Below are 69,782 nucleotides of genomic sequence, written 5' to 3'. Positions count from 1 at the left end.
CCGCCTCGCGAGCGATGATGTTAACCACCACCCTCTCCTTCCTGCAGTGCACAGCACCCCGATCAGGGTGCCTTCCCTTTGTTTATATTTATATATTTATTATTATATAGTATTTTATATAATATATACGTCGGCAATGACGCAGGCCCAAATGAAAGTCACGGGCCTCGGTCTCTCGGACGAGCAGTAGCTTTATTATTATATAGTATTTTATATAATATATATTTTTTTTAGCGGGATTAGCAGTAGACTAGTTTTTTAGGATCATCTTTTAGGTATTGTTTTTTTTTTCTTGATAGGATCTTTAAGGTATTGTTGGAGATACTCTAACCATTACCGTTGTCCAAAAAAATGTCATTCTTGTTTAAATTGACTAAGTTTATAGAAAGTATTATTAATATTTATGTTTATAAATAGATATATTATGAAAATATATTTCATAATAGGTTTAATAATACTTTTTCGATATTATAAATGTTAGCCTGTTTTTGTAAATTTGATCAAACTAAAAACTGTTTGACTCCTAAAACAGTTTCCCAACGGATGTAAATAAAGTGTTGTACGGGCGAGTTCCCGACCTGTACATGCACTTGTGCAGGCTGCAGCAGCCAGCAGCGAGAGCCTGGTGAGGTCCATGCAAGCGCTGACGTCGCCGGCGGCCTGGACGCGAAAGCGGGCTCCCAGGTGCAGCCTGCAGCTGCAGGCCCGTCGAGCTGCAGTCTTTTTGGCTGATGTGATGCGTCTACCGTCTAGCGGGATTGGATTGGTCAGCAAGCTACTGCTAGTAGCAGCCGCCTCGCCGACAAGTCAGCAAGCGATCGGGACAAGTGGAGGCACACACCATGCACGCACCGAGCCGACGGCGGGGCGGCGGGCGCGGGTGGAGTGAGAGTCGCGCAGCCGGCGACGGCACGCGAGCGACCAGTCAACTCAGAAAACGTCCGCGGCGGACGGTTCGCGCGTGCTGCGCCCTGCTATGCATTTGGAGCATGCTAATTTGGTTTACAACTCATGCGCCAAGCTGAATTTTGTTCGTGGCCAGATTTTAGCAGGGTAGGAGGTGTTTTGATTATATAAGCATGTATTCCCTAATGGGTTCGACCCACATCTGGTGAACACCGAACCAAACACCTAAGAAGCCACGTACTAAACTTGCCAAATTTTGTTATCATGAGTATGACACTCAGAACACATATGTTAATACTAGTTTTATCAGCAAGACAATCACTATGGTCTTCATTTTTGCAGATTAGGCCCTATTCGCTTGAACTTATCGGTCGTACCGTTTCAGCGAAATAACATATTTTTTCTCTCGCAACGAATCAGTATCAGCATCAACCGTTATTCAAGCCAGCCGAACAGAGCTTTGGTCACGAGGAATATATTAGCCCAAACATATTAAGAAATAGAACCAATATTTTAAAAGATATTGTCTTTATCTTCAAATAAACTAATATTTAAAGTTGTCTTAAGTAAACTTTTTATATTTAACCGAAATTATAGAAAAAGATACAAATATTTGTGACTCAAATGAGCATATCATAAAAATACACTTTATCTATTCTAAATTATAGTATGTTTTGATTTTGTAAATACATTGCTTTTACTGTATATTTCTAGACAAAGTGTATATCTAGTACTCTCTCCGTTCCAATTTATAGTATCTAAATAGACATCGTATATTTAAGTGCATAGTAAAAACTAGGTATTAGAAAAGACAGATCAACCTATAATTTAGAATTGAGAGTGGTATAGTACATACTATGTATCTTAAAAAAATAAAAATTACTTATAATTTAGAATAGGGAGAGTGGTTTATAGTGTATCAAAAATTCAAAATATATTATGTGTTCGGCTGGTGCATTCAATAGTGAATTTTGGATGGTTTTGGATAATTGAATAGTATTCTGTGAGAGAGAATAAGCTGAAATAAGCTGAAACAAGCTGGGAGTGTACCAGCCGAACGCTGTGATTAATTTCGTATCATAAAGTTTAGTCCTCTCTTTTTTTAATAAATTGCAGTTTAAAAATGTTTAATCCAACAGTTAATGCAAACCATCCCACCCAGACACCCCACTGCACGGCCAGCGGCTTCTCGTCCTCTTTCTTCTCGTTCCCCATTCTCTAAAAAACAAAAAACGCTTCAAAAAAAAAAACACCTGCCTAGGGGCGGCCGGCGCACACCGGCGAGTAGGCGGCGGACAGGCGACTCACTCCGGTGTGGCGGTTGCGGGCGCAGCGCGGCAGCGGGCACTCTAGGCGAGGGCGCGAGGCGCCCAGCACCTGCAGCGGCGTGGCGGCGGCGGGCGGCCGTCCGGCCGAGGCGGCGACCACATGCAAAGCTGCAGCGCTGGAGCACTGAGTGGAAGGCGGAGCCGCGGAGGCAGCAGCCAGAAGCGCGGAACTGCTGTGAGCCTGGACCTGGGAGGCTGGCGGCCGGAGGCTTTCTGCTGATTGGAGTAGATGACTAACCGGCGAATGAATTCAAATTGTAAGTTAATTTGGTTAATTGGCTTACAGTTTACATATATTATCCATTGCAATTTGCCTATTAAACTGACACAGTGGCTAAGACAGTCATAGTTGGTTACTTGCTTAGAGTAATTTACTGATTCGCCAATGTTTATCTTTTTGTTGTTTCAAATCCGCTGTATATTTTGATGTTTCCATTTTGTATGTTGAAAACAGTTTGTATTTATATATGTTAAACAATTTCAAATCATGCTCAATTATGTGCTGTCTGCTATATATTATACAATTACTATTTGTTGTATTATATTGTCAACAACAACCGTTTTGTTTTGCTTTTGTTCATGCACTGAAATCTATTTTAATTGCGCATTTCTGCACAAGCCATGCTACAAATATATATATAGAACTACTACCATGTAGCTGGCTATAAAATAACTTATTTTGTAGCCACTTTGAGGTACGATAATTACTATGTTAATTTACGAGACTATAGTAACTCTTACTAAGTGGTTTACTATAACGTTATGATAAATATTCTCATGTGTTATAGTAACCCAGCTATCGTAAATATGTATTGACATTATCGTAAATTAGTATATAAAATTATCGTAAATAGAGATGGCTACAGAATAAATTATTTTGTAGCTGACTACTGAATAAACTCTCTCTCTTTATATGTGTGTGTATCTATATATATATATATATATATATATATATATATATATATATATATATATAGAAATTATTTTCTACTCCTAAGGAGTAGTTACTCCCATGTGTATATCTCTAGATTTAGGGTGTATATGGCCCGATGAAGTGTATGTAAATGGAGTATATCATCATACTAGATCATTTAGGGTACTATGTATGACAAGTATGTATATATACTTAGAGTATATAGTTATACTTATTTTATATGCTACTATCATAGTATTATATAATATATAAAAAAATATGTGCTCTTTTGAAAAAAAAATTCACATAGTAAAGATCTGGAGTATTTTAATATTAGTACGTCAACATATTCAAACTGATAAATGAGTATGTACACATACGCAACGTGATTTATTGATTATGGGAGTAACTACTCCCGGGAGTATATAAAATGCACCCTATATATATATTTCCATGTTTTGCATTTATGTCCCATTCTCTCAACTATTGTCGCTGGAATATGAGTTCAGTAGTATTTTTTAAGTGGTTTGATTATCACAGTATGTAATCCACTGTTCCAACTTCCAAGTGCCTTAAATCCTGCTTAATGATGGTTACTTTTCTCATGCCCATTCTTATATTGCCTGCAAAGTGGCACATAATCACATAATTTTGATGGCAGGGCTCTGTTAACACATAATAATTATCCTTTCTGTGGCAATGATTTATTCGCAAAAGTTTAGAACTTTAAACATGAAAAATATTATTCTACATCTTCTGAGAAAATAGCTCAATAAGGCATCTCATATGTTATAATAGTACATGTTCCTTTCCTACATCACTGTCTCAAGGTGTGCCTTCACAAACTAATAGCATCTGCAACGTTTGCCAGAGAATGATTCTCTGGGTACTCAATGCTGGAGCATGGGGTGCTGTGAAGCCCCTCCTTGACAATGGTGCTTGTTTCTGCACCTAGTGATATAAATATATCATCGTTATTTTTTTGAGAGAAAGCTGAAGGGATAATATATTTCTTTTTACAAGTAGGGCCCATCTTAGTTTAGGCTGAGTTCAAATAGGTTGGAGCAATTTAGCCCATAACATTACTAGATGATATCTTTTGCTTAGTAATTTCTAGTAGAAATCCTATATGCTGTAGCTGTTGTAACTGACGGGGCGAGGTGTCCCTTCCTTCCTAGTCTTATCTAAACGTTGAGAATTTGGAATCTAAAGAACTAGAAGAACACCCTGCGCGTTGCTGCGGGGATGGCAGGTGAAATTATACTCTTTATATTTATACTCTTTATATTTACTAATACGGATAAATAAATATCACAATACTACAGGTTAGTGGATGATTTTTAGCATCCTGATGTGGACAACTAAATGTATATGTTAGTAAATGATGTGGTTTGCTAATGTGAATAGCTTGAATGAAGACATAATGACATATGTTGGTTGGATGTGTTAGTGGATGCTGATGTGGACACTTTGCATGGTGAGATAGTTGCATGTGCTAGTGGGTTGTTCTAGTGGATGCTGATGTGGACACTTTGCATGGCAAGATAAATTGCTAGTGGGGTAATGATGACATGTGTTGATTAGATATGTCAGTGGATGCTGATGTGGACACTTTGCATGAGATAGTTGTATGTGTTAGTGGGTTGTTCTAGCGGATGCTGATGTGGACACTTTGCATGGCAAGATAAATTGCTAGTGGAGATAGTTGCATGTGCTAGTGGGTTGTTCTAGTGAATGTTGATGTGGACATTTTGCATGGCAAGATAAATTGCTAGTGGGGTTTGAAGATATAAGATAATATAGATATAGATTATAACACTGAACTTCAACTTCTGTCCATAGTGTCATTAATGGAATATAGATTGAGCTTGTTTGGATCGTCTAAGACAAATTGTTAGCTATAGCTAAAAATTAGCTAGCTAACTTTTTTTAGAGAACAGGAGGAGTTGCCCCCTACTGGAATTTATTAGAACAAAAGAGGACCCAGGGTCTTACAACATCTTATGAAACAAAAAAGGAGAGAAAAAAGATTAGACAATTGCCAGCCAACTATTGGCATGTGTATGTTTGGATTCCCGGCTAATTGGTGCATGTCCCTAGCAATGAACTATGAGACCAATCACAGAGCCCAACCCAACGGCAGCAGCAAGCCGGCAACCCCCCCCCCCCCCCCCCCCCCCCCCCCCCAGCATCAGCTCTCGTGCGTCACGGGCAGGAACACACAACACATTCCGTGAAATCAAGCAGCGTCTGATCTCAGCTGTGCCGCCACGTTCAAATAGGCGCGCATGGAGTAGCTACCGGTGAAGGTCACAACAAGGCAGCAAGGCCAAACCTAGCTGGCTGGTACAAATCCTATCCCCCATGTACCCAGAAGACAGGTACGCACCTAGCTAGGAGTACAAATGAAGATCCATTGCAAAATTTCTTCAAAATCCAGTTGAAACCACATGATTTCATCCACACGTTCGCCTGCCCGACACTTATTTAGTTTATTTTTTCTTCTATTGTTCATAACTCATGATTCGCAAGGCCACAGCTCGCCATTGCTACCTCTCTTCTGTACATCAGAACTAACACACAGGCAAGCTCGGCATGTCATGCCGTTCTTTAGTATTTTACACAGACTGATTAAGCTCTCTCGTCATGGGCAGTGCGCCTGCTGGATCTATGCTTTAGCAGTGGTGGTTGTGCCAGCAGCGGACATGCTCTCCAGGTACCTCTCCACGACATCCAGGCCACACAGCTCCTTGACGACAGGCATCGTCGCTGGCACGTCCATCTGGAACGTGATGGCGGAGTTCGCTGGACCAGTGCAGACCGAGAATTCCTTCCTGGCGGCCCTGATGGCCTCCCTCATTGCACAGTGCACCGAGGAAGCTAGAAGAAGCGGAGGCTCGCCCGATGCTGCAAACAAAGATCCGAAGCACGTTATGTCAGGACTGCAGGCAGCAATTGTTGGTGAGTTCAAATTGCAGCTTACACAGTCTTGGAATGTGGAGGGGATTGAATTGTGAGAAAAGGCTCACCTTTGGAAGAGAGGACGCGCTTCTGGTCGCGGGCGCTGTTGATCAGCTCAACGTTCAGCTGCTTTGGAATGGTATCGACTGTGGGGATCTTGTATGTCCATGTGCCATCGTTGATGACCAACCCGTCAGAGTTGGTTGTGTACTCCTCGTTTGTGAAGAAGCCTACTCCTTGGATGAATGCACCTTCCACCTGTGTTAATGATAGATAATGTTTAGAGGATCATCATATTTCCTTTGATGAAGTGATCAGCTGGATGGTTTTTATTTTTCGGCTGACCTGGCCCAAATCGACAGCAGGGTTCAAGCTTTGCCCGCAATCATAGACAAGGTCACTCCTTAGAATTGTTGTTGCTCCCGTCAGGACATCAATTTCCACCTACGATGAAATTACCAATCATATGTCAGCATTAAGCACGACTAAAGGTGCAGCCTCCAACAATTTGGCTTGATAACTGCGCTTGCTGTGCTTTTCATGCAGTTTGGATACCTCACTAATGCCAGCTCCATAGTTCAAATAGCTTGTGAAAGTTGGATCAGGGGTCCAGTATGCATGCGCCGATAAGTTCACGCTCGCCATACTTGCCTGCAAACAAGCAACAAAACGACATGACCAATTGAAATACTGACAAATATTGTGTTCCTCAGAATCATGGGATCTCCTCACTAAATTGCTACTGCTATTGCTTGTCGTTTCTTGTCTTAAAGGAAGGAGACAAGGGTTTAAACAATTTGTTTTATTGGCATGGTAGTGAGAAAATTGGAATTTACAAGCTTATCTTCACCTGAGCAATCAAGGCACTCCATTCCACTGTGCCAGCCTTAGCCTCCAGATTCTCCTTGATTGGCTTCAGTCTCTCAACGAGCGCAACACACGACTGTCGAACCGCTTCACAGCTAGTTTCAGAAGTGGTGCTCCCACCGGTGAACCCTCCCTGGATCATGCTCAATGTATCAGCCTGGATAACCCGAACCTTGTCCAGTAGGCTTTCGCCGCCGTCAGGACACAGCTCTGCCAATCCGAATGCTGTCATCTGCTTCACTTTTGTCCACAACCCTTGGCCTATCTCAACCCCTCCGACCTCAACAGCAATGGAACCATCATTCATGATAGACACCTTGCCTGGAGTTGGCCGAAGCCTGACCTCATATGTAATTGGCACACAAGAAATGCCACGCTTCTTCCACTTGTTGCTTCTGTTGAAGTGCTCCACCATTTCAGCTCGGCGCTGGTATTCTGGAGAGGAGGCCAGCTTATCAAACATGGTAACTAGGCTGTAGGTAGAAGCTTCACCTGCAGTCTCTCCGAAGAACACTACAAGGCTCTCGAAGTCATGAAGGTTCTTCCTCCTTATGGTGTTAGTGTCGACTGAAAGTGCTGAGGCAACATGCTCAATGATGGCTTCAGCGATGAAAGAGCCCTGCACATCTCCAGGACCCCTCATTGCTGATTTTGATGAGACATTTGTCTTGCAGACCTTGGTGTCAAATGCAAGATTGCCCCAGTTGTACTTTTTGAGAGCACCTATGATAGCAGGTGGCATCATTGGGCTCACATCCGGCGATATTCCAGCATTGATCCCAAGATCAATGTGCAAGGCTGTGATCTTGCCATCTGACTGGAACCCAACAGAGTACTTCACCTTCATAGGATGTCGACCGCCTGCCATTATCATGTCTGTCTTGCGATCAAGGTACATCCGAACTGGACGCCGTAGCTTGAATGCGGCAACCGCACATGCACATGCAACCTGACAGGAAATTCAGTCATCTATAACACATTTTTCCTCAATCTGATGTGTGAATGTTAGTTCACTGTACATTGGTAACTGAAAATAGAAAAGTTCAGCACAAGCTCTAGTTATTTAGGACTTACATGTATTGCTTTCATTGCCTTTCCACCAAAGCCTCCTCCGACTCTTCTGGTGATGAGGCGGACATTATGAAATGGAATGCCAAGGCACTTTGCAACCACATTTTGCGTGACCTCAGGAATTTGTGTTGAAGAATAGATGGTTATGCAGTTATCTTCATCAGGAATAGCTAGCGCCACTTGTGTCTCCATGTAGAAATAGTATTGGGATTCAAGTTTTACCTGCAGAAACAAAAATGCCAAGCATGAGTTGTTTGCCCTTGTGGGAAAGTCAAGTATACATCCTCTTTAAACATCACAAAGTATGTACCTCCGCTGATAGAATCTTGTGATCAGCTTCAGACATCCCTTGGTTGTAATCACCAACTGGCTTAGGAGCTAAAAATGGGGGGGTTTGGAAGTAGCTGTTTCGTTGGATTGCATCTTCTATTGTCAGAATTGGTGGCTCCAGATTTTCTGTGCTATACTCAATAACAGCTTGCTTTGCTGCCATGTAGGCATACTTCTGTGTTTCAGCAATCTGAGTGATTGAAAAATCAACATGATGCAGTAAGGTTGGAGAGACATAAACATATAAATGGTTTTGTGACCAGCAAGGAAAAATCAACATGATGCAGTAAGGAAACATTACCACGACACCAATATTTTGACCAGCAAATTCAGCAACTGGATCTGCAAAAAGTGCTTCTTCTCCCAACCCCGGGAAGCTGGAACCAACATTTTGTCCACCGCTTGGAATATCCTTTGCGGTGATAACTGTGATGACCTTCTGTGATGCCAAAGATGATTTAAAGTTGATAGCCTTTACATGGGCATGAGGGTGGGTGCTATAGATAAATGCTCCATAGAGGCAATCTCTGGGAGCAGGGATATCATCAACGTACACAGCTTCCCCTGTGTCAATAAAAGGAATATGGTTAAGGGCATTGTCTTGTGAAGAAACTGCAGGCACTAAAAATGTTCAGGGGTGATGCTTATTGGACAGTTCAGCGATGACTAAAATTAGTGTCAGAAATGAACAGAAGGACCATTATATGCTTTCTTTGCGGAGTATGCTGAAGAAAAAAGTTATGATGATCTTATGAACATGTTTATTTGTGTATTGGAAATAAGATTATATACCTGAAGCTTGGATCTCTGCCCCTGCTTTCTTAATTGGCTTGCCAACTGGCTTGTATTCATCAGTCAAAACCATTTCTTGTCTTGATCGTATTGGCAAATCATTGCTGTCAAACTTAAGCTGCTTCTCCGGTGAGTGCTCGATGGCACCGTTTGTGGCTCCATTACTATATGACCCATTGGGACCATTAACCTTTGCTGATTCATTCAAGCTGTTGGCAAGGGAAGATAGGAAGGTAAACAAGAAACTGACAGCCAAGCTGATTCTGTACTCAGGATGTGTTGTGCTTTCTGATGGTTTAACAGTCCCTTTAAGCAACCGAACAGCTTCAAGTATAACAGACGAGCTCACTGTTTTGCCCTTCAGGTAATCCTCAACTTTCCTAGCTCTAATAGCATGATCAGCTCCATACGCACCGAACGCCAGACATATATCCTCAATGAGATGGTCCCTTGATCCTGCATCCACTGAAGTCCTTGCCAAGAAAGCTGAATTGACATATGAGACAGCATTGCCAAGTGGACGAGGTGCTGCTCGGAAAGTCTCAAAGGTGATGCCATCTGAACTCCAATCGGGGATAAATATGCTCAGCAGCAGGGTCCTAGAATCACATGGAGGCTGCTGCAAGAATTCCTCCAAGGCGAGGCAAAGCCTTTTGGAAGCCAGCTGGATAGTGACAGTTGAACCTGCAGCTAGTAGTACAGTCACAATATCCGATGGAAATTGCAACCGCTGCGCCATAATGACATTTCCACCTATGGTTGCTGTGTTCCGAACAAATGGAGAGGCCACTTTGTTCAGGTGATCTGCAATTTTTTTGAAAACCACATTTCCATCTGACAGCACCTCAATTGCTTTAGAAATGGACACAACTGATCCAAGCTCAACACCCTTGCTGCTTCTGTTGATGACTGAAAGCTCTGGGATCTCTTTGATGTCAATGTACTTGCCATGAAGGTCTTGATCCTTATACACCCCAGACCCAGTGTTTGAAGCAACTATCTTCACAGAATTTTCATCGAAGGAGTCAGATTGAAGCAGTCTGTTAAGCTCGTCAATGCTCTTAGGACGATACCAGCCATCGTCAGAAACAGGAACTGGAGCACTGTTAACGTGCTCAATCGAGGACTTTATCTCAGATTTGAGAAACTCAGGGAAAGTGCAGACGGCACCACTGTTGTAGCCTGGCAGCTTGCTGACATCTGCAGGCTCATCACCCTTCTTCCAGAAGCAATTGAGGCCGAGGTCCTCAAGATCAACATCGGCTGCAAAGCTCTTGCAGGCGTCGACGATGGGCCTGTACCCAGTGCACCGGCACAGGTTGCCGGAGACAGCCTTCTCAGCCTCTGAGGAAGTGAGCTTGGAGAAGCCGGCAGGCGGGGCTGGTCGATCAGCCGCCTTGTCGGCTTTGACAAGCGCAGAGAAGATGGACATGCACATGCCAGGCGTGCAGAAGCCGCACTGGGAGGCATGGAAGCCGGAGAGGCGCTGCTGCACTGGGTGGTAGCCATCCTTGGTGTTGCCAATGCCCTCGCTTGTGGTCACCGAGCAGCGGTCCACGCTATGGAGCAGCGTCAGGCAGGAGCTCGCTGAGAACTCGGTCACCTCGTCGGTGGCCGGGTCGTATTTTGAGACAAGGACAACGCATGCACCGCAGCCACCTGTAACAACGAAAATTTTCAAAAAAGGCAAAGAGGTTAGCTTCTTTTTCCCCCTAAGCACGCAGAAAAAAATTGTCGACATAAAAAAATGCAAGTTGCTTAAGGTTGGCACCACTGTTCTGTGCAAAGCGCACTCCCTGCAGCTACTGTTCCTGATGCAGGGTGTAAAGGTGCCATTTTGTGGTGGAACGTCGCAATAATTGAGCCTGACATTTCGAGATCTTGCGTACTTGATCTACAGGAAACGAAGGGGCAAGAAAAAAAAAAGGTTTGGCCCTACTGCCTAGAAAGTGGTCCGTAGCAATTTTTCCTGCTTTTTTTTTTCTGGTGTTCTGATGATATACGATGAAGACCTGAAGAGCAGGAATTGGATTAGCAGTTGCCTGCCGAAAACAGAGTGGTCTTCAATCTGTGGGTGCTGTGAGTCTGTGACTGTATGTTTAGTTTCTTCGTCTGTTCTTGGTGATTTTGCAAGAAAGCTCGCTAGATGCCTGGGACTGGGAGCTCCTCAGTTCTTGGTCGTCTTGGATTCTCTGCCTTTTCTGGCGAACACTGTGATCTCGTTGTTGTTGCTGTTAATTGAAGAGGATATAATATATTGTGTCTGATTTTTCTCCGATCAGAGAGGGTACCTGGGAGACAGACTTGTATGAATTTTTGCTGGGATTTCCTGTGCCTCTATGGCTCCCAGCTTCTTGGCGCGTCCGTGAGACGACTCTGACGTCCCAAGAAAACTGGGGATGAAAACGAGAAAATCGAAGGCAGCCAGGCCAGGAACAGGGACGCAAAAGGGGCCCATGAGAAGAACCAGCAAGTTAAATATGCTGCGGTGAACATACGGTGAAGCCCACACGTACGTGTACACGAATTCCCTCGCCACCTATTCTCCTCTACTAGGAAGACAAACAGAGAAGCTAGGAAATGAACTCTCATAGCTTCACCACCTAAAACTCGGGTAGGACATCGCTTTCAAGTTTCAAGAAAGCAACGTACTACCGTGTGCTCTCCTGATGTTCAGATGATGATTCTCTAGCAACCAAGCTAGGAGCTCAGCTGCGAATTAATCCACGAAGGCAGAAGCTACAGCATCATACAAGGATGCATGCGCATGGTGAGTGACGGGCAGCATACCTTCACCGCAGCCGAGCTTGGGGCCCCTGACGGGCGTCTGGGTGCGGAGGAACTCCAGCAGCGTCGTCGACGGTTCCACGCCGGCGGCCTCGTACCGCTTGCCGTTCACGGCCAGCACCACCGTCGCCGCCGCCTCCTTCCCCATCTCCACCAGCCTTCTTGACGACTCGAGTTGCCTAGCTCCACTCCACCTCGCTCCCCTCCGGGACGACGAGTGCACCGAGAGAGCCGGACGAGGCACTCACAGTCACACAGCCGGCACGCGCGCGCCTATGTCTACTATTATATACACGGTGTGGCGTGTCCTGGTTCCAGCGCCGGGGTCGTGTGGATGATGCACGCGCTGACGCCGGCGGTGGAAAGCGATCCACGCGAGCCGCCAGGGTTTTCGACGGTTTCTGCGGTTGATAAGTCGACTGAAGCTGATTTGTTACGAGAGAAAAATACCGTTTCATGACTAATAAGCTAGGCTAGTAAGTTCAAACGAACAGAGGTCATCAGTGTGATGGATGGATACCGTATCCATCGGTCATGCACGCACATGCACATAACCATATTCTGGTATAGTGTGGTCTATAGTGGCACTGGTTAACTGGTACCACAGCCTTGCCAGCTTCAAGACTTGTACAAGCAGAGAGCATATGGCCACATGGAGTCGTGTGTTCGGAATCGGATGGCGAGGGGACTCTGCACGGGGCAGGTACGTCAGGTGTAGCCGTGTACTAGTGTGTATACAATGCAACAGGTGAACCGGCAGGCAGGCCCGTACCACACTGCCACGGATGGTTTGCTAACTACAATTTCCGGCATATGCCGGCTAGAACCCGAGTACTCTCCGTGGCACTGGCATGTTCATGTATGCAGGGCACCCAGCCGGCCGCGCGCCTAGATGCTGGCGAAGTCAAAAGATTCGATATGATCCATCTAGCGCGAGAGCGACTACATATATTATCTGTCTCCTTGTTCGTCGGGGGGAACCGCCGGCCGGAAGCCATTGCTTTCTGCTGGAGTTTTCTGGTTAGTAATAAGTACAGCTAGGGCATAGTGCGAGCCCCTTTTGTTGCGTAATAATAACAAACAAAGCAAACATAAGATGACAAATAAAGATATAAATATACTCGAGATGAAGATGTCGTTAAGCAAAGTACCACTCCACGATACTGTAACTCGATAGCAACAGGCACTATATATATATATATATATATATATATATATATATATATATATATATATATATATATATATATATATAGGACTACGCTAGTTGGTGCCCTGGGTACTAAATAATATTCAATACCCGACCCCTCTAGGTTGCCCCCGCTGAGACATCCGATTGCCCGATTCTACAGCGTGCGCCTCGAACCACGGGCCGGTTTTTCTAGCGTGCGCCTCTACGATATGCTTATTGCCAGTTTTACTTTTTAAAAAACATCTGACGTGGTTGTTATTCAGCCGGTTTTTCTGTTTTTTTATTAAATTCTGACGTGGTTGTTGTCCACCTGGCTTTTCCTTTTTAAAATTTCTGACTAGGTAGATCGGGATTTATTGACAAGCAATATAGATATCCTATTTAGGTATGAAGGGAAATTAATTTCCTGGAGACTAAAAAAATGAATTTGCAGTTAGAAATATAGAAAAAATTAGATAACAAAGGTATTGAAAAGTGTGACTATAGTTAATGTCGTTCAATATTTGTTTGTTTGTATACATGGCTGTAGGGATAAGGGCGTTATTCTATGATGAAAGACACCATACAAGATTTGTTAAATTATTTGTGTCACGTAGAAAGGGCGATAAAAAATCGTACTTTTTGTCAGCAAAGTTTTTTTCAACATCAGCACACACACAGTCGTTGCTCAGACACATACCCACCAAGTGGTATGTAAAAAATCACGCCTGGTATATAAACATGCGCTCAAACCTTTATACGTTACTATAAACAACAAGTTGGGAGGGCACGCTACTTCAAGGTACAACACTAATCAAGGCATAAGCATTTGTGGTCCAGTAGGCAGCACATCTGTCAGAGACAGCTCCACAAGGCAAAGTTCAAGGCTTCTCTCAGTCGACCTTCGTCCTGTTGTAGCCACAAGGAAAATGTGAGTGGTTTACAGTTTAATTTGAAAGCACCACAGAATAACTCAATTTGCATGGAAAACAAGCCTCAAAAACAAATGTCTGATCAAAGATATTTAAAGTGCAGTGTAGCTGGAGGTGGGTGCTTTGATGGAGAACACCTAGGATTTGCACACGGAACTTAAGAAAGAACAAAAGAGAATAAATAACACTCATGAAAATATTAGTTTTAACCACGAAGCATGATCAAATATATTTAGAGTGGACTTTAAAACAGCATGTTGACTTCTGGCATCTGACAAAGCTGATCATCATTGAAGTTTGTTGAACTAAGCTGGAAGATAGCAAACACTAACATTTGTTGAACTAAGCATGATCAAGGGGAGATGGGTCGCGGCAACTGTCGTCGCGGGGGGAGCACCGTTCGCGTGGGATGGCCATGCCACAGCCGGATGCAGGGGAGGGGCCCTACTGCCGCGGCCACCACCAGAGGGGCAAGGGGAAGGCGAGTCATGATCTGATCCGCCGACGGAGGGGAAGGGACGCTGCGGCCAGGGGCCGCCACCGCAGGGGGCCGTGGAGGGCGCCGCTGCCCTAGCTGAGCCGGCGGCGCCAGGAGCGCCGGTATGAGGCGCTAGATCCACCAGGGCAGGGGAAGCTGGGCTCTAGCCCTCGGCAGTACAAGGCGCTAGATCCGCCAGGAGCACCGGTATGAGGCACTAGCCCTCGACGACGGCAAAGCTGGGCTCCTGCGCGGGTCCGGATGCTGGGGCATGCCGGCCGAGAACGCCAAGATGGGCGATGCGATGTGTCTGCGCTCGCACAGCGTTGGACGACGCCGTGGCGGGGCGAGGCGCTGGGGAATGCCGACCAAGAACGCCCGGTCAGGCGGCGCGCTGCCGCACGGCAAAGAAGTCGGCAGCGGCGCAGCAGCGGTGGTAGGGAGAGGGGTTGAACGGGCGGTGCCGGTAGGGGGAGGGAATAAGGAGAGACGGGGTGAGAAAATAGAAACCGTAAAGAAATCGTCGGGGGTGGGGGAGCTTCGGAGTGGCATAGCAGCTCGAGCTCGTGAGTGGGTGGGCCGGGCCTGTGAACGGGGGGGGGGGGGGGGGGGGGGGGGGGGGTTAATAGGAACGGGGATCCCGATCTTCCGTCAGGTACAGGTAACTATCGTTGTGGCGGAGAATGACACACCGATCCGGCTTCATATCGAAAGATCGAACCCTGCAATCTTAGTACCACAACTCCTCTAGTTATCAACCGAGACACGTATCCAGTTGACCTCGCTAAGAAGGCTAATCCTTGCCTGCACAACAAAGAACACAAGCAAGAACAAGAAAGAAAGCAACCAAATTACAGATAAATGATTAATCTCACGAAGTTGGGGTCTCACAAACCGATGAACGACAAAACTGTTCTTGACAGATTAATCTAAGTAAAACCCAAAACCTAATAACGGTGGTGGCGTATGATTATAAAAGTCTTAGGGTCGTCGCCTACCCTAGACGCGCCCCCTAATGGGCCCAAACACGATACACGGTCCAACGGACCAAAAGACGATGTTGTAGCACCCTGGCAGATTCTGGACGCTGACTTGTTTTGATGATTCCCGTTGATTCTAAAGGCCTTTTGATGTGATACCACTTGGATTGGCTTCCTTATCAAATTAGCTTTCCAACCATATGTGGATCGTTGAAAACGGAGTCCAGATACGTCCTGGGTGACCAGTTTAAGACAGACTGGTCCTAGAGGCCGAAGCAGACTCAAACTTGAGTTGCTTTGGGCCTCCACCTCGGGGACTCGAACCAAATTAGCATCAGGCCTCCTTCTTGACTTGGACACCCTTGCTAGCCTCCTACCCCTCCATACCATGTGCCAAACATGATCATATGCATGGGTGTCATGTCCTCATCATCCTCCCCTTCTTGACGAAAAGTCGTCCTTGGCGTCGATTGTGCTTGAAACTGATCCTACACAATATAAAGGAGAACGGGGTTGCGAAGACAAAGGGAACTCAAATAAGTGTGAGAAAGAACGTGACCATATTTCTAAGAAATTTCAGCAAGCATGTAAACTCCATGACCCGAATGCACACGATGTATGTCAACACTATCCTGTAAAAAATTAGAACTAACCAAAGACAATGCAGGAATAGATGGTCTAGCAGACATAGGTAGCCACCAACAATGCCCCCCTTCTTGAAAGTGAACTTGTTTCTTTGAGGAACATGAGAAAATATTTGTATTATTATGGCTGCCCTCTAAATGATCATAATCTTATACAATAAAAGAAAATTTCATATTACTACGAATGTATACTCGATGTATCATATATTGTCCCTTATTGTTATATTTGCCAATAACATGATATGTGTGTTTAGAAAACCGAGGCAAATCAGCATATTTAAAAAGGCTCTCCTCCGAACAATCTAGATTACACAAAATATTAAATTCAATGTAACCCAAAGTATGTAAAGAAGATAACAGTTTGAACTCATTAGTTTTATTAGCAATATGAATAACATGTTTATTTTCAACACAAGTGACTAGTTCCAAAACATGTAAAACTGAAGCACATCAGCTAATTCATCTTTATCACAAGGAACTTCAAGCAGATTATCATGGGACAGAGATAAATTAAGAGAGGGTTTCACTAACAATTGCTCTATGATAGCATGGTTTGTGGAAAAATTTAGTACATTAAAACATTTCTCACATTCCGTGAGTGTAGCACCATGAGCATTACTTGTGTTCTCAGTAGGAGTAATAGGTGCATTATGAAGTGATGGTTCTAAAATTGCATATGAGGTTGTGAGCTCCTCATTTGCTTTCATGTCATCCTCTCGCTTATGGACATTATCCTGTAGAATGTTAGTCATAGCAAGAGGAATAACAACAGACTCTTCCTCTAAATGGTGCACCTCAGCATATGAAGTCAAAACAGGAGGTGGATTAAGAAAGATTTCTCGCATAAGGAGTTTCATATCATTTCAAGTTTGAGGTTTATTAGAAGGATCTAAAGACTTCCACCAAGATAAAGTAGAATATCGCAAAACAGTAGCTGCATTTTTACCTTCCTCCTTGGACAAATAAAGCGAGTAGCAAATATGTTATATATGGCAATCTCCCACTCCATGTACTCATCAGCACTTATACCATCATAAGTCAGTGGATACGAACAACCTATCATTATTAGAAGACAGCAAAAGACAACACAAAAGTATTATCCCTATCAAATGACTACGTTGTTGCCATGATGTCACTTTTCATAGCAAGTGGAAGCATCTTACCAAGCTCTTAAAAAGTTATTACCAACGCAAGCAGTGGACGGTACAACCGGTGGCTGGTTCGTGATACCTGTGAGGTAGTGGTACCGAGATTGCAAGGCCATTTTTCTGTACTGATTTAAAGAGTTTGTGGAGCTTGAAAGACACACAAAGAATAATATGTATATCTGGCACACAAGTCAGTAGCAGAAAATAATACCGAATTATAGTCCAAAGTACTTGTTCTCGTTGCTAGTCTAAAATGTTTCAAGTACCAGGTGTGTAACAAACAAGTATGGTGGATAACAAGGTGACAGGGGTGTGAAAAACAAATATGGTGGATGACAACAACAACACAAACAAGAAATCAGACAGCACACGCTAACACAGCTCACTTTGGCCTTCTCTATGTGCTCTTCTAGATATTATTCCTCTTTTACCCCTCTTTTTTTTCTATTTTTTTGGGCTATCATTGTTTTTTCAGAAATTTCAACTTTTTTTATTTTTTTGATATTTTTTCTTCACTTAGGAGCATAAAAAAAGTAACCATAAAAAATATGAGTCTAAACAAGTGAAAGGTGTGGCCTGTGGAAATTTCAGAAGACGTGCTCAAAAACGACAAAAAAACTTGTGACCAGAAAAAGAGGATCTTATGACCAATTTTTTAACAAAATAAACATTTCCATCCCCGCGTTGGCGGGGATGGACGGATCCGATTTTTTTTCTGATCGATTTTGATATATGGAACGTCGAAATCCGAGTTCGTATGTGAAAACTAGACCACTTTTAAGAATTGGCTCCGAATTAGACAAAACGGAAACAATGTGCGCAAAATTAATCACGGAAGCAAAGATTTGATGTAAACGATAGGAGAAAACACACGAACTAGACTTTAACACGACCTAACCAGTAACAAGACCTCAACCAGGACACAAACTCAACACGACGGACTCTGAAACTGAAATATACAAAAGCTATGGCGCGAAAGGTTCTAGGACAGGAAAAAAGTATGGCACTGGACTATGAGACGAATGCGAAACACTCCAAACTAGGGGATAAATATGAACCTGACGGTATACCTTAGCTCTGATTACCACTTAATGGAAACGGGGATCCCGATCTTCCGTCAGGTATAGATAACTATCGTTGTGGCAGAAAATGACATACCGATTTGGCTTCAGATCAAAAGATCGAACCCTGCAATCTTAGCACCACAACTACTCTAGTTATCAGCCGAGACACATATACGGTTGACCTCGTTAAGAAGGCTAATCCTTGCCTACGCAACGAAGAACACAAGCAAGAACAAGAAAGAAAGCAGCCAAATTACAGATGAATAATTAATCTCACGAAGTTGGGGTCTCACAAACTGATGAACGGCGAAACTATTTTTGACAGATTAATCTAAGCAAAACCCAAAACATAATGACGACGGCAGCGTATGATTATAAAGGTCTTAGGGTCGTCGCCTACCCTGGACGCGCCCCCTAATGGGCCCAAACACGATACACGGTCCAACGGACCAAAAGACGGTGTCGCAGCACCCTGGTAGATTCTGGACGCTGACTTGTTTTGACGATTCATATTAATTCTGAAGGTCTTTTGACGTGAGACCACTTGGATTTGTTTCCTTATCAAATTAGCTTTCCAACCATACGTGGATCGTCGAAAACGGAGTCCGGATGCGTCCTAGATGACCAGTTTAAGGCAGACTGATCCTGAAGGCCGAGGCAGACTCGAACTTGAGTTGCTTTGGGCCTCCACCCCGGGGACTCGAACCGAATTAGCCTCGAGCCTCCTTCTTAACTTGGACATCCTTGCTGGTCTTCTACCCCTCCATACCATGTGCCAAACATGGTCCTATGCATGAGTGTCATATCCTCATTAGGGGGACCGGTGAGGGTCCGAGGTGGGAGCGAGGGGTGGGGGGACCGGGCACGGGGAAGTGCCCGTGGATGGCTCGGTGATTTGGAATCGAATACTGATTACTATTATTTATTTATATATATATATATATAGCATCTTGCCCCCACCCACTCCCTCGCGGGATGCACACGCATGTAGCCTTACCAAGAGGTAGAGGTATACTAAGAAGCTAGCTAGGATGGTGATGTGATCAGCGCCGAGAAAATAAATAGCGATCTCTAACTGTTGGATTATGAATTGCACTACGTACTAGCTTAGTTAGATTCATGAAAATGGGTCTGCACGTACGTCGTACCTGTAGCGAGTAGCGACGCTTGTTGGCCAGATCACTATAGCTGCGCTAGCTAGGCAGCGCCGCGCTAGCCTTCCGGCTACTTGGTCGGCCGTCAAGGAAGGCAGCTAGGCGGCGGCACGGCATGCTCTGGTGCGGCGAGCGGCGTCCGAAGCGAAGCCACCACCGTACCGGTCCACCACTACAGGAACGACGTGGCCGCGGAAACTCCCACACCCACCCGTGTCGTCTGTGCGATGTGCCGCGCACCTAGCTAGCCACCCGACCAGACGATGCTGCCGATATCTATCATCCGGCCGGGGCCAATTAAAGCGCGAAATGCCCATCTCCACTCCACGTCCACGTCTCCACCCCTCCCGCGGGCGAGACGCGCGCCCCGACCACTCGCGCGGCGGCGTCGTTTTCTTGGTGCTGCTGGATAGCGGAAACGATCGAGCGGCAGCCACAGCCCAGAGCCCAGCAAATGGCGAAGGCCATCCGTCCCGCGATCCCGGACGTACACGGTTGCAGATAGGCGATAGCTACACTACGCAGTGGGAATGGGTGCGGATCGGATTCTGAGATAGCTTTCCCGTCTCGGTTCATCCATCATTCCTGCTGCTTCAGCTTTCGCCTTTCGCAGTCGCGGCAACAACAATAATTATCCCAGTCCGAGACTGCACATTAATGGACGTTTTTCTTTTAATTTCAACAGACCCATTTGTGGCGGCACAGTGGCAGTGTTGGCAAAATGGCAAGGCAACATCCCGTCCGTCCGGCACAGTCAGACGGCGGGCCACGGTTGGTTTGGTTGGCGGGTCAATTAACGACGACACCAGCGGTTGCGATATCGTATTTGCACCATACAGTACATCGCAGCGATGACCGCTCACATGGACCCTGCGTGATGTCCTGGCTGACGCAACCAAGTATTCCCTTCTGTCTCGAAATGTCGAAAGAGCTAAATTCTATGTTTGGATTAAGCCAAATTTTTATTGGTTACATTACGGTAATGCTCTCCTAAGGTCGTCCGACCGTCCGAACCCGCTTTCCCGTCCGCGCCGCTCTCTCCCGCTCGTCGCCCCCCCCCCCCCCCCCCCCCCAACGCTCGTTCCCATCCGTGCGCCGCAATGCTTGCTCACACCAGCGACGCCAATCCCTTCCTCTGTGGCCTTTCTCCAGCGCAGAGACGCCACGCCACGGCCACCGCACCCATCCGCCTGTCGCGGCCTTCTCCAGGACGAGGGTCACTTGCCTCGGCCACTTCACCCTGCTCACCCCACTGCAACCTCCCCCCCCCCCCCCCCCCCACACACACACACACATTTCGCGCCGGCATCAAGCTCTACGAGCCGACGAGTCTCCATTCGTCCAAGCAGCAGGGTGACATGGTGGGTGCTGAAAAGCGCATGTTACAAGTATATGTTTCTAAGTGTTTCAGATGCATGTTGCAAGTGTTTTACATCGATGTTGCAAAAGTAGATCGGGATGTTGCATATGTTGCAATGGCTATACACGTATGTTTTAAGTGTATGTTCTAAATGTTTCATCCGTATCAGACGTGCGTTGCAAGTGTTTTATTTGGATGTTGCAAAAATAGATCTGGATGTTACATATATATATATATGCAAGTGTTTCACGTGTTCTTATATGTATATGTTGCAAATATTTCATCTGTATGCTTGCAATGGCTACACCATAGTTTTAAATAGCGGGCTATTGAAAATAGCGGCAACTTTTTTTCAACAGCTATGAGGCTATAGCGGTGCTACGACAAATAGCGTTTTTATAAAGAAAAAAAATGAAAACACCAATAATTGATGAAAAAAAACATGATAAATATAAAATTCGATGAACACAAATATGTTTCTAAGGTTCCATGAGTCTATGTAACATTACTAATATGACATTACAACATGGTTCATGAGAGTCCAGTATTTAATTATCCAAAATGCCAAATTAGTAGCAAAAGATAAGTAGGAAATAACAAATTAAATTGTCAAAATCTATTAGTGATGGCAAAATCAGAAATAGCGCCGCTATTTGAATGCTGAAGCTATGCAATTAGCGGGGCTATAGCACACAATAACGGTTAAAGTTGGCATAGCGGCACAAATAGAAATAGCTTAGCATTGAGTCTCTCAGGCTGCTATAGCGGCGCTATAGCCCGCTATTTTTTATATGGGCTACACACATTTTTTTCAAGTTTTCCTGGTGTTTTGCGAGTATTTCAGACGTATGTTGCAAATGTTTCATCTGGATGTTGCAAAACAAAATCGGGTTTTGCACATGTTGCAATGGAACCCACCTGCCGCATCTGTCTGCTGCAGTTGCTAGTGTCCATGATTCCTGTGTGCGGGTGCGGCGGTCAGGCGAAATAGCAGCGTGGGGTCCATGCGGCGTGGCGAGCAGCCCCCGCGCGAAGGACCAGAGGCGCCCAATATTTTGGACGGCAACGTACGTATGGGCGGTAGTAATGCCATTACATTTATAAAAAACAATATTGATGTCCTAAACAAGTTTAATATAAAAGTATATTTTAGAATTTTTAATAGTAGTTGTTCGATATACTTAAACTTGAAATTCTATGTTTGCATTAAGTCAAACTTCTTAAGTTATTGATTGATTAGGTTTATAAAAAAATATCAATATCTATGCTCCAAATAGATTTAGTGTAAAATTAGAACTTTAAACTTGAGTTTTATAGACAGAGAAAACAAAATATAGAATTACACTCTTTTCTGAGGGAACTAGAGTTACACTCTTTTCCGAGGAATATAAATATCCAAGCCGCCATATCATGAGATATTTTAATTATTCCATCGGCTCCACGCCTCCACCGTTAGCGAAAGGAAAAGATTGGTTCACGAAGAACGATATGTTTGAATTTGGAAATCTAAAGCCATTAGAACAATCTATTGCTAAACCTACACTAGCTAAGAAGCTAGGATGGTGACGTGAGCGCCGAGAAATAGCGATTTCTAACCCGCTGGATTATGAATTGCATGTATACCTAGTTAGAATTCATGAAATAAAATGGGTCTCCACGTACGTGTAGCGACGCTTGTTGGCCAGATCACAGCGCGCGCCGCTAGCCTTCCGGCCCGGCTCCTTGGTCGGCCGTCGAGGAAGACACATGCTCTGGCGGCTGCCGCACCGTACGTGTACCCGCCGCCACTGCACGACGTACGTGGCCGCGGAAACTCCCACCCGCGTCGTGTGCCGCGCGCAGCTAGCCACCCGGCCAGACGATAAGCCCATATCTATCCACCACCCAAAGGGGCGACTGAGCTGTGGCTGAGCGGCCGCCGACCCCCGAGACCGAACCATCCCACGACCACTCGCGGCGGCGCGCGTCGTTTTCTTGGTGCCGGTGTGCCGGACAGCCAGACGAGCGGCAGCCACAGCCTGGCCGGCAAGGCTATCCACCCAGTTCGCTTATCGTTTTGATGGTTTATAAGTCGGTTGATGCTGTTTTGTTGATAGAGGAAAACACGGTATCACGGTCAAGCGAACGGCCATGCCGAGATCCCGGACATCACCTGCAGGCTTGAGTCGCCTGCAGACGTACACGGATGCCGATAGATAGCTACACTACGCAATGGGAATGGGTGAGGATCGGATTTTGAGATGGCCTCTCTCCCCAGTCCCCATCGTCGGTTTATCCCTGCACCTTGCTGCTGCTTCGCTTTCGCAGTCGCGCGCGCGAGACTGCATCTGTGAGTATCGTGTGTCCTCTGTACGTGCTCCAAGCGTACATCTCGGCGAAACTCTCCGCTCTCATGACACCGCGTGATGTCCTGCCTGACGCAAGTACTCCCTTTTATTTGCTCCCAAAACGAGTGGAATTTTAGGTGAGACAAGGGTCTGTTTAGATAGACAGGACTAGTTGCTAGTCCTGGCTGAAATTTAGACAGCTAAAAATTAGTTGAATAGTTGTTAGTTATTACGTGGATCGATGGCTAGTGCTGTGTGGCCAAAAAGAGTGAAATTTTAGACGAGAAGAAAACAATATCAACGTTTATGTTCTAAATAGATTTACTATAAAGATATATTTTGTAATTAACATAAACATTATATACTTATTCGATACCATAAAGATTAGTACGGTAATTAGACTTGAGATGGGTTGGCTTAAACGAAGTATAGAATCGCACTCCTTTTGTTACTGTAAGAGGCTAATGAGCCGGCTTAGGGCTCACAATTTTCAAAGCCATCATGTCACTCATCAAGTACACGTGTGCGATGAACCTGATGGATATGCTTGTTTGATCCGCACCGGACGGCCGGTGAACCTGTCATTTTAGGCCGCGTTTAGTCCCCCAAGTTGGCGCCGACCGATGCACTGTAGATACTGTAGCGTACTGTAGCATTTTGTTTGTATTTGGTAATAGTTTTCTAATCGTTAATTAATTAGGCTCAAAACGTTCGTCTCGCAAAGTACAACCAAACTGTGCAATTAATTTTTTATTTCGTCAACTGTAGCATTTCGTTTGTATTTGGTAATAATTATCCAATCGTTGACTAATTAGGCTCAAAACGTTCGTCTCGCAAAGTACAACCAAACTGTGTAATTAATTTTTGATTTCGTCAACATTTAGTACTCCATACATGTACCATAAGTTTGATGTGATGGGGAATCTACTTTTTGTATAGTGTCAAAGTTTGGATTGTGGTGGAACTAAACACCCCCTTGCTCTCAGATGTGCTGGCGCCTGGCTGCAGCAGTCGCCAGGGGCTAACAAGCTTTTGCAGTTCTGCAGCTAAAGCACTGAACCCAAATTATTTAAAGGTATTTCAAGCCCATCATTTCTACTTTCTAGCCACTAACAACGTGCCAGATTGACGAGCTTTTTTTCGGTGGGGGAATCCTTTTTCTTTTGTTACCATTCTAAGTCCACTTTTAGTCCTGATTGACCTACGTTAAGTTGTAAAGCGCGGCTGCATTACGAACCTTATTATCTCCTACTACCACGGAGTAGGGAGTACCACACAAATAATTAGGTTTTGTAGAATCAACTGTGTCTGAAAATGGATGCGTCACCCATGACATCACAAAGAAAAATGGCCAGATATACCGGAGCCTGCGCCTGTATCCTGCTCAAAAAAGTCCGCAGCATGATTTTTTTCTGAAAAGAAAGTCCGCAGCAAGCCCGGTGCCGGTAGCTAGGCCAGCATTGACGTGTCGGTGCGACTATTTGCTGGTCACTCTTGGCTTCTGTGGTTGCTTGGCGAGAGTGACAGAATTGGCACTTCTCCTTCCTTCGTTCATGTGCTTCGTGGAAGGTGATCTGCACTGTCATCATTGGAAAATTCGCTGCGCGCGCTACTACCGGTGTACGTATCGTATCGAGAGACTATCAGATTCAACTTCTCATGTCATGCACATGAACGCAGAAGACTGAATGATTAACAAATGCACTCCAGATTCAAGGAAAATCTGATCCTATAAACTACTAAAAAGGCATCATAAAGCAAGCATGCATGCATGGATGATCCCATCATCCCATGCCAAATCAAAGAGAAATTTGTACGCAGCGATTGTCAGTACAAGATCAAGGTTATAACTTGAGGTTTAGTGGTTTACACAATAGTAGAAATTGGATACGGTCGATCGATCGACATCTTTTTGGCGAATGACGGTGCACTAGTCAAACCTAGAAAATTTGACAGAGCATATGTCAGTTTTATTTTTTATTTTTTGAGGAGCGAGTAGCAAGTATGACTTCTTTTTTAGTGTGTTAATGCGCAACAATTTTAGAAAGTACGTAGACTAGTAGACGGTAGATTGCTGCCTAGTGGTTGCAGTCGAGACGTGGACATTGCAAAAAAAAAGGAAGTATATGTTATAATCCGTCTTTTTCAACTTATTTTTTTTCAGCCGGAACAATATTTTCTCTCACAGTAAATCAGCCAGAAGAGTGTTTTTGCTTGTTTTTTTCAGCGAAACGAACGGGTCCATAGTCAACACTGAACATCATCAATCATTCATGTCTCTTGACTGGTCGATTATTTTGAGGGATGTGATTTTCCAGTAATCTTAACTTCTCAAGCAAGTAGTTTTCTATGCCCTGCTTTCAACCGTTTCCTGCTAAAAAAATCACCAGTTCAACCTGTTTATTCCAGTTTAGTTGCACACCCGTTCTTTAATTTTGGAGCAGTGGCCTTCTCCAACGTGGCAAACTTCTCTAGCCGCTGCCTCGCCCATCCCGCACCGCTCGTTCCGCACCATCGCGCGCGCCGCCCGCCTGCCCGAGCCAAGCCCGTTGCTGCTAGCTATCGCGGTGGTGGTGGTACTCGCGTGGCGCCGGCTCCGACCCCGACGGCCGGAATCGCCCGGCCCCGAGCTTCCATGTTGCAAGCGCATGTTTCAAGTGCTTCAGATGTTTTGTAGGTATGTTTACGTGGATGTTGCAAAAGTAGATCGGGATGTTACATATGTTGTAATGATTGTACACGTATGTTCAAGTGTCCGTTTCCAATGTTTCATCTGTTTTTTAGGCATATGTTGCAGGTGTGTTTATCTAAATGTGTTGCATATATTTCACACATATGTTGCAAGTGTTTTATCTAAATGTTGCATGCATTTGCAACTGTTTTTTAAGTGTTTTCATGTGTTTTTGCATATGCTTCAGCCACATGTTTCGAATGTTTTAGGTCTACATACGTATGTTATAATTGTTTTATTTTAATGTTTTAAAAGTAGATTAGAAGTGTTATGTATATTGCAATATGAGCCTCTTGCTGCAACTACTGGGGCGTTGTGCATGTAGGGAAGCGGCGGGGCGTGGAAAGCAGGGAAGCGTGGGTGGCGCTGGAGGCGGGCGTCATGGACGCGAAGGGGTTCTGTCCGGATTTCCGGCGCCAGCGCTGCTGTTTTGTTTTTCCAGCGACACGTACGTATTTAATAATATTTGATAATATTTGTTGGGACCGTAATGAAATCACAATTTATGTTTTTCTTGTAGACGGATTTCCTATAACGGTATTACTTTTTTTTTCTAGCGAGTCCCAATAAAACTCACCAACCGTGTATTTCCTTCAAAAGACTCGTTTCCTATTTCATTGAAATTTACATTACAGAATGCAACGAAATTCAAACTAAAGGGTAACAAAGTAAAATCTACTAAAGTAATAGAAAAAATAGAATTTCATCAACCTCTCAAATTTTTGTATATATATTATTTATTTATTTTTGCTTTGTATCTAGTAAAATTGTTAGGTAAATAGACCTTGGATTCCCCATTTAATTTTGAGAAAAAGAAAAAATATTGTTCATATAGAACATCAATAGAGAAAAAGGCCAACTATCAGAATTCAACGATGACCCTCAGAAAGATTGTATCAAATAAAAATATATAGGAAATATGTAAAGTGCAGCATCTTAATTATTAAAAATTTAGTTATTAACTAATTAATTCGAAATTGGAAGTTACACTTAGAAAAAATATATTTGAATTTCATAAACATAAAGATAGCTTGATATGATTAACAAAATGATATTCTTAAATAGGATTATACTTGAACTTTGTTCTTTTCCTTCTCTAATTCGCAAATGGATTTTTCTAACAAACTCTACTTCGTCGAATTCTATATTGAACTCGATTTTAGGTCTTTCCAATTCGCAAAATGTCAGCAAAAAACTTAGCTTGACTTAATTTTGACCATCAACCAACGAGGGCCATGAACCTTGAAATTTCAAGAAAAATCCGAGGAAATATATATGCTCGTTTGCCCATGCGCTACCCTTCATCTCCACCAGCGCCTCATGGCTATTGAGATCTCCCACTGTTGATGGGACTCATGGTTCTCCCTGTCGATGTCCATGAGTCTGGACGAGTTTGCTTGCCTCCATTTTGAGGGACATACAAATATTAAAGGAATATTTCTCTATGAGGATGACCTTATCCCCCTCGACTCCTATCCAAACGCCTTTGTCTCGAAACCAAACACACGGTGCTAGGGCACTGACTAGCCCACCGGCTTCACATTGATACTCATAGATAAGTTGTGATCAAGGGACGGTGTTAGAAATATTGTGTATGATTTATTTTGTTAACCTGTGATCCTGGCCGGTTAATTGTAGGTTAGTAGCATGTACTTAAATAGGATTGTATCTAACGGGCAAGGATTCCTGGCTCAAAATAGCATGCAATCGCGTGACCTTAGGAAAGGGGGACGTGTTCCAGCAAATCCTACATGCATCGTACACGGTACACCGTATCCGCTTCCGTGTCACCAGTGGACTATTGATCCGAACGGGAGAAAACTCACAACCAGCCACGCCCCCGTCGCCTGCATATAACCCGATCGAGCAACCCCGACACAAAGCCAAGCTCGACGCGAGCAATCTCGCCCCCCATCGCCGTCGCCCACAACGTTGCCGGCCACAGCGTAAAAGCGACAGACGTCGCCGATCGACCGGCACGTACGCTAGCCATGGCGCAGAAGCGGAAGAGCATCGATGTCGTCGAGGACTGCGGCGGCCACGCGCCCGCCGCCATGTGCGCGAACGGGTGCGGGTTCTTCGGCAACGCCGCGACCGGCGGCATGTGCTCCAAGTGCTACCGCGAGCACGCCGCCGGCACCACGGCGACGTCTACCACTACCACCACCGCTGAGAAGAAGAAGACGCAGGATGTTTTCGAGACGCCGGCTCCGGCGGAGAAGAAGGCCAAGATCGAGTGCGCCACCGCCGCCGTCGCGTCGTCGATGTCGTCCCCTGACGGCGGCGCCGATGCAGCCGCGGCCCAGCCATCGTCCACGGAGCCGCAGACGGTGGGTCCCCCGAAGCCGGCGGCGAACCGATGCTCGACGTGCCGCAAGAAGGTGGGCCTGCTGGGGTTCCGGTGCTGCTGCGGGGAGACCTTCTGCGGCGCGCACCGGTACGCGGAGAAGCACGCCTGCGGCTTCGACTACAAGCGCGCCGGCCGCGAGCTGATCGCCAAGAACAACCCGGTCGTGGTCGCCGACAAGATCTCCAAGATTTGAAGAAGACAGCAAGGAGAAACGAGCATTGTGATACAGTAGCTAAGCTAGTAGTTTGCAGGCAGCACTAGCCTCTCGTGTTTGATTTTGCCTTTTTTTTTAAATAAACCATCGCTCATCTAGTTTAGTTGGACGATGGCCGCCGTGCACGGTGCACCACCGTACGTGTGCGTCGGCACTCGGCACAGATCGTCTCACTCTCATGTCTCCATATGAATACCGCAGACGTATGTAGGCTTTGCATCGTTCTCGCGTCATCAACAGATCGATAGCAGTAGGCGTACAGGATTACAAGAACGGTAATGCTGTCTGCCTAGCGTCGGGCCAGCTAGAAGCGCTCCTTCCTGGGCCCGCGGACCTGACCGGCCTATCAGTCTGGGCATTTGGTTTAAACCGATAATTCAATTCGGTTTATTTGGTTCCCCAAAAGTTCGGTTTTTAAGAATGAGAAGCCGATCGGTTAATTAGAGAATGCAACACTGCCCATTTCGGTTTCGATTTCTTACTTCGGTTTTTCGGTTTAAACTGAGAAAGCCGAGCCTACCTCCAGTGCCTCGCAGTCACTCGCATCCGCAACGCGCAGAGCTTCACCTGGAGTAGCAGATGCGCTGCCGGCTCCACCTTCCACTCATACAGACCGCCGCCGCCTGCTCGCATCCGCGACGCGCCACCGCCACCGCCATCGCCCGTCGCGCCGTGGAGCAGCCGCGCCGCATAGCCACCAAGCACGCCTCCGCCTCGTGCCGCGCCCGTGCCGCCGCAACTCGTAGTAGTCGCTTGTACGCCTCGCCTCGCCCGCCGCCGCTTCTATGCTAGCTAGAACACCTCGCAGTCGCGCCGCCGCCGGCTGGATTTAGGGTTTGGGATGGGGAGTCGGATGGGAGAGGGAGAGAGGCCAGAGGGAGTCAGACAGGTCACGGGAGATGGGAGACTGCGAGAGGGAGAGGGAGAGGGCTAAGGCCTCACGGGCCTGCCTAGATAGGTACGTCGTGGGCCTTGGTGGGCTGCATCGGCCATCAAACATTGGGGAAGAGGAGACGGTCAGACGGAGATTGTGGCGAACCTGACTTCGGATCTGCGGTAGTTCGGTTCTGTTCAGGTCAGAAACCGACTCCTCAACAGAACACCGAATTTCCCAGGATCCAAAACCGAAACCGAGCCAAAAAAATCGACAGTTAGGGGTTTGGTTTTCGGTCTTACTGTGACCAGGCTGACCGGCCTAACTCCACTCATGGCTTCTTCATTTTATATTTGTCGAGGACCAAATACTGGGTACCCAAAGAGGAGTTAATAACCATCAAACGTTGATGCTTCCGAACAGACAAGAACGCAACTACACTTCTTGCCCAAACGATCGAAGGTTGGCTCCGCCTCGCCCGACGGCTGAGGGCTGGACTCCGTCTCGCCCAACGTCTGGGGGTAGGCTCCACCTCGCCCAATGTCCGGGGGCTGGCTCTGCCTTGCCCAACCCCCGAGGGTTGGACTCCGCCTCACCCGACGACCGGGGACTGGCTCCACCTCGCCCGACCCTCAAGGGTTGGACTCCGCCTCGCCCGACGACTGAGGGTTGGCTCCGCCTCGCCTGACGTCCTGGGGCTGGCTCCGCCTCCCCCGATGTCCGAGGGTTGGCTTCGCCTCATCTGGCGTCCACACACTGCTCCTTCATAATGACGAGCACGGATAAGACAGGAGACTCAAGTCAATCGCAGTACCAAGGACCATACCCTGCATGCCTGCATGAAAGTACCGTCAGGATATGATGGGACGGGTGCTTTAAGCCCTTTCAGGCATGATAGAGGACGAACAGTGTTGTAGGCGCCGACTTTTGTCTTACAGTGTTGTGGGCGCCACCATCAACCCTCGGACGTGGGTCCTGACATAAGCATATGACAACCACTATGATCCAGGAGGGAACTCATATCATCTACAGTACGGACCGTATGGTCACTACCCCGTCTACTCCCCGTAGGGTCGCGGCTCGGCACCCTAGTGCGTCGTGCCGCCTGCCGGGGCAGGATGGGACATGACCACTTGCCGAATGAAGCCAGAGCATGGCCCTATCAAGATCAGCAAATGTGCTATCCCTAGCACCGTCTGCCATGTCAGCGGGGCTGGCTTAGAGGAAAAGAAAGACCTGGCACCTTCGAAGGACCTTCTTGGCCTCTGGTTTTTCTTCTTCTTCCCATCTGTAACCCCTACTCTCCCTTAATCTATAAAAGGGAAGGCAGGGCACCCCACTAAGGGGATGGATCAACTCTACACACCACACACCACATAACACATAGCTAAGCAGCAACCAAGCTCTCAGCGCCCTTTCCACCTTTCTATCAGAGACTTGGGACCTGTCCCTCTCTCGACCATTTGTATCCCCTACTACGAACCTTTCAGTGCTAATAACACGAGCAGCAGCAAACTGGAGGTATGGACATTTTGCCCGAATCAGTATAAACCTTATGTCTTTTAGCACACCATCCAGGACTAACATGCAACAAATACAAATTTACTAGTTGGTGTTTACTCGAAACACCGATAGTTAGCGCGCCAGGTAGGGGTAGTCGCCTCATTCGATATGAGCGGCAACTGACTGGGGTTCGAAGGCTGGCCAACGAAGGGCTCGAGGCCGCCTCATGTCAAACAGAGCCATGGGAGAAAAAACGAGATGAGCCCCAGCGGCCTTGCCCGACCCCGATCAGAAGCGGATAGGGACATCTCGACCTTTCTCATTCGATTCTAACCCCGAGCCAAACTCATAGAATCTCCATTGATTAGAGGCTAACGGGCCACCCGAGCCTATCGAACGGCTCGGACATCTACCGGAAGGTGGGTTAAGAAGTAGTGGAATACCACATGAGGGTTTTGTCGACCTCGTCAGCAGATGACGGACCCGGATTCTATTCGAACATTCTTGTTAGCGAGCTCATTGAGCGTAACACTCGAGCCATCGAGGCAAGTGTTGTTAGCTCAGCCCCTCCGGTTGCGAAAACTGAGGGTGGGGTGACATGTGAAACACAGTCGATCCCTATCAGACCCCAAGGGGCTTGGGGGCTCGAGCCACTCGATCCTAGATCAAGAGACCAAGGTCGGCCCACAAAGGGCCCGAGGCTGCCTCACGTCGAACGAGAGCCAGGGGAGAAAAATGCAGATGAGCCTCAGTGACCTTCGCCCAACCCACATAGAGGCGGATAGAGTTATCTCAACCTTCTCGTTCGATCCAGCCTTTAGCTAAGCCCGTAGAATCCCGATTGAGGGGGAATCTATTGAAAGGTGGGTTAAGGAGCAACGGGATACCATCCGAGGGCTTTGTCGACCCTATCACAAGCAACGGGACTAGATTCCGTTCAAACACCCCGTTAGCGAGCTCATCAAGCGCGTCACTCGAGCCATCGAGGCAAGTGACATCGCCTGAACCCCTCCAGTTGCGAAAACCATAGACGGGGCGACAGTCACAAAAGCGAGCCGACCCATGGCCAAATCCCTACCTCGTGTGGGGGCTCGGGGAAGGATGGGCTTGCAATGAGACCGAACGCACGGTCGTAGAATGATAGCTAAAATCCTAAGGAAGGGGTACGTGCAAATACAACAGTAGTTTTGCTATCCTCTCTTTGGTCTCCAATGACATTCGACCCCAGCAACTTCAAGGGGTCGGATCTCACTCGAGGGCTGACAAAGGTATAAATACCCTCTTTTTTTGAAATAGTCACTGCTTCGGACCTCTTCCTCACGTTAAGGTTAGCGACAAGGTTTGTGGGAACAAATAAACCGAGCGTGCCCGGTCAGACTACAAAAAAACCACGCCCCGACAACTAGAGTAACTTTGCTCACCAGCATAATCGAAGATTTCCTCTTATACACCTCAAGCCCTACGGTCTTATCGAATGGAAGGGTTGGATTGCATGAGCCCCTTTTTCAAATACAAAAAGGGAAGAAAGCAAGTTCAATCAAACAAAATGAAATTGTGAATTTGTTTAACGAAACAAAGTTGTGAATCTGTTTTCAAAATAAAAAGTGCCGACACTTGTCCATAGATTACAGATAAATGTCAATCAGACTCATTCGACTAACTACCCCCTCTGGGGGAGAACCATATCTTCAATTTTGCTCACCAGGTTCTCCGCAAGATGAGTCACTGTCACTTCTATTTCATCTAGCTTGGAGGGTTCATAGCTAGGCGTGAAACCGAGGCTCATTGCCTCCAAGTTGATGTTGTCATCGTAATGCGAGCGGGCAATGGCGAAGGCTTGGGTGATCCCTAAGCAAAGAGCTTCCTTCTCTAGTTGGTGCACCTACGCCAAGATATCTATGGCATGGGCCATGAGCAAGCAGGTCCCCTCCGCCTGCACCACCTGTAGGCCGTCGCAGACTACTCCAAGGGCAACCTTCAGGACATCGAGCTCGTCGCTCTCCGCTTGAAGAAGACTCCTCGCCTTGGCATGATACGTGGCTAGTCCGACAGCGGCACCCTCGGCCTCCAGCTTCTGGGCTTTTGCGGTCTCTAGCTCGGCCTAAAGGAAGCTAATCCTCTGTTGTGCCTCGTCGCACTCTCAGATGGCCTGGTCACGCTCCCCGTGGGCCACGCTCCGAGCGAAGCCTCTCCGTAGTATGGCGCAGCTTGTCTCGCTCCTTGTGTAGCCGGATGATCACCTCTGCGTCTAGTTTCACCTTTTGCTCTAGGGCCGTGGACCTCTCCTTAGCTCCTAGCCTAAGATCCCGCTCCTTCTCGGCCTCACCCAGGAGGTCGATGATCCACTGGTGGGTCTTGGCATCCCACTGGAGCAGCTCGTCCTGCTCCTTCTGCACTCTGGCGGCCTCCTCTTGATCCCACCATGCCCTCTTCGATAGTTCATCAAAAGACTTCTTGTCATCCTCCGCATCCCGGCAGGCCTCGGCCTCCCACCGTCAAAGATTATCCGCCTTCGTGGCAAGGGGAGTCAACTTGGCCACCCTCTGTCAGAGCTAGGTGGTCACGTCCCTATGCCTAGGTGGTCACGTCCCTATGCAGCCATGCCTTATCGATGAGGCGGTCCCAATCCTCCTTGTGTTCGTGAAGGAACCGAGATTTCTCCCGGCTGCGAGCAATAAGAGACTAAAAAAGACGGTGGTCAGAACATAAAAATAGACGAAGAAAGAAGAGATCAAGAGGCAAGACCAAGTGAATACCTGGCTGATAGGAATGATGACGTCTCGAAGGGCGCCCCTAGCCTGGTTCAAAGCTTCCAGCGTGGCCATGATCCCCTTGTTGAGACTCTCCCGCTCCATGCCCTCGGTGTCATCATCGAGGGTGAAAGGTTCCAACGACGGGTCCCGCGGACTCACCCACCGAATCAGGGGCTCACCCCGCGCGAGCGGTTGGTGGCCCTCCGATGTCAGGACTAGGGACAACTCCCTGCCGGTCTCCTCAGCAACCACCGCGTTGTATGAGGGTCCCTTGGCCTTGACCCCCTCCGTCCTGACCACGGCGGGCATCGTCTCTAGGGCCACCTGTAGCACGGGACGCGCTGCTGCCTCGGGCATCGCCACCATAGCTTCTGATTGCGACCCATCTGTCGTAGCCACCATCACCTCTGCCTTCGTCGGTAGGACCTCATCCGGCTGCGCCACGCCCGCCGTGGTCGACGCAACGGGTGCGGTCGATAGCTCCGCCTGCTCCAACATCGGCAGCAGAATCACTTCTGTCGCCGATTGCGTGGCAACCTTCAAGGGCGCCCCCTCAGCCGCACCGACTGCTCGACCAGCCGTGCACATGGGCAACACTGCGAGCAGCGCCAGACTGGCCGACAAGGCCGTGACATCGGCTCCACTCTCACCCGAAATGGGAGCGATGTCAGGCGGCGGCCCCTGCCTTGCTTGAAGGGCGACGATTTTCTTGGGGGCCAGCGCTAAAGAAGTGCCCCATCTGACCCATCTCCCGATGCTGTAGAAGAAACAAAAGGCATGAGTCACTATGAAAAACAGAGAAAAATAGAGAAAAACAGAGATAACATAGGAGTTGGCAACTTACGTTGGCGTTGTTGGGCAATGGAGACGTTTGGGGGATGAACCCCCACTTCCCTGTTCCACCTCATTGAGGCGGGACCGTTTTAAGCCCATCCCCTACTCCTAGGCTGAGGGGCTCGCCTTCTTCATATCTAGGGGCATGGTGGCGGAGCCTCTCCCCTCTCTCGGCACCTCGGGAGCGGCGGTGGATCCGCCTGCCCCCGCTGGCTCTTGGGTGCAGCGATGGGTCCACCCACTCTTGTCAGCACCTCGAGAGTGGCGGCAGATCCGCCCGTCCCCACTGATTCCTGAGGCACAGTGGCGGGGCCGCTCCCCTCCGCTGGCACCTTGGACGTGGCGGCAGATCCGCCCACCCCTAATGGTTCCAAGGACGGGCCAACAGTCTAGCCCGCCTCCTCTAGCCACACGGTCTCACCTTCCCTTGCGTGGAACGAGAAGGGTACCTGCATTGATGAGTGGGTACCTGTCAGCACGTCCTCGCTTCCCAGGTCACCCCACTTGATGTCTACAACTACCTCAATATCCTCCTCATCATTGTCGGCGTCGTCGTCATCATTGTCTGTCTCCTCTCCTCGCTCCCATGCCTACAGTTTCTCCTGCTTCTTTTTCCTCTCGACCTCCTTCATCTTCTTCTGCCACTCGGCCGCAGTGTGATTCGCCATCGCCATGAATGGATCGTTTAGCAATGGAGCCACGCGGTCCATAAAGATGAGTATCTTCAGCTGGTTCCACTATCCCAATATTAGCATTAAGGGGTCAGGAGTTCAATTAAAAAGGAGGCACGGGGAAGAGAACTTACAAAGTCAATGTACCTCGGTTCTGACCGCATTGGGGGATGCCCTGGCACCAGATACACAAAATCAAGAGTGGCACTGGTGTCGTCCCATGAAGGCTCCATCGTCTTCTTGATGCGCTATGCCACTTCGGAGGGGGAGAGTGCTCCCTTGGTGAGCATCGTCCCCTCGAGCTACACCTCGGGCGCCATCCTGTGCAGGGGAAGCGTGCGCTTGATCAGTGGCGCCACCCTCCGCGTGTGATAGGCGCCGATGATCCCCGACCCCTTCACGCCCCTCTTCTTCAGGATTCGGACGCCAGTGAGATGGTCCTGGATTTTCTTCTTGTCTCTCTCTAGACCCCCCACTTTCTCTATGATTCTAGGACCTCTTCGATGAGGCGCCCGGTGAACTTTAGCGAGGGGGTGGACGCGTCATTCTTGATGTGGAACCAATGCGAGTGCCACCCCTTGTTGAAGGTTGATAGACGCATCGGTGGGTACTCGTTGACCCGATTGTTGTGGAGCTAAATAACGACGCATCCCATCGGCACGCTCAACTCTTGCCTCTTCTCCCGCTTCTTTAGGAGGGTGACGACGAAGAAATGCCACCACAGGTCGAAGTAGGGACTAATCCCCAAGAACCCCTCATAGAGGACAATGAACGCCATAATGTGCAGGATCCCATTAGGAGTAAGGTGTTGTAGCTCCACGTTGTAGTAATTCAGCAACCCCCGAAGGAACTTGTGGGCGGGGTGGCGAATCCCCGCTCGTGAAAGTGAGTGAAGGACACAACGTAGCCTTCGAGCAGCGATAATGCATCCTCATTGCCGAGCAACCGCCACTCCTCGACGATAGTCCACGCGCAAAGAAGGCCACGACGGACGAGGCCCTCCAAACGCTGGAGGGTGACATCGGATCTACACCACAGCTCCATCAAATGATTGGGGTGGATGGATGCGAATTTAATGGTGGCTGCGATGCAGATATGGGAGGCTCAGGCAATTGGCGGCGGAGGCTATTGATGCAAAGGCAAGGAGGCAATGTATGAAACCCTAGGGGTGAACCCTTTGATTTTATAGGGGCGATAGATGCAAGGAAGGCAACTGTCCACCTAGATCTTCATGCCTGCCATGATTCGCCACCACATCACCACGCAGGATATGCGCCCCCTATCCCTATCATTTCCCACCAAAGTCACGTCGGATGTTTTGCCTTCCTAGGTAGACCAGGATTCCTTTCCTACAAAAGGGATACGGGTCAAAAAGCGTTTCTCTAGCCCACCTGGGCCTAGGAGTTCGAGGGCTGGCCCAATGGTTTTGACGGCCATCCCAATGAAGGATGGGCCCATGAGCAGCCAAAACTCAGGCGCACGAGCCTCAAGGGAGTCTTGATCCACGATCGAGTCTCAACCGGGCTGACCCTGGATGAATCCCCACAAATGAGATACCAGGGTTCCCTTTAAACTATCCAGTTATCAAAATACCAAATCTCATAGCCATACCCATGAAGGGTCCAAATTACCCTCCGGGCGATTCTATCCGAATCACCCGGGGGCTCGGGGGCTACACCCGATGGGTGCGCTCGCACGCACCCTCTAGCGAATCAAAATACCTCTCGGGCATTCTATCCGAATCACCTGGGGGCTCGGGTGCCCTCGCGCGCTCCCTCTAGCAAGTCAAATCACCCCCTGGGTGATTCTATCCGAATCACCCGGAGGCTCGGGGGCTACTGTCGGAGACCAAATACTGGGGTACCCAAAGAGGAGGAGCTAATAACCATCAAACGTTGATGCTTCTGAACATACAAGAATGCAACTACACTTCTTGCCCAAATGACCGAAGGTTGGCTCTGCCTCTCCCGGCCCCTGAGGGTTGACTCTGCCATGCCCGACCCCCGAGGGTTGGACTCTGCCTCGTCCGACATCTAGGGGTAGGCTCCACCTCGCTCGACCCCCGAGGACTAGACTCCGCATCGCTCAACGTCTAGGGTTAGGCTCCACCCCACCCGATAGCTGAGGGTTGGCTCCTCCTCGCCCAACCCTCGAGGGTTGGACTCCGCCTCACCCGACGACCGGGGACTGGCTCCGCCTCACCCAACCCCTGAGAGTTGGACTCCTCCTCGCTCAATGTCTAGGGGCAGACTCCACCTCGCCCGAAGACTGAGGGCTAGCTCCGTCTCGCCCGACGTCCCGGGGCTAGCTCCGCCTCGCCTGACGTCTGGGAGCTAGCTCCGTCTTGTCCGACGTCCGCACACTACTCCTTCATAATGACGAGCACGGATAAGAAAAGACACTCAAGTCAACCACGGTACCAAGGGCCATACCTTGCACGCCTACGGAAAAGTACCGTCAGGATATGACGGGACGGGCGCTTTAAGCCCTTCTAGGCATGACAGAGCCCGAACAATGTTGTAGGCGTTGACTTTTGTCTTACAGTGTTGTGGGCGTCGTCATCAACCCTCGGACGTGGGGTCCTGACATAAGCATACGACAACCACTATGATCCAGGAGTGAACTCACATCATCTACAGTATGAAAGTATGGTCACTACCCCATCTGCTCCCCGTAGGGTCGTGGCTCGGCACCCTGGTGCGTCACGCCGCCCATCGAAGCAGGATGGGATGTGACCACTTGCTGAACGAAGCCAGAGCATGGCCCTATCAAGATCAGCGAACGTGCTATCCCTGACACCGTCTGCCATGTCAACGAGGCTGGCTTAGAGAAAAAGGAAGACCCGACACCTTCGAATGACCTTTTTGGCCTCTGGTTTTTCTTCTTCCTCCTATCTATAACCCCTACTCTTCCTTGATCTATAAAAGGGAAGGCAGGATACCCTACTAAGGGGGCGGATCGATTCTACACACCACGCACCACATAACACACAACTGAGCAGCATCTAAGCTCTCAGCGCTCTTTCCACCTTTTCATCAGAGACTTGAGACCTGTCCCTCTCTAGACCGTTTGTACCCCCTACTACGAACCTTTCAGTGCTAATAACACGAGCAACAGCAAACTGGGCGTAGGGATATTCTATCCGAACCAGTATAAACCTTATGTCTTTTAGCATACCATCCAGACCTAACGCGCAACAAATATAAATTTACTAGTTGGTGTTTACTCGAAACACCGACAATATTATTATTAAAAAATCTGAATGCTTCTCTTTCCTATTCGCCCATTGCGGCCGATTCCACCGAGACGGGCACGCCGTGCGCCCCTACGCCTTACGCCTCGCATCGGACCCACCTTGTGCCGCGCACCCCGCCCGTGCCTTGCGCCATGCGTCGTCTGCGCCCCACGCTGCGCTCCCCCATGGAGCATCAACGAGCCTTCATTAGGGCGGCAGCAAGTAGATGAGCACATATTGCAACCGCATGTTTCATGCGTTTCATATGTATATGTTGCATATGTTTCATCTGGACGTTGCAAAAGTAGATCTGGTATTGTATATGTTGCGCTGGCTATAAACGTATGTTGTAAGTGTCTGTTTCAGCTGTTTCAAACGTATGTTGCAAGTATTTTATCTGGATGCTGCATATGTTGCACTTGCTATACACACATGTTGTAATTGTATGTTTCAAATATTTCGGCTGTTTTTAACATATGTTACAAGTGTTTTATTTAGATATTGCATATGTTATAGTGGTCCGACACATGTTGCAAGATTATGTTGTACATGTTTCATCTCTTTCGAGCATATGTTGCAGTAAATGCTCTATGTTGCAAGTGTTCCACGAGCAGACACGAGAAGTGAGCGCGGCGGAGGTGGTCCCCTTAGGCATAGTGGTCCCACGCCCACGGGAAGCGAAGCGGGCGCGGTGGCCCCGCTTGCATGCGCAGCAGCAGGCGCATGCGTACCGCAACAGCAGGCGGGGCCAGGCTAGCACGCGCAGCAGCAGTAGCACCGCGCGGCGACAACAGCAGGAGCTGCAGTGAAATTTTTGTATTTTAGCCCTTTCTAAAAACTATTTCTACAAATAGATTCTTCGTGAAACTTTTTTAAGAAATAGACCAAAAGCTCGGCGTTACACAATAAAACGCAGAGGTATTCATGTAGGCGTTATGTCAGACTATGCCAAAATCTACCACGTCAGTGCCAACGTGGCGTGTCCACGCCAGACCTCGGCGTGAGGTCATTCAACGCCGACCTTGCTGGCACCGGTCTGGCGACTTTCTACTTTGCGCAGGCGGAGACTTCGGCTATCTGCGCCGTTTATATCCCTTAGTCTGGTAAAACAGGTCACGTATTATTCAAATATTACTTAACCGGCCAGGTGACATAGCGTAGTCGATCTAATCTCTTGATTTCTTATTAGCTTCTCTCTAGACGCTTCCTTCCGGTAGATACCTAAATTTATTGAGTAGATACCTAAATTTATTGAGTACTAAGCATATTTTTTACCTACTACATATGCACGTGCGGTACGTGTCTATCAAATAAAAGATTCATTAATAATAGAAAAAATAACAATATATTTTGATAAGTCAGTACATGGAAATTTAGAATCTGTCTTGCCAAATTCAGTTATTGTGAAAATTTAGATATGCAACAAAATCAATTCGTACTCCCTCCATTCCAAATTATAGTTTATTTGACTTTTTTTACTTCAAGTTTGACCACTCGTCTTATTAAAAAAAATTATGCAAACATAGTCAAATTTAAGTCATTCTTGAACAACTTTTGTTAATAAAGTAAGCCACAACAAAAGAAGTGATATTTTGCACAAATTTTTGAATAAGACGACTGATCAAACTTGAGGTAAAAAAGTCAAACGAACTATAATTTAAAACGGATTTAGTAGCTCCTAAATAACCAAAATTTAGTTTATAGAATCCTTGAGTTTTTCAATTGGCCAAAAAAGTAATTAGGAGCAGCAAAGAAGGGTCTCTCCAACCGTTTCTAAAAAAGTAACTTCTAAAATATCAAAAAGTTGGATCCGCAGGAAACTTTCTTGGTGCCATGTGAGAAGATCACACAGCCGTCCACAAGGGGCCGCAGCCTCGCCTAGCCAGCCACAGGTGGCCGCAACCAGCTGCCAGGCTCGCCCGGCCGTCCCCAGCCGACCGCCAGGCCCTTCCTGCCAAAAGATTAAGAACTGGGGTTAGGATTTTTTTCCCACTCCCTCCTTCGTTGCCAAAAGAAGGTTGTCCTTCTCATAAAAGAAGCTAAGAACCGGGGAAAGTCCTCCTACACTACACAACAACAGCGTCCTCGTCAAGCGCCGCCGCCAGCCACGTCGCAACGTCCATCGCCACAGCTCTCTTGAATGAGAACATGAACAACACCTGTGCGAGAGCTGTCGGTCCAGTGCCACAGCATCCAGGCTCTGCACCAGGTGACTGCCTCAAGCTCTGGGACGACGAGCTCCACAGCTGCCGCCCCACCAAGCTAGACTAGGAGGAGCCCTGGCGCACCATGCGCAACGGGCTCTCCAGAGCGCGCAACATGTAGCGTGCCGAGGGGCAACGCGATGGCTTGGCGCTCAGGCACGTCTTGGCGATGATGGTCACCGCCCACACCTCCTCCAGGTGGTCCTCGTCCACTAGGTGCAGAAGCGAAATGTGCAAGGAAGAAGACGATTCGACAGAGAAATGGTGGGGAGTGTGCGCGGGGGCTGCGGCGCCTTTTTAACAGTTCGACCCCAACTCTTCGGCTTCCAGGGTTTTTAGGAAACTGCGCCCGCCACGCTGTTCCGACCTCCAAAACCTCCACACGCTTCCCTAGGTGGGGAGTGTGCACGGCCTAAACCTGCATAATCGCTGTCTCTTGTGTTCTGTGTCACCGTCTAGTTCCCGTCACGCGTACCTCCACCGATTCATCTACTACCATGGGCATACCCCTCAGTAGACTGCCGGCCGTATTTCATTGACAGTGTCTAGAGCCGGAGCGCAAAAAAAATGGCTCCGCCTGTAGTCCTTCGACTCTGACCACATAGCATTTGGCACAAAGCCACACCAAACACGCCCTTATATTACGGATATCATAGTGATCATAAAATAAATTATAGCTATTAAGTTTTCTAGAAAGGGTAATAATAAATAGATATGTATTATCCCATCCGAATTTTCGATTAAAGTTTGATAGCTTTTTTCCTCACGTTGCAACACATGGGCATATTTGCTAGTATAGTAATAAGACGGCTATATGACAGTGTAAGTGTATGAACAAAAATCTGGTTATTAAGAGAGGCTAAAACAACCAATTGTTGGCTAGACAGACTCTTTAATTATTACGGTATCTCAAAAGTCAGAACCGAATATAGGTTCCATTGGTATCCTTGTTCTCATCAAGAGAACTACTCAAGATCAAATAACTAATTGGCTTAAAAAAATCAAATAACTAATTTATTTTAATCTTCTAAAAATATTTTAAAAATATGCGCAATATTTCTTTCAGCAAGTTACTTAGCTTGTGCATGGAACAACTCAACAAATTTGGGTATCTACCAGAAAAAGTCGTCCAGTGATAAAAAGAAAAAGAAAAAGTCGTCCAGATAGAAGAAGCTAATGAGAAATCAAGAGATGTCCTGTACGTATCTCATGGCCGGCTGGCCCATAACAGTTACATTTGAATACGTGACCTGGCTTGCGTTTCGAAGTGTCCTGATCTTGGCGTGAAACGACCAGACGCCGATGTATACTAAGGTCGGCGTTGAATGACCTCACGCTAACGTCTGACGTGGACACGCCATATAGGCACTGATGTGGCAAGCTTTGGCGTAGTCTGACATAACGCTTATACGGAAACCTCGACGTTTTATTATTTAACGCTGAACTTTGGTCTATTTTTTAAATAAGTTTCATGAGAAATTCATTCGTAGAAATAATTTTTTAAAAGAGCTAAAATACAAAAATTTCACGGAGCTGCATGCCTTGCCCTCTGATCTTCCTATAATCTCACGGTCAAACTCAAGCCCCACTAGCCATTTATGACTGATTCAAGCAGTATGTGGGCGGGCAGCAGGCACGAGCGTCCAGACAAACGCGGCGTCTGGACGTCCGGGTGCAAGTCTCTCACTTACAAGAACTCGTAGGCGTGTAACCATGAGCTCTCGTCAAGCACCTGCCTGGACACGAAATATATAGCTTGAGCACGCCGGTACCGCTACCGCTGTAGTACCCTACTTCACTCGGGTGATTTGATCCGATCTATCACACGATTTCTGGTTTGTTGGATCTGCTTTTGGCTTCCGTCCTCACCGTAAGCTACGAGTTCAGGTGGAGGCACACTCTCGCCATACAGAGCTAAAAAAATGGACGGCAAAGATGTCCGGCTCACGCGGCCAGGCTGATGATCACTGCATGGTGGCTGGGCTGCTGCCTCTCCACCAGACGCATGGTTCGAATCCAAGGCGAGGAGCATATATCTTCATGGTCATCTTGCTGCTGCAGCTGTTATTCAAACAATACGTGCCACTCACCTTGGATAAATAACATGTGACGCACTCAGTATAGTAGCTCTTCTTCGATTTGATTACGTCTAATCTGCATTGGTTGAGTAGTTGCAAATTACATGTCATTGGACCATACTTTGCTATTCTTGTTTGGCCGTAAATTCTGTGTTGTAAATTGATTGTTAGTAAATAAGAATTGTCAAAATTACTTGAATAGTTATCTGATTTTTTTTGCCTTTTTTATTTTCCGTATGTTTAATTTGGTTCCCTTTTGAAATCTTTAAATTTGGCTTCCAGACAAATGATCTGGATATTTTTTTGTTCTTGTTTAATATTTTTGTATTATTTTTGATAAATTTTATTTGGTTCATAGAATAAAGCATTCGGCTGCACTTAAAATAAGCCGCAGCCGGTTGCTGCTTCTTTGACTCCTCTCACAAGTTACTATTTATGCAGCTGGCTGCGGCTTATTTAAGCAGATGGCGGCGGGGGCGTGGGCAGTCCCCTCCTTTGCGTGCAGCTGGCTGTTCTCACGGTGTGTTTAGTCGGGTGAAATTTGAGAATTTGGCTATTGTAGTATTTTTGTTTTTATTTGACAATTAGTGTTCAATTATGAACTAATTATGCTTAAAACGTTCGTCTCGCGATTTCCAACCGAACTGTGCAATTAGTTTTTTTCGTCTATATTTAATGCTCCATACATATATTGCAAGATTCGATATGATGGCTACTGTAACATTTTTTTAGAAAAGTTTTTTAAACTAAACATGGGCTGAGCCTAGTGTGTTTAGGTGGCATCCAATACTCGGGTGTCAGGATGCCCTGACACACAAAAGTGCTGAGTAGTCAGATTCCTTTTTTAGGCTTTAGGCCTGGTTTAGATTGAGGTTATGAATCAGTATTTGGCACTGTAGCATTTTCGTTTGTATTTGACAATTATTGTTCAATCATGGCCTAACTAGGCTCAAAAGATTCGTCTCGTAATTTACAATCAAACTGTGTAATTAGTTATTTTTTATCTACATTTAATACTCCATATATATGTCCAAAATTTGATGTGACGAAAAGAGAGTGAAAAAACTTATAATCTAAACAAGGCCTTAGCCTAGTGCTCTATCCGCCGGCGCTCCTTAACTGCCATGCGGCTCGCCAACTTGTCACAGTTGAATGGATCAACTCTGCGTCCAACAAGCGAACCCATGCGCCCTGCCAAAGAGACGTCGTCGTCGTGTGCCGTGCAAGTCGCATCGGATACACCGCTGGACACAATCGTCCTGTTGCCAAGCAGCCAACGCCACCGGTGGTCTACTGGTCTCACAAACCATGAAGGCACGAACGGTGATCAGGTCAGGATCAGGTGGTGTATATATATACATACATGTGCGCTCAACTCTGATGCCAAACACGCAAAGCAGCATCGATCGTCAGCCGGGCAACAAACACCAAAGGCTGCACGCACCGGCCCCGGCACCCGCTTCAGTTCCGTGTCAAATGGCTTCCCGTAAGACACTGCTGGCAGCTGCAGCCATGGCCCTCGTCGCTACCGCCGCGTTGCTCCCGGCGGCCGCGTCCAAGAAGACGTTCACGGTCGGGGACGACTCCGGCTGGGACATCGGCGTTGACTACGAGGCCTGGAAAAGCGGCAAGAAGTTCAAGGTCGGCGACACGCTCGGTACGTACATGTAACCGTAACTGTGGTTGGCACTTGCCAGGGCACGACGCCGCCAAGATGCGCGACGCGCGTCGCGTGGTGACTAACTTGCCTGGCTGGCTCGCACCTCGCAGTGTTCCGGCCCAACAACGCGGGGCAAGACGTGGTGTCGGTGGACGAGCAGAGCTTCCACGACTGCGTGTCGCCGGATAACGCTCAGGTGCTGAGCTCCGGCAACCCAGTCGCTGTGGTGCTGGGGAAGTCCGGCCACTTCTTTTTCATCTGCGACGCCGAAGGGGAGTGCGAGTCCGGGATGAAGCTCGCCATCAACGTCCGCTGATCGGATTGCTGCCGTCTCGTTGCTTGCTGTCCACTCTCCAGCGTCGGCCACGCAGTTTCGACTGCAGTAGTAGTAGTAGTTCGCGAGGGGTTTGGATACGTGGGCGGATGGGGCTTCATTTCAGAGCATTTTCAGTTCCAACTTACAAATAAACAGAGTGATGTATGTATGCTCCGGTGGTCTGGTCTGGTCTTGTCCGGTTCTTCAGTCAAGCTTGCTCAAATCAACTTATTATCATATCATTCCAATTTTCCTAGTTTCTAGTACTGGATTATAAGGGTGTGTTTGGTTTTGCGGAGTCACCTCATGCTTCATGAGGTGATGCATTCTAAGTTCATCCCATGAATTTTGGTGGAATCAACACATTCCTTATACGTATACTAATTATTAGCTTATCAAGAAATTCCACGAACCAAATACAAAAAGTGAGGAGTGAGAAGATGCCGAATCACCTTATTCTTCAAACCAAACACACCCTAAGTCTCTGCCCTGCATAGTTTTTTTAGATGATGAAAAAACATTCGGCTTCATCCTCACAAATGAGGAATCGAACCCAAGTTATTACAGGAAATAAATGCTTGAAACAAAAACAGTACTATACGGCAAATAAACTTAGTTTGTCATCACAACACTGCAATTGGCTCCAATGATTGTCCTGCTCAAAGTTTTAGATTTACTACAACTGTCACAAAAAAAGGCTAAAATCATCTATTACTTCCTAGGAGATAATAGCAAAAGTATATATTTAGTTAATTTTAAATTTTGTAAAATATGATAAATAAGGAAAGTTTAGATATAAAAATATTTGTTTAGATCTAATTGATGCATCCATTCTTGTGTGTAAATTAGTCTGAGTTTACTCTGTTCTCAATCTGTAGTTTTGTGCTTTCTGAGAAAAAAGTTGAATTGGTGATGCATATCCTGAATATTTATTTATACTCAAATTATTGATAGCGTGCAGTACATAACTTGCATGCTAATGCTCTTCTAGTGTTACAGTTCTATGTTCAGTGCATTGTTAGATCAAAGCTGTATCTATTTTTAACTTGATGTGTGATCTCTGATCAAAGTTGAAGCATGGTACCTTCGTTTTCCTTTACTCCAATTCCACAGAAGAAAAAAATGAAGGAGCAGTAGAAGGATATATTTTGCACTTCTAGTTAGCAAGTTGTGGCTTTTATAAACTCTCAACAGGCCAGTTGAAGCTCTTTGTTGTGTTCTATTTCTGCATACTAAATGCTACTACTACGACTAATTATTATCTATTTATGAACACTAATGATTTCTGGCAATGATGATTTCAGAAGCTGAACCAGATCCAAATGATTTTCTCAAACCAAATGTCTGTGTTAATTTCTGTTCACATGATCTGTTAATTTGTAACTTATTTTTTCTTCTAATAATTTCCTAGAAAATTCAACTCAGTAAGTTTAAAGTGGCTGCAAACCTGTACATCTTGAATGCCATATAGGTAATGGTTGTGATCCTTGACAAGCAACAACGTGATAAAAGTTTGAGTACAAGGCAGAGTTAGAAAACCATCGAGGTTTGGGAGGAACATCTATGATCAAATTATTTGTGACGAGAACCTGTAGTAAACCTTTGAAAGTAAATACATCTTTTGTGTTTGTTCATTGGGCTTGTGATGTGTTCAGTTACAACAACCTCTCATAATTGGACCACCACGTCTTTATGAGTTTCCAGCCTGCCTCTCCTTGTTGGTCCCCTGTGTAGTTCCTACTGACTGAGTATAAGATCCTGTCATTTTTTATTGGCCTTTGTTACATTGTTGCTATCCAAAGAATAAGGCCATGACATCTTGGTGACTTAACTGTTTCCCCCTCCCCCTCTTTGCAAACCTGAAAAAGTCTTACAAGCCTTGTATTTTTTCACTGTATTAGTTGGTCTTCATGCATGTCAGCCTGAATAATTTATAATTCTATTACATATGGACTGATAATAGAATTGTCAATGCTTAGCTATATTATCCATTGCTGAGCCAATTTGCTACCTCTTACTGTCTATGCCTGAATTATTGCATTCTTATCTTATAGCTATTAAACTGAAATAATATAAACCTATGCCTCACATGAATGAGTAAAATGTTCCCTAATAGCTGGCCATGCTGTGCAGGCTTATGCAACATATTTATTTTCTTAAAATAAGGATGGACATCTAATAATAATAAAAATGTGATATAAGCATGTGATGGAAACTTATTGGTGATCTTTAGGATGCTTCTTACAAATGCTTTGTAAGGCAAGCATGACAAAACCTCAGATGTTTTCCTTAGAGATTTATCAGACGCTATATGTCTTTCTATTATCTATTTGATTTTCTCATCTATCTTTTCTTGTATCAACCAAATAATTCACAACAACGTTGCTTCAAAATGTTGAGCTGTATCTTATCTGTGCAGTCTGTAATCATAAAAAAAACAGTTTTGCTTTCCTTTTTTGGACATATAAACTGAATCCACATATATATGCTTTGTTGCAGGACCTCAACAACCATCCATAGGAGTACTGAAACTCAAAAAAAGAAGATATGGCTTTGTACAGAAAGATTAAACAATCAGTTCTCAGACTGCTCAATGCGGTAGGCACACCACTCTTCTATCTGAAAGTACATCTACCTTTACAGGGTTTGTTCGTTGCAATATGCTAAACTATAATTTGATACACCTCAAGTCTATTCATTAATTGTTTTAGTTGTTCATCAGTCATATACTATGATATACTAAGTTACTTCCTACATCTTAATACAGAGAAGAAAGCTTTGGTCATAAATCTATTTTTTCTCTCCTTTCTTTCTAAAGGACAACATATTTTGTATTTTCTTACATGTGTAGTCAATTCAGTTTTCCACTTTTGTTTAACAAGGGATCATTGCTTTCTCTGAATGACATCTTTTGAGCTTGGCCCACTTAAGCCTGGCTCGTGCACCTTGGCTCGACCCAGCTCACGAGTATATTCCACTGATACATAGATCAGAAGACATATTTTGTATTTGTGATGTTACTGAAGAAGAATATTACATCTCTTAAAATTATTGGAACACATATGGAGGTCTCAAATTTTTTTGAGGAAAAAATTAAATTTCAAACCTATATCCTAACAGCTGGTTTTTTGGTCATGTAAGCAAATAATGTATGAGTTGTATCTGTGGATTATAGAAACTTGAATTGTTACAACTCAATGTTCTTGGCACTGATCCTAGAAGACAACTAGTGTCAAGCTATAACTGCTATGAGGTAATTTTAAATAGTGCTTCCATGTTTCAGGTCATCGACCATATATAAATTGTTTGTGTTTTACACGGCACTACAGATAGGCTTTAGTGTTTTAGGAGTCTGCTTGTTTTTAATTTCATCTTTTTACTTTGTGTGCACCTGAAGCAGTGGAGCGCAGCCGCTGGCGAAGTAGTTGGTTAGTTCTCCCTCTCTGATTTTTTTCTCAAGCATCTACCAACGACCTAGGATTTTTTATTGTACTAGCTTCCCTTCACCGGCCTCAAATCCTAGTTCGGCAGGACCGAAAAATAAGCCAAAATACTGTTCCAACTGATTGTTGCGAGAGGGAAATATCGTTCTGGCTGAAATCACTGTTCACGTGAACAGTGATTCGTGAGGGGGCTGGCCAGCCAGCCAGCCGAACAGCCCCCAAGTAGTTGGTTAGTCCTCAATTCTGATTTTTTTTCTCTTCTGCATGGCCATTGCATCTAGTTAAAGCTGCACACTGAATGCAACATGGCAGTATTAATCTGACTATCTAAGCAAATTTTGCTACTTGTACAGAAAGTGGGACAGGGGAAGCATTGTCTTCACTTATATTTTCTTGAGCTCCAACCGTTGACCTCAGATTTGTCCAGGTGCTGCAGCTATCTCCTGCCAGCCCTCACTTAAATGATAGGCATTTTGAATAGCCGATAATTTGTTATCTGTGATATCTTGCCTTATATCACTTATAATTGATGACTTTATTCTCATGGAAAAATTGTTGCAAAATTAGTTGCATAATGTTGCCCATGAACCATGATGATGGGGACATATGGGCATACAGTATATGGCACGCACTGAACTGAACGAGCTGCAGTCGCCAGTCATCTGCTGTTGTTGAATACGGTGTACTCTGAATCTCAGTCTCTATAATCCTCCTGAAGTATACATGTATATCTCCAGTACAACACTTTCTACCACTCCAATTATTTCTCACCCAAAGAAAAAAAAGCCAAACAAACTAATGGAATGTAGCCAGCCACCTCAAGTCAAGTGCAGTAGTGCACCAGTCCTATCCAATGCCAACCAAACATGAGTGACAGAGTGAGCAGTAAAAACCGGCCAGCCTATCCCTAATCAATCAATGCAGCAGGAGCAGGCGCAGGAGCAGCTGGGCCAGGACGAACACGGCGACTCCCAGCGGACGCCGGTGGCCCGCCGAGGTGGTGGAGATCTGTATGGTGAAGTTGCAGGTGGTGGTGGACGGGTCCGTCTGCGTGGGCACGGCGAGGCCCTGGAATCCGCACGCCTCGTCCTTCTGGTTCTGCACCTGGAAGAAGGCGTTGAAGGCGTAGGACGCGTTGCCGTTGCTGTCCATGCCGCCGCACGTGGACCCGTACCCCAGCGCGGTGCAGTCGGCGAACGTGCACGCGTAGTTGATGTTATCCGCGAGCTTCTCCATGGCGTCGCTGCCGGCGTTGGTGTTGACGACGCACCACGTCCGGGGCAGGTACTCCACGCCGCGCGCGGGCACCAGCATCGTGTTCTGCCCCTGCCCGCTCAGGTCCATCGGGTACTTGGGCTGCCCGTCGTACCGGAGGATGCCCCAGTGCCGCTCGAAGTTGCCCGGCGCCACGCTCTTGATGTCCTCGTCCAGGAGCCCGAACAGGTACACCTCGATGTACTGGTTCGGCCGCGCCGGGGTGCCGGCGTTCGCCGCCAGCCGCTTGAGCAGGCCGTTGTAGAACCGCTGCGCGTACGCGCTCGTGGCGTGCTTGTCGCCGTCGGTGGGCCAGCCGACCTCGCCCACCACGATGGGCATGTCGCCGTGCCCGATCGACTTGAGCGCCGCCACCAGGGTGTCGAAGTTGGCGTCGAACACGTTGGTGTAGGACACGCCGTTGCCCGGGTCCACCAGCGGCGTCGCGTCGCCGTCGAAGAAGGCGAAGTTCACCGGGAAGTCGTCGTTAAGGAACAGGCTGATGAACGGGTAGATGTTCACCGTGAAGGGCGCGCTGTTGTTGCTCAGGAACTGCACCATCTGCGTCATCAGGTCCGTGATGTCGGCGCGCCACCGCCCCGCCGACGGCACCGGGTTGTCCTTCGGGGACATGTACACGTCGGCGTTCAGCGGGACCGTGGCCTTGATGCTGTCGCCGAGCCCGGCCTCGTTCAGCGCGTTCTGGATGTTCTGCAGCGCCGGGAACGTCACCTTGTCGAACGTGCCGTTGTAGGCCGCAAGGAACGGCTCATTGCCCACGGCCACGTACCTGCACCGGACGGTTCATCAAGAACGACGGGCATGAGCCACCAGAACAGAACAAGCATGAATGAGCAGCAGCAGAAGGAGAAGAGAGCTCAGCATCTATCTCACTTGATTGTGACGCCGCCGTCAAAGTTGTAGCGGGACACGTTGCGGCGCACCCACTCCTTGGCAGTGTCGTAGTCCGTCATGGTGTCGAGCATGACGTTGGGGATGGCGACCATGACCTCGATGCCGGTGCCGGCGAGCGCGCTGAGCGTTTCCTGGTCGGCGTCGAACAGCTTCACCTTCTTGATGCCGTTGTCCCTGAGGAGCAGCGCCACGATCTTGGGCGGCAGCGGGTGCGTGGCCTGCGTGCCCCAGTTCATCCCCAGCGCATCCGCCGGCGGCCACGGCGCCGACGCGGCCGCCATTGCCGCCAGCAAGCAGAGCCACGGGCGCAGCGCCGGCAGATTTGCCATCGGGTCTCCCACGCCGCCGGCCGATCGGAGCCTGGCGAGATCTCGACTCCCAACTCGCAGAAGCCAATCAATCGGAGCAGCCGAGCAGGGCAGGTAACGCAGCCGCCGGTGCCTGCTGGATGCAATGGCCTGTGTCCCGCCGCAACCCAAACAAGGAAGCTCCGAGGTCGAAAAAGGAAAGCTTTTGATTTTTGGCCGAGAAGCGAGATGGAAAGAGAACCGATTGAGAAGAGGGCGGGCTTCTTGAAAGAGAAGCGGAGGGAAGATGGATGGGAAGGTGGTGCGAAGGAAGGCTGTACACGAAACGCGGTTTCGAGGTTCCGTCCCACTCCCACCCGATCCTTGTGACAGAAACAGGGAGGCGGAACGGAAGAGGAGAGGTTTCACATGCGAGTGACGGAGATCGCAAGAAGCAAACGAGAAAAGGAAGAGGGGGGATCGACGGCTGGACGGCGACCGCAATTAAGACGCAGAGGGAGGGAAACGGTGGAAGACAGGGACGGATCCGGAAAGCGAAGGAGCTTTTGAATGCTAGCAGTTGCAGTGCTCGTAATCCAGAGCAGAGAAGAGGCGGCCGGCAAGAACTCCGCGGCCGGGATGGGACCGCTAGCAGCAGCAGGAATCGGTGGGAGTTACGGCGACATGACAGCAGCGGCCACGGGCGGACGGTGCATGGATAGCGCCGCCGCCGTATCGCGAAGCAGAGGCGGAGGAGGAGGAGGTGGTGGTGGTGGGGAGTGCCGGAGTGGAGTGGAGGAGTGGTGGAAGTGGGCGGCGGGGGCGGTTGGGTCATCTCGGCGCGCGAGCGTTTCGGTGACGTGGCACGCGGTTCCCGGGTTGACTCGTGGAGCCCACGTGAGGGCGAGGCGCGCCTCCGCTGCTGTGCGCGTCTCCCGGACGGGCAGGCAGTCAGGTAGAATATTTTTTTAATTTTAATATTTTTTAAAACTATTTTTAAATCTAACACGGTTTGCTTTTTATTTCTAAAACTAACATTTTGGCCGCCTCTATTATCATGGCGAAGACCGGGGACTGTGCTCGGCTCGGTTGGGCCTGACACAATTGCACGCGCAACTCCCAGTCCTAGTCTCCCAGAGAGACACTGGCTGGAGTACAAGCGCACACACAGCCTGTTCGGTTGGCTGGTTCGTATCGTTACTGATTCGTAAAGAAGTACTGCTGGCTAGTTTGTGTGAGAGAAAAATACTGTTCCGGCTGAAAATTTATGATCGTTTACGACACGCCACGGCCAAACGAACAGGAAAAATGGAGATGGCGTCCATTTCGCATAACGAAAAGGGCACGTAGACGTGCTTTGCTATGGTTCCGAAGCACAGTGGTAGTAGTAACTGAGAGTCTGGGAAACGGGGTGAAATTTTTGTATTTTGGTCCCTTTTGAAAATATTTTTTACAAAAAGACCTACGCCAAAATATTTTCTGAAAATAGATCATTTTTAGGCGTCTTAGAACATGACGCTGAGGTATGAAGGTCGGCGTCGACTGACACGACGCCGAGGTCTTGCCACGTCACGGACGACCCCGGTCGACGGCGACACGGTGGCGCGTGGGGTCCGACACGTCGGCGTCGTGTCAGCCAACGCCACGGGCCCAACCTCGGCGCGGCGGGACAACGCGCCGAGCTATTGGCACCATCCGGCGCGCGCCCCAGGCGGCCCAACAACGCATCATGGCCCAGTAGCTCGGCATGGGGTCACTTAACGCCGAGCCACCTGACCTCGGCGCGGCCCGACTCAACGCCGAGGTCTGGTCCCTTGAAGCCGCGCCGTGGCCCCCTTCTTCCTCCCTCCATTCTGAAACTGCCGGCTCTCCTCTCTGTCTCTTCTCCCCCACGCCGTCACCAAACCCTAGCCTCCAAAATCGACCCTACGTGCCACGATCTCGGCTCCCGAAGCTTCCTCGAGGTAATGGTCCCTCCCCTCCTCCAATCTATCCACGTAGATATGCTTGCATTGTCCCTAATCACGTGGAATCATGGGTGTATGGTGTTTTGGTATATTTGTGTTTGCATTTGCAAAATGTATGGCTTAGGATGATTGAGTGCATTGTTGTTTAACTATTTTATGTGCTGAACATGTTAGGTTAGTTTGGTTTTTAGTTATTTTGGTCATTAGAGTTCTTTGTTTATTGTAGGTGTCATTAGGGTTAGTTATTTGTTGGTCATTAGGGTTAGTATGTATTTTATTTATTTGTTGGTCATTACATTTTAATTTTTTATGACTAGAAATGATTATGTTGTTGGGGTTGAAAAAGATGAAATGATATATTTTAGTTTCTACTTATTGGATTGAAACTCGCATGATATATTGATATGTGACACTACTTGTTGTGTGATGGCTGTAGATGGATAAATTAGTGAGGTTACATCATGGAGGCCGTATTGTTAGGACAAGAGATGATAGTTTAGAATTTTTGGACATATGTGAGGAGTTGTTGATTTTTTCTGAAACACTATCTTTGACCCAGTTAGTGGAGCGAGTGAAGGTTAAGTTAGGCTAGAATGAAGGAGAAGTGCATGTTCAGTTTGAAGGTGTCATAGATGTTGGGTCATCGAAGGATCCTCGGATCAAGCGGTTGCTCAAAATTACTAGCGAGTCTGAATGGAATGATTACAAGGCAGTTGTATTGGCCTCAGAAGTGCGATCTTTGGATTTAGTAGTAAGTAAGGAGTCCGGCTTAGGAAATGATAGCTTCGAAGCATGCCCATCTCCCCCCGCTCATATAGGTTATGGTCTTTTGTCTGAAGAAGAAATACTTGTCACACAACTAGGCTACGGTGGAGATGAGGAGGAGAATCCGGTTGCCGATGGTGAGGGCGATCATGATAGTTATGAAAAGGATGATGATTATGTAATTGGTGATGCAGAAGAAGGTTTGGACGACGCTAGCGGAGACTTTTCTATTGAGGATGAGCTTAGCGACGAAGATGATCTTAGTGGTGAAGAAGACTTTGGTGATGCTAGGGCTGCAAACCGTTTTGACATGGAGATAGCTGGAGATGATGAATCCTTCGTAGGGGAGATAGCCGAAGACTCTGATGACGATCGGCCTGTTGGTCGTCTCAATTTTAGGGAAATAGAGATATTGTCTAGGGTCTTGCCTTGGAGAGATCCACTAGTTGGTGATTTCAAGGACCTTAGCCATGGTCACAGGGCAGTAGCTGATGGTGGGCCAAATGATACAATAGTGCCTGATGTTAGCGGTTGCCTTATCATACGGAAGGGCATATTGTTTGCTACCATGGATGAGTTGAAATCATGGTTGCAAGAGTACTCTATTGTACACAACCGACCTTTTAGGGTCATCAATTCATTCAAGGAGAAGAGGTACACTGTTGCTTGTGAAGAACAACAGTGTGGTTGGAGAGTATATGCTAGGAAGACGAAGGCAGGCAAATGGAAGATTACCTTAGTGAAGCAACCACATATTTGTGCCACTGCTGAGGCAGAAGAGAACCATCTGCAGCTCAATTCTAGGTTCATTGCAAGGCAGTTATGCCCCGTGGTGAAGCATATGCCAACCATTATGGTGTCCGCGTTGGTTGAAATCATCTTCCAACGGTACAATTGCTATATCAAGTATGGAAAAGCATGAAGGGCAAAGCAGCGTGCACTGGAAATAATATTTGAAAATTGGGAAGAAGTTTATGAGCGCCTCCCTGTAATGTTGAACGCAATGAGGGCTGTAAATCATGGGATGCACTTCGAGTATTTACCTAAGGAGGGTGAAACAAGGAATGGTAGCCAGATATTTGGAAGGGCCTTTTGGGCGTTCGGGCAGAGCATCGAAGCATTCAAGCATTGTAGGCCCATCGTCTCAATTGACGGGACCTTTCTTACAGGGAAATTTGAAGGCACAATGCTTATTGTACTGGGACAGATGCAGAAGACCAGCTTGTGCCATTGGCCTTTGCGATTGTTCGGAAGGAGGACACGAATAGTTGGTGTTGGTTTCTCAGGCTAGTAAGATAAGTGGTAATTGGTCTGGGACGTGATGTTTGTGTGATATCCGATAGGCATGCTGGCATTCTAAATGCCGTAGAACAAGAGATTTCTGGTTACGGCCAAATACATCACCGGTGGTGCACCAGACACCTTGCTCAGAATTTTATAAGGCGTGATCACACAAAGGACAACTTCAAATTATTTGAGAAGGTTTGCAGGCAGCAAGAGGTTCAATTATTCAAAGACAAGCTAGATGCCCTGAAGTTAGCCACAAATGTTGATGGCAGGCAATTCTTGAGCGAGTTGATGGCATCGAAGGATAAGTGGTCACTTGCATATGACACCGGAGGTTGGAGATGAGGCTTCATGACTAGTAACATGGCAGAGATATTCAATAGCCTTCTAAGAGGTTGTCGTGGTCTGCCTGTGACTACTATTGCCTCATTCACCTTCTACAAGTTGAATGCTTGGTTCGTTTCGAGGAAGAAGCATGTGAGGTCTCTATGGACAGCAGGTAAAGCTTGGCCACTTTTAGCATCTTAGGATCTAGCTTTCTCAAAGAAAAAGTCTAAACGACAGAAGGGTTCATGTTTTGATCCGATCAACCATGGATATGAGATTCTAGAGGGTGATGGAACTAACATTGGTGGTAAAGATCAGGATGCTCGAAAACATAAAGTAGTGATCAATGAGAACAAGTGTACGTGTGGAAAACCGACCATATACCATAGGCCTTGCTCCCACATGATTACAGCCTGTCGCCTTAGACGTGTTGATGCTGAGGTCCCTCCCCGTATGGCCACGGAGTTCTCTTTGAGGAACCTAATGAGCACCTGTAATTCTTAGTTCGAGCCATTTCTTGACGAGAGTCAATGGCCTACTTATGATGGCCCTAAGTATGTGGCTGATCTTGATTTACTCTGGAAGAGTAGAGGACCTAGGCGGCGGAAGCGGTTCAGGATGGACCTGGACCGAGCCACGAAAGGTAGATCAACCACGAGTAAGGTTAGGAGACATTTTGTAGAGGACACCCAAAAGAGTCGTTGCTCTGGTTGCCATAAGACGGGCCACAATAAGAGAAAATGTCCTAAACTTCTTAGACAACAGGTATCCATAGACTATTCATTGACTGCAATAATACTTGTAGCCCTTTCAGTGACTGCAACAGCACAAGTATCCTTTTCAGTGATACAAACAGTAGCACTACAGTCCTAGGATAGTTAATAAAGTACAGGGCATAAGACCATCTGAAATAAAAGTATAGTGCATTACAACATAATAAAAAAAGTCCAGGGAATAAGTTCATCTGAAATAAAAGCAGAGTGTATTACAACATAGTAAAAAAAGTTCAGGGCTACACGACATCGCTCGTGAATAAACCAAATACCTACTGAGTGCAACGAGGCCACTTTCCCTTCCTCTAGGCATCGGGATTCTCCTCCATCGCTGTCTTCGCTCGGCGCACACGCTCAAGCTTCTTCTCCCTCTCTGCCCTGTACGCAGCAACACGTCTTCTTTCTTTCTCTTCCTTATGCTCCTTTTCTATAGCCTCCTATCTGCGTCTCTGCTCAAACCTCTCCTTAACCTCTGCATCCTACTCCTTTAGGCCTTCTAGATGCTGCTTGTCCGACTCCTTGATCTTAGTGTCAATCCACTGCTCAAAGTCACACAGTGGTGGAACGGTCTGTAAGAAAAACAAATTGTTACAAAACAAATAAATAAGCAATACTTAATCAACAACAACAACAACAAAGCCTTTAAGCAATAAGCAATACTTAATATCACAAGAAAATTAATTAACACACAATAAAAATTCACAAACGATGCATGACGCTGTTGCTTTGTAGGTTCCCATGCATAATTGGGATACATCTAGTACCTCTGTCTATATGTTTCCTCATCTTCAGAGATGTCTACCTTACAAGGATCATCACAAAAGTACATTGGTCGATGAACACCTTCAGGGAGAGGCTTTATGTCGTAGGGATTTGCCCTCTGACGACCATAGCTACAATTGAAAGAATTTAGTTATATTAACGGAGAATATAACCTAAACCTAGAGTTTTCTATTTGTTGCACAAATAATGAATAAACATTGGGATTATCTTAGAATACGAGCTTTACTATGCCTTGGCATCCTAACATTACGTAGAAAAAAAATCAATCCAAAGTACCTTACAACGAATGTAAAGTTACTAACACTAAATCACCATACCTCCCAAATAAGCTTTTCATTACAAACCCTAAGCAAATTTGAATCCCAACAAACATAAAATTTAACTCAATGATTATAAACCAGAACATATACAACAACAACAACAATCATACATTTGGGTCATTCAATCATTTGAACCACCATACATTGCACGAATGACATGAACATGAACCAAACCTATAATGCCAAGTTCAAAAACAACCGAATCTAAATGGATGAAATGAAAGAGGGAAAAGAGGAGTACCTTGGCAAAATGTCTTGGTCATAAAAAAATTGAAATGTAATGACCAACAAATAAATAAAATACATACTAACCCTAATGACCAACAAATAACTAACCCTAATGACACCTACAATAAACAAAGAACCCTAATGACCAAAATAACTAGAAACCAAACTAACCTAACATGTTCAACACATAAAATAGTTAAACAACAATGCACTCAATCATCCTAAGCCATATATTTTGCAATTGCAAACACACATATACTAAAACACCATACATCCATGATTCCACATGATTAGAGACAATGCAAGCACATCTACGCGGATAGATTGAAGGAGGAGAGGGACCATTACCTCGAGGAAGCTTCGGGAGACAAGATCCGAGCACCTAGAGTCGCATTTGGGGGTTAGAGTTTCGTGGGGGCCATGGGGGATTTGGGAGACAGAGAGCCGACGGTTTCAGAATGGAGGGAAGAAGAAGAAGGGGGCCTCGGCGCGGCCTCTAGGGACCAGACCTCGGCGTTGAGTCGGGCCGCGCCGAGGTCTGGTGGCTCGACGTTAAGTGACCCCACGCGCGAGCTACTGGGCCACGATGCGTTGTTGGGCCGCCTGGGCCACGCGCCGGATGGTGCCAATAGCTCGGCGCGTTGTCCCGCCGCGCCGAGGTTGGGCCCGTGGCGTTGGCTGACACGACGCCGACGTGTCGGACCCCACGCGCCACCGTGTCGCCGTCGACCGGGGTCGTCCGTGACGTGACAAGCCCTCGGCGTCGTATCAGTCGACGCCGACCCTCATATCTCGGCATCATGTTCTAAGACGCCTAAAAATAATCTATTTTCAGAAAACATTTTGACGTAGGTCTCTTTATAAAAAATATTTTTAAAAGGGACCGAAATATAAAAATTTCACGGGAAACGGGAGGGGACAGGCGTACTACGTACCAGGGAATAAGCCCAAGGCCCCAAGTGGCCGGCGACTTGCCGGATTCCTGATTCGTTGTTCTCCTCCAGGCTCCGGCCAATTCGTCCGTTGCGTTAGCCGAATGACGGAAACGCCCTCCGATTCAAATCGCGGAGCACGCCCGGACAAAAGAGTGCCACGGTCTGGAGTCCAGCGAGTGCATGTTGCACGCGCCCTCCACGCTGCCGCATCGTGTCATGCTCCCCCCACTGGGAGCAGAGCAGACGCTAGGAACCGGCAGCAAATCCATCGCCGATCCAGGCGTCACTGTAGCACTGCTGCTCTGATGCCGGTGCCCACAAGCCTGTGCATGTCCTGGTCCGGAGAGAGGCAGCGGATCGCTGCTCCAGCCAGCAAAGTCCAACGCCGGTGGAGTCGTTGGGATCGGGGCCCGACGGCGACGGAGTTCTGCTTTCGGCGGATTGATTTGCACTTCACCGCCGTTCCAGGTTACCAGGTGGCACCGTGGCTGGCAGGATCAGATGACCAATCAGGCATACTGGTATTCAACACACGCTCCTGGATTGGAAAATGATGTCTCCGTGTTTTTTCATTTCAACGCGATTGCTTTGCTCAGGCACGCTCCTCCCCTGCCTTTTTGCTTCGTCGCGGCGTGTCCTCAATTTTCAGAGAAGAACAGAAGCGGCAAAAGCTTTCTTGTCCTTTACATACATCTGGCCCCATGCTCCCGTCGTGTGATGTGACGGACACTTAAAAAAGCTGCATGGTTTCATTTCGAAATTATCAGGGCCACGTTTGTGAGTACAGTAGCCATAGTGAGTTCAGGCCTTTTACATTTTTACCATTATTAAGATCAGCGTTCATCCGATTATCACTCTTAGAATGACACTTACAACTTTACCAGATGAGAGAAGTTTGAGTTCTTAATTTACCATATTTGCGCATGTGGCAAGCCACGCCAGCCCGACACGCTGGCACCCAGTCAGAATAGACACGTGAAATGTTCTTGCTGCCCCTGCCCGGCTCCTCTCTCCCCCTCTCCAACAACCAGGTCCCGCAACTCCCATCGCTGCCAGGTGGGGCCCCACTTGTCAGCTTCGTCTTCCAACCGCCGTGAGCTGAGGTAGCAAACTGCGCGATCCAGCTAGCGCGCCATTAAAGAGACCTCTTCCCCCCTCGACCGGCCGCGACAAGCGCAGAGAGCAGCACACACAAGTACCACAGTCTCCATGAACCAACCCACCATTCCAGCCATGGGCAACCGCAGGAGGCTCATGCACTTCCTCTGCGTTGACCCGGCGGCGGCGATCTCCGCTTTCTCCTCTCCTCGGTCTTTCTCGTCCAACTCCTCCTTCTCTGACGACGACGGCTACAGCTCCTCCTCCTTCCAAGGCTCTGTGTCGTCCTCGCTGTCGCGGTCCTACAGCCCGCCCAAGTCGCCATGGGCGTGCCTCCCGGGCCTCGGCGGCGCCGACGACGCGACCGCGACCTGGCTCATTGCGTCTCTCGTCAAGGAGGACGACAAGGTGTACTCGCTGGCGGCAGCCGGGGACGTGCTGTACACCGGCATGGACTCGGAGACCGTGTGGGTGTGGCGGGACCAGCGTGAGCTCGCGGGGTTCCAGACCAGGAGTGGGCTCGTCAAGGCCATCGTTGTGGCCGCCGACGGACGCATCTTCACGGGCCACCAGGACGGCAAGGTCCGGGTGTGGCGCACCGACGACGACGCTGGTGGCTACCCCATCGTCGTGCACCGCCACGTGGGGTCGCTCCCGCCGCTCGGGGACCTCCTGGTCAGCTCCGTGAACCCCTCTAGCTACGTCCTCTCGCGCGCGTGGCGGGGGCGGGAGGGGCCGGGGCCGCCAGCGCCGCGCGGTGTGGCTCCGCCACTCGGACGCCGTGTCATCGCTCAGCCTCGACGAGGGCGCCGGCATGCTCTACTCGGCCTCCTGGGACCACACCTTCAAGGTGTGGCGCGTCTCCGACTACCGGTGCCTCGAGTTCGTGCCCGTGCACGACGACGCCGTCAACACTGTCGCCACGGCTGGGTTCGGCGACCTCGTGCTCACCGGCTCCGGGTCCATCCGGCCGTAGCTCGGCAAGCTCAGCAACCTCAAGAACATGCTCATGTGCAATGTCCGGACACCGTTGCTGGAGGTGGAAGACGAAGTTGACGAGTGGGACCCACCTGGCAGTGATAGGAGTTATGGGACCTGGTTGTCGGAGAGGAGAGAGGAGCCAGACAGGGGCAGCAAGGACATTTCACGTGTCTATGCTGACTGGGCGCCAGCGTGTCGGGCTGGCGTGGCTCGCCACGTGCGCAAATGTGGTAAATTAAGAACTCAAACTTCTCTCATCTGGCAAAGTTGTAAGTGCCATAATAAGAGTGATAATTGGATGAGCGCTAGTCTTAATAATGGTAAAAATATAAAAGCCCCTAAGCTCAGCAGCGCGTAGACAATCCCTTTAAAAATAAAAAAGAGAGAGAAAAATTGCACCAGCCGGGAATCGAACCCGGGTCTGTACCGTGGCAGGGTACTATTCTACCACTAGACCACTGGTGCTCTGTTGGCGAGTGAACCATATATTGTTTCTTGATTTATTTCTAAGCCGCCAGTTGGATTATTTTTTACAGTCGGTGATTTGTTGGTCACATCTGCCTTAATGCTGCCACTGAGTTTGCTGTTGGCAAAAGGGCATAACAGCTTCCGCGCCGGACAAAGGGGACCGTCGTTCGTTGTTTGTGACATTACACATTCACAAATGACAAAAAATACACCGTACAGAAACAGAGCCCATCGGGAACACAGCACACTAACACTGAGCGTTTGTTGTGCGACCTATGTAAAAGCAGACCATTAGGTCCGCTTGTCTAGCACAACGATCAAAGTCGAATCGTGAGCCAATAAAGCAGCTTGATAAGAACCTATACCTAGAGCTAACATCATATAACCCGATTGAGACATAGTATTATTGCTGCATTCATGTGTGCATTTGTTTGACGATGGCTCCAACATGATTCTTCCTATACTGCTAATGGATCCAACTTGAATGAACGTTGCCCTGAAGCTAACCATGCCATGCCCTGAAAAGCCTGAAGCTAAGTTTATGGATACCATTCTACATATCAGTGGCCTACTAAAAGTACAGCCAAGGCATTGTTTGGACCACCCATTAGCTGTTAATATTAGTTAGCTACCTAATAACTTGTAGCTAATATTAGTTAGTTAACTATTAGCTGGTTTGACTCAACTAGAAAGATAGTTGTTAGTTGGATATTAGCTAACAATTAGCTAGACCTGTTTATTTTAGATCTAAAAGAGCTAATTATTAGCTCTATGGATCCAAACATGGCCTAAGTTGACGATGTCCCTTGTGGCGGAACATATTTGACAACTGATCAACACATGTGCTTGTATTTACGACTAGTTATTACTCTCTCTATTCTAAATTATAAGATATTTTGGTTTTTCTATGTAAACAATTTTTATTATGCGTTAGATATACATTATCTCAAATACAATATAAAAACAATGTATCTAGAAAACTAAATCACCTTATAATTCATAACAGAGGCAATATTTTAGTAGTTGACGATGCATCCATCCATAGTGAGGTTAGATATGCACATACAGGTGGAATGTGAGTAACTATATGCGTAGGACGAGTGTGCTTGTATATTTTTACAAGCATCGCCTCTTTATCGTGTTTACATAAACATCACAAATCAGTGCATGACAAAATACTACAGGTCCTTGCAAAACTGGGCTTTATTGCGGAGTCTCCCTCGAGCATCGGACGAAACCAAGCCCACGGCCCACCTCACTTCGTTGGTACAGGCCCGGCATCAGGGATACTTCCACTCAAAAAAAAAAAAAAATCAGGGTTACTGACATATGGACCACACCTGTGAGAAAAGATAGCCGGGAAGCCCGCAAAAACCCTCGTCGTCCAACTTCCTTCCCGCAGCGGCGGAGTGCGCTCCCATCAGTCCCGAGTTCCCGCCACACACCTCCATTCCCCTCCCAATCCTGTCCCCAAATCTCTCTTCTCTCTAGCGGCGAGGCGAGGTCAGGCGGGGAAGACGAGCGAGCGGCGAGGATGTTGTGGGTAGACAAGTACCGGCCGAAAACCCTAGACAAGGTCACCGTCCACGACCAGGTCGCGCAGAACCTCAGGAAGCTCGTAAGTGCCGGCGATCTGCGCGTATTCAGTTAATCTAGGGTTTCCCCTATTTTTTGTGCTGTTCTAATCACGTGTGGTTTGGTTTTCTCAGGTGTCGGAGCAGGATTGCCCGCACCTGCTGTTCTATGGGCCGTCGGGGTCCGGGAAAAAAACCCTAATCCTCGCGCTCATCAAGCAGATGTTTGGCGCCGGTGCGGAGAAGGTACACATTTTTCTTTATAAATTTGTTGGGTCTCCTATTTATTGTATAGATTTTCCACGTTGAGGCCATGCTTCGGTGTTGACATTTTTGTTGGTTTTTTTTTAATCTCTGTTGCAGGTTAGGCTGGAGAACAAGACATGGAAAATAGATGTAAGTCCAGTTATTTGTCCTCTTCCGTATTAGTGACATTAGCAAATTCAGATGATGTGTTGAATACTTGAAGAAATGCTATTGTACATTAATAGTATTTACTTCTCAGGGAAGGTACTTGTGTCAGATAGGATGTAGATGAGAAATCCCCTTTTGTGTAATCTTGACTGTCACAACACCACGATAGAGAAGTACAACAGTCTAGATGTTTCTCTTGCTGCACGTGGTAGTTGAATGTGTATGTTCATACTTCCTGTTTGAACATCTTCTGATTTATTGAATTTGGGTTTGCTATGTATTTGTCTGGAGCATTGAGTTGCTATTTTTGCTCTTCAGACTGGAACAAGGACACTTGAGATAGAATTGCCGATGTTGTCAAGTGCTCACCATGTGGAGATGAACCCCAGTGATGCTGGCTTTCAGGACAGGTATGTTGTCCAGGAGGTCATCAAAGAGATGGCGAAGAACAGGCCAATTGATGCCAAAGGCAAGAGAGCATTTAAAGGTTAGTGCTTTATCAGTACCTTGTTTGTGCTCCTACAATTCATTGTTGGCTACTACTACAACTACTAGTTGAATACCCCATCTGTTGTGGTGGCACAAAAACAAATAATTACATGCGTGTGCACAGTTCATTCAAGTATGATATCATAGATGGAACACAAATAGTATGAATGTTGATAATTAATGTAAAGTGCTGAGGAAGGTTTATGTTCAGTGGTATAGGTGGGTAAATAAAGCAAACTATAGGGGTATAAAATGATGATGACAGCAGGCACACCATCATCACTAACTAAAATGTTTTTAAGTAGTTGAGATTAACAGAAGTGCTGCTACCTTTTTTCTTCCTGATACTTGATGTTATGCATGATTTGATAAAGAAATATCTGTATAGTATGCAGTCGTCTCACATAATGCTAGTATGTTTACTTATTAGGTATCAACTAATAATTTTCCATATTCCGACACCTGAGACACGAGCATGCATCTTATTTAGGTTGAATGCATACATCCTGTTGAGAGTAACTTAACAGATTCATCTGAATTTTCAGTCCTTGTGTTAAATGAAGTTGACAAGCTCTCACGAGAAGCTCAGCATTCCCTCCGCAGAACTATGGAAAAGTATAGCTCATCATGCAGGCTGATCCTATGCTGTAACAGCTCCTCAAAAGTGACAGAGGCTGTAAGATCCCGTTGCTTAAATGTGCGAGTAAATGCACCCAGCGAAGATCAGGTTGGTGATTGATGCCCCGAACTTTCATTTAACATTTGATCTTACTTTGCCTCATTGTCTTGGCTGTTGATTGACACTATGCCATGCCATATGGGTGTTCAAAGGCACTGTTGACATTTCCTAATGATTTGCTTCCTCAAGTCCAAAATATTAACGGGGAATTGGGGACAGACTATGCAAATACAAAGTCTCACACCATTATTCACTTCCCAGATTGTCCAAGTTCTAGAGTTCATTGGGAAGAAAGAAAACCTGCATCTTCCAGCTGGATTTGCTGCTCGTATCGCAGCACAATCAAACCGTAATCTTAGGCGGGCAATACTGTTTTTTGAGACTTGCAAAGTGCAACAGTAAGCTTTTGTGCTTATTTGTTATCCAGTGTTTTACTGATTTGCCACACCTCCGCTTACAGTTATGTTAATCTTTACCTTCTGCCAACACTGACTACTACTGTCATATTCTTTTTTTCTTTGGCTTTCAGATACCCATTTACATCAAATCAAGTGGCGCCTCCTCTTGATTGGGAGCAATATGTGTCTGAAATAGCAACTGATATACTGACAGAACAAAGCCCTAAAAGGTTCGAACTCTGTTGGATAAAGTACTTAAGCCTTATAATTCTTGTTGCATGCTTTTATTCATCTCAAAATTTAAACATGGGTCCAGCTGCAGTATTGCTTTTCTTGTACTAGGTTTTCACATGCCTATGTTTGCTGAATATAAAAGACATGTCAATGACTGGAATGCAGTGAGCGCATGCCTAGACCTGGCTACAGTGCATGTTTCTCCAAACAGATAGAAAAACTCGAATTGGTATTTGTTTTGGCAAATTCTGTTTGGAATTTGTAACAGATGGTTCATATAATTCAGTATCAGTGTTAAAAGCACCGAGTTTTGCTATATTTGTGGATGCTCTTATAGCTCAATATCATTGTCCTTTTGGTACTGAACTACTGATATAATGACACTATTTCCTGAACATCTCTTTTTATGCATCGCACATGCAGTTCTATATGTAATCATTTTTGTCTATAGTTTTTTCTTTTTTCTTTGTTGTTTTTAAAAAAGGGACCAAACTAGGAGGAACTAGGTGGCTTTATGTTAACCCAAATTTGCGTCAGTGAGGACATGAACTTGTGTGGTCTAGGCATACATCCACACCCTCAACGAACTGAACTAGGTTTAGATCCTTTTTTGGTCTAGTTTCTACTTCATTAGCTGTCCATGCTTCCTGATTCCTGTCAGTATTTGTCATGTAGCCTGCAACTACATGGGAAGATGTATGTTTAAAATCTAATCTAATAGTATGATGTTTCTACTACTGATTGAAAGCAGCTAAACATGATGTTTCTACTGGTCTTTTATGATGTTTCTACTGGTCTTTTATATTCTTATTTTTACAAATTTGAATGCCTTGTGACACAGAATACTGATTGAAAGCAGCTAAACACGATGTCTGTTTAAATTTGAATGCCTTGTGACACAGAATATAGCTGGTCCTTTCCAATGCGTGCAGCTTCTGCTCTGGATTTGTTGCAATTTTGTTTACGTGTCACGATTTATGCAAGTGACTTATTGATTTTCTTTGATTTTGTCTCTGAACATTTCAGGCTATTTGCTGTACGTCAGAAATTCTATGAATTACTCGTCAATTGCATCCCACCTGAAAGTATTTTGAAGGTGACTTGATGCTTCTTCGGTGCTTTATTTCATTCCTTCATTCCCATTCTTACCATACATGCTGAACTTTCTCTCTTGACTACTGCAGAAATTGTTGGCAGAATTATTGAGGAAGTTAGATGCTGATCTGAAACATGAAATCTGTCACTGGGCTGCACACTATGTGAGTAAACAATTCAAAAACACCATTTCACTGTTAATTAGTTCATTATTACACCCTGGGATTGTCAAATAACAGAACTCACAGGTGCATGGCATATTTCAAGTGGATTAAACGTGTGGTGCTATTCTTTACATCTCATAGTTCTAACTTTGCTTTATTTCAAAAAAAAAAGTTCTAACTTTGCAAGGCCCTATGTTTGCAGGAGCACAAGATGCGCCTTGGATCAAAGGCCATTTTTCATCTAGAAGGTACTTTCCCCGTCTCGTTACTGCTCCCAATAATGCTTGTTAGCCTGTATGTGTATCCTATACAATCTTATCATTGTTTTGGAACAAAATAATTTGGTGCCTGTATATGAATGCCCCACACTCTGCTACATAACCAAAGCATGCTGTTATAATTATGGATTGGTTTAGTTATGTATGACCTCAGCTTGAGATTGTTCTTGTTTCCTTTTATTAGTATGTGCCCGTCTCAGATTTGCCTTGCATGGTCTTAGCGTGATGATTATGTACAGAAGCCATACTTATCCGCCCCTTCCCTTCTGCAGCTTTCGTGGCCAAGTTCATGAGCATTTACAAGGAGTTCCTGGTGGCTACATTTGGTTGAGCAAAACCTCAAGCAGGGTTGTCACCCGCGAAGCGAAAAGAGGATGCAATCGGCCATCGGATTGTATCAGGGAGCATCTTTGGGGGTGTAGTCTTGTACTATACTCGTGAACGACTAGATTCATTCTGTCTGTTTGAACCATCGTCTACTCGGGTTACCCTTGTGATTCCATCGTGTCTGCCTGCACGTGGACGTTGATGACGACATGATCAGACGTTGATGACATGATTAGAAATCATTTCGCTAGGTTATCCTGAAAGTGCGGCAGACTCGGAAGTATCAAATAATAGCATGTGAACAGAACCAAAGAATGTCTATGAACAGCACAAACATGAGAACCGTAGCAAAGATAACGAAGCAAGCTGATTCACGTTATTGCAATTTGCAAGCGTGTTGTCTCGAATTCAAATTAAAATAGCTGTCCCCATTTACACTACAACAGCTTTTGATTACAAAGGTCAGTGCTTGCGGGGTTGGCGTCTCAGACCCTTGGCCTCACCCTGCGCCCGCTGGTGTCGCCGCCGTCAGAGAGCTGCGCCCACACGCTCTGGCTTTTCACGCCGCTGCTACATGGCTCCTCACACCCGGCAACTGTCCGTAGTATCTCTGACTGCAGAGATATGCAGTTGTCTTTGAGATAGTCGAACCCCTCGCTCCGGATCACAGCTGCAGACACATAAGGGCATCTGGAATGTCATACAGTTCAAGACTTATTTCGGCACCACCAAGCAACAGACGGGCGAAAGGTAAAATATGGTACACAATATACTGATTGAGCTAAAATATAGGAACACAATTTACTGATAGAGGTAAGGTGAAAGCGCAAGGTAAAATAATGGTCCAAACAGAAATGACTTTTCTTCACTGAGTTATCATCACTCATAATCCAGTAACCGTAGCTATCAGTACTATTTTGGCACAATACTATTTATCAAGTTTCACAGCTATGCCAATTTACTATGCAATGAGAACACACTGCAGACATTTCGCCAGCATGCAAGCACCTTGCCATGCACAGCCTAGGTAAATCATCCATCAAAGTGGAACTGCCTAATGTCTAACAAGTCTTCTTGGGAACTTGGACCATGAAAAAAGCAAAACATACTAAATTGTTTATAGAATAAAAACTATGCATTCCAGAGCCTTCTCTTTCTTGTGTAATAAAGCTAGTAAGTTAATCACAGATCAAAATTATGCCAAAAGATGTGAACCCAGAGGATATCTACAAACGACATGTGAAGGTTAAACAGATTTCATGTCAGGTCTTATTACCTGAAAGGTTTTCAGCAGCAAATTTTAGGCAAACAGATTTAAGCTCCATAGCATGCTGCCGATCAGCCAATGCTAGAGTAGTTGCCACGGAGTTTACAGAAATATGCTTGCACAAGTAAGATTCACACAACAATCTTAGCCTTGGCAACTCATATTTGTCTGCTGCAGCCATTAACTTCCCAGCTAAACTATCAAAGATAGAGCAGTCAGAGCTTGATGCAGACAACTCATCATCATCAACAAGATTGTCCCTGTAGATAAAATGAAGCACAGCCTGCAACATGGAATATTTACACGGATGAAAATAAAACCCCAAGTTTGTTTAACAGGGAAATGGATGATGAGATTGACACCAAAATATAGAGATACCTTGAACACTACAGGATCCATGTCATCGATGACGATATCTTTGATTTCATCCTTCATATCAGTTTCGTTCTTCTCTTCACCCGATTCATGATCGAAAAATTCAGATCTAAAAAAGGGAGACCGGGCAGCCAATACCAACTTATGGGCATGAAACTTCTCTCCTGCTACACTAAAAACAACATCTACACCTTCCTGAGTGTCCAAAAGTGTTCCAAAATGATAGCCTATGTCAGACTCTGGAACCTCTATTGAATGTGGCCTAGAATAATCCATAGTTGATACTACAACACCCACAGTACAGTTTATCTTCAAGCAATCATCTTTAAGAAAATCTGATAGTTCAAGAGCATTACGCCGAAAGAACCTTTTATAGCCCCTGAAAAATTAAAACAGGACAATCAAATATGGGTACTTTTCAGAAACAAACTTGGTCAAATGCAGGGAGTAAAAGTCTAAGTAAAATCAAACAGGCAGGCACATTTTATTAAAAAAAAACTAAACAGTCTGGAAGAGATATGTATGTGTACTATTTATTAATTACTTGGACATATATGAGCTGCCAGAAAGGGACAATATTAATGTACTTGCACAGCTGCACCTTTGTGAGGGGCGGACAGTCTGATGGACAACTGGTTATCATAGGATGAGAGAACCCAGATAACCAACATAAAGTTATTTGAATCGACAGCAGGCGCACAAAGTTCCCGCTTTTCAAGCCCACATGTAAGCATATAGGTTACAGATTCTCTAGTCCCTACCACCTTCCCATCAATTCACTGGCTCCGAGATACAACGTTTAGCTTATCTAGAAAATCTAAGTAATGTGGAAACTGAAACTAATGCACTACTTTAAGAGATCTCGTGACACTAATCAAGCATCCAAAGCAAATACAGAGAACCAGCTAGATATCTCCAAAAATTTTAGTAAGTACTCCCTTGTAACTAAAAACCTGAAAACTGAACTAAATATCCACACTGGATAAATACTATTAGCATGGAGCAGAAATAATGATAGGTCTGTCAGAAACATGGTACTGTTTCTTCATGGGAACATTAATTTTATTAATACTACCTCTGGTCATGACCGGAGAGAGTACAAGACAAGAATTCAAACAAACGCCACTCCAAAACGGATTTTGAATTTTTGATTGATGCAGTGATGTCACATGACTAATTTTTGGATGGCCTCATTAAGCAGTTACAGCTCAATGGGTTGAGCAAAGGAAATACTAATTATTAATGCGAACAGGGAAGCAACCAAATTCGACTGTAATAAACATGTCATCACAGGCATCTGCGTATTATAGATCACCAATTTTGTCACACAGTGTTTATTGTCAAACTCACTGGCCAAATAAAAGGCTGGAGCAAAATACAAACACATCCAAATCAACTAAACAAACTCAAATCAGGCACCGAGTTATGATGAAACAAAAACATGCACCATATTATGTAGATTAATCACTAAAAATATCTCCCAATAGCCACCAACTACTTTCAAATCAAATTAATTCAGCAGGTACCCTGTAACCAATCTAGCCACTCGTTCTAAACCTAAACAGAGCTCATTACTCAACGCAAGCTACTTAAGGCGGCAAGAGATAAGGAGATAAACTCCTAGATCATTACCACATGGATCCGCGGTACTTGAGGGTGTATGGCCCGGACTCTAGGGAGCGGTCGAAGTGCGAGTGCACCTTGTGCTTGCCCTTGCCGCTCTGGTCGAGGAGCGTGAGCTCGAAGAGCGCGCGCACGTCGGTGCCGTCAGACGCGAGCGCGATGAAGACGGAGACGTAGTTGGAGTTGTCCTCGGGGTTCTTCCCGTCGGGGTAGAAGTAGATCGCCCACTGGTAGCCGCCGACGGTGAAGGTCTCGCTGGCGATGTGCTTCCCGACGCCCATGCCCTTGGCGAGCGAGTAGCCCTGGATCACGAAGCGGTGGGACCCGTTCACCGTCTGCGTCACGGAGCGCGAGCGCGTCGGGGACGCCGCCATGTCCCGCGCCCGGTCGCCCGACGC

The 69,782-nt window shown here is 46.7% G+C and overlaps 7 protein-coding genes, 1 non-coding gene and 1 pseudogene across 9 annotated transcripts in view; 4 read left to right on the top strand and 5 right to left on the bottom strand.

The window, feature by feature from the left end:
* LOC136516582 (indole-3-acetaldehyde oxidase) overlaps positions 1 to 27 on the bottom strand; it is an 8,245-nt gene extending 8,218 nt beyond the window's left edge. The window contains exon 1 of the mRNA XM_066510017.1: positions 1 to 27. This exon is cut by the window's left edge and continues 168 nt beyond it. The gene's annotated coding sequence lies outside the window, so the exon portion shown is untranslated.
* Positions 28 to 5,545: 5,518 nt separating this feature from the next.
* LOC136516590 (indole-3-acetaldehyde oxidase-like) lies at positions 5,546 to 12,224 on the bottom strand. Its single transcript, XM_066510030.1, has 10 exons — positions 11,959 to 12,224; positions 9,169 to 10,827; positions 8,678 to 8,940; positions 8,357 to 8,566; positions 8,050 to 8,268; positions 6,959 to 7,924; positions 6,664 to 6,759; positions 6,454 to 6,552; positions 6,177 to 6,366; positions 5,546 to 6,054 (listed from the first exon to the last, which is right to left on the bottom strand). The coding sequence occupies exons 1-10, from the start codon at positions 12,101 to 12,103 to the stop codon at positions 5,816 to 5,818; spliced, it is 4,086 nt and encodes a 1,361-aa protein (XP_066366127.1). The 5' UTR covers positions 12,104 to 12,224; the 3' UTR covers positions 5,546 to 5,815.
* Positions 12,225 to 27,809: 15,585 nt separating this feature from the next.
* On the top strand, positions 27,810 to 28,822 carry LOC136537871 (zinc finger A20 and AN1 domain-containing stress-associated protein 7-like). The gene has a single exon (XM_066529846.1). The coding sequence runs from the start codon at positions 27,936 to 27,938 to the stop codon at positions 28,485 to 28,487; it is 552 nt and encodes a 183-aa protein (XP_066385943.1). The 5' UTR covers positions 27,810 to 27,935; the 3' UTR covers positions 28,488 to 28,822.
* Positions 28,823 to 44,172: 15,350 nt separating this feature from the next.
* On the top strand, positions 44,173 to 44,636 carry LOC136536062 (basic blue protein-like). Its single transcript, XM_066528478.1, has 2 exons — positions 44,173 to 44,317; positions 44,431 to 44,636. The coding sequence occupies exons 1-2, from the start codon at positions 44,173 to 44,175 to the stop codon at positions 44,634 to 44,636; spliced, it is 351 nt and encodes a 116-aa protein (XP_066384575.1).
* A 4,126-nt stretch (positions 44,637 to 48,762) lies between these two features.
* Positions 48,763 to 51,317, bottom strand: LOC136537870 (glucan endo-1,3-beta-glucosidase 8-like). The gene is made up of 2 exons (XM_066529844.1): positions 50,228 to 51,317; positions 48,763 to 50,123 (listed from the first exon to the last, which is right to left on the bottom strand). Exons 1-2 carry the CDS (start codon positions 50,575 to 50,577, stop codon positions 48,995 to 48,997), a joined length of 1,479 nt encoding a protein of 492 aa, XP_066385941.1. The 5' UTR covers positions 50,578 to 51,317; the 3' UTR covers positions 48,763 to 48,994.
* A 7,836-nt stretch (positions 51,318 to 59,153) lies between these two features.
* Positions 59,154 to 59,994, top strand: LOC136536061 (protein JINGUBANG-like; annotated as a pseudogene).
* Positions 59,995 to 60,393: 399 nt separating this feature from the next.
* On the bottom strand, positions 60,394 to 60,464 carry TRNAG-GCC (transfer RNA glycine (anticodon GCC)). The gene has a single exon. It is a non-coding gene; the product is annotated as a tRNA-Gly (tRNA).
* Positions 60,465 to 61,814: 1,350 nt separating this feature from the next.
* On the top strand, positions 61,815 to 66,374 carry LOC136516574 (replication factor C subunit 5-like). The gene is made up of 11 exons (XM_066510007.1): positions 61,815 to 62,085; positions 62,177 to 62,287; positions 62,405 to 62,437; positions 62,774 to 62,942; positions 63,490 to 63,671; positions 63,885 to 64,021; positions 64,153 to 64,251; positions 65,282 to 65,351; positions 65,440 to 65,514; positions 65,717 to 65,762; positions 66,065 to 66,374. Exons 1-11 carry the CDS (start codon positions 62,002 to 62,004, stop codon positions 66,121 to 66,123), a joined length of 1,065 nt encoding a protein of 354 aa, XP_066366104.1. The 5' UTR covers positions 61,815 to 62,001; the 3' UTR covers positions 66,124 to 66,374.
* Positions 66,375 to 66,473: 99 nt separating this feature from the next.
* Positions 66,474 to 69,782, bottom strand: part of LOC136516561 (BTB/POZ and MATH domain-containing protein 5-like) — a 3,576-nt gene continuing 267 nt past the window's right edge. Inside the window, exons 1-4 of one of the 2 annotated variants that reach the window (XM_066509989.1) lie at positions 69,394 to 69,782; positions 67,765 to 68,140; positions 67,396 to 67,669; positions 66,474 to 66,789 (exon numbers count right to left, since the gene is read on the bottom strand). The exon at positions 69,394 to 69,782 is cut by the window's right edge and continues 264 nt beyond it. In XM_066509989.1, coding sequence (XP_066366086.1) covers positions 66,605 to 66,789; positions 67,396 to 67,669; positions 67,765 to 68,140; positions 69,394 to 69,782 — 1,224 coding nt within the window. In that variant the 3' untranslated portion in view covers positions 66,474 to 66,604. Of the gene's footprint in view, positions 66,810 to 67,395; positions 67,670 to 67,764; positions 68,141 to 69,393 lie in introns of both variants that reach the window. The other variant, XM_066509995.1, reaches the window with a different exon arrangement.

This window comes from Miscanthus floridulus, chromosome 2 (genome assembly GCF_019320115.1).
Source record: "Miscanthus floridulus cultivar M001 chromosome 2, ASM1932011v1, whole genome shotgun sequence".
Lineage (NCBI taxonomy): Eukaryota > Viridiplantae > Streptophyta > Magnoliopsida > Poales > Poaceae > Miscanthus > Miscanthus floridulus.
Note: the sequence above shows the minus strand (reverse complement) of the source record. Positions and strands in the feature narration are given on the sequence as shown.

What these genes read in the sequence shown, in the direction of transcription:
- LOC136516590 (XM_066510030.1), bottom strand. Translation starts at nt 12,103, where the DNA reads ATGGGGAAGGAGGCGGCGGCGACGGTGGTGCTGGCCGTGAACGGCAAG. An exon ending in CAAGCTCGGCTGCGGTGAAG is followed by an intron (nt 10,828 to 11,958) that starts GTATGCTGCCCG and finishes TCGTTGTTACAG; the next exon opens with GTGGCTGCGGTGCATGCGTT. An exon ending in ATGGAGCTGGCATTAGTGAG is followed by an intron (nt 6,553 to 6,663) that starts GTATCCAAACTG and finishes ATTTCATCGTAG; the next exon opens with GTGGAAATTGATGTCCTGAC.
- LOC136537871 (XM_066529846.1), top strand. Translation starts at nt 27,936, where the DNA reads ATGGCGCAGAAGCGGAAGAGCATCGATGTCGTCGAGGACTGCGGCGGC.
- LOC136536062 (XM_066528478.1), top strand. Translation starts at nt 44,173, where the DNA reads ATGGCCCTCGTCGCTACCGCCGCGTTGCTCCCGGCGGCCGCGTCCAAG. An exon ending in CAAGGTCGGCGACACGCTCG is followed by an intron (nt 44,318 to 44,430) that starts GTACGTACATGT and finishes CGCACCTCGCAG; the next exon opens with TGTTCCGGCCCAACAACGCG.
- LOC136537870 (XM_066529844.1), bottom strand. Translation starts at nt 50,577, where the DNA reads ATGGCAAATCTGCCGGCGCTGCGCCCGTGGCTCTGCTTGCTGGCGGCA. An exon ending in GACGGCGGCGTCACAATCAA is followed by an intron (nt 50,124 to 50,227) that starts GTGAGATAGATG and finishes CGTCCGGTGCAG; the next exon opens with GTACGTGGCCGTGGGCAATG.
- LOC136516574 (XM_066510007.1), top strand. Translation starts at nt 62,002, where the DNA reads ATGTTGTGGGTAGACAAGTACCGGCCGAAAACCCTAGACAAGGTCACC. An exon ending in ACAGAACAAAGCCCTAAAAG is followed by an intron (nt 64,252 to 65,281) that starts GTTCGAACTCTG and finishes TGAACATTTCAG; the next exon opens with GCTATTTGCTGTACGTCAGA. An exon ending in GTCACTGGGCTGCACACTAT is followed by an intron (nt 65,515 to 65,716) that starts GTGAGTAAACAA and finishes CTATGTTTGCAG; the next exon opens with GAGCACAAGATGCGCCTTGG.